This window comes from Somniosus microcephalus, chromosome 10 (assembly GCF_052327205.1).
Source record: "Somniosus microcephalus isolate GS21.2 chromosome 10, FLI_Smic_1.0, whole genome shotgun sequence".
Taxonomy (NCBI): domain Eukaryota; kingdom Metazoa; phylum Chordata; class Chondrichthyes; order Squaliformes; family Somniosidae; genus Somniosus; species Somniosus microcephalus.
The window spans coordinates 52986354-53058442 of record NC_140996.1 but is presented as its reverse complement, the minus strand read 5'-3'; positions in this window follow the sequence as shown (position 1 = coordinate 53058442).

Genomic DNA, 72089 nt, shown 5'->3' with positions numbered 1-72089 from the left:
GGGAGGGGTAGAGGGCCGGGAGAAGATCAGGGGGAGGGGGGCAGCGCTGATCAGGGGACTGTGCATTCTGGCAAAAAAGTGCTATTTTATTTTTGTGGTGGGTTTATGCAATTTTTCTGTTCTCCCGGCACCTGAAACTCCCCCCCGCCTCGCAACCACACTGTCCGCCAGCACCCCACCACCCCCCCAATCTTCTCCAGGCCCCAAACCCCTCGACTTTCTCCCAGCACGACCCACATGTGATCCCCGCCCATCCCTCCTCTGTGCGGCCTAATGCCACAGGCCTACCCGCCTGAAGCCAGCCAGCATCTCAATCTGGCCGGCTGCAGGTGGGAAAGAGAGGCTTCCCATTCAAATCAGGCCCTGCCATTAAAGTCGACAGGGCCTGCGGCAAACCCATCCTCCCGGATTCCTGACTGGCTCGGAGCCCCCTGCCCTCAACCCACCTTCCCTATTAAAATTCAGCCCATAGCATCTTACAGCACAGGACGGTGCCATTCGGCCCATCATGCCTTCCTTATTTTTGTATTCAATGCCTCTATTTACAAAGCCAATTATCCCATCTGCTTTCTTAACTTCTTTATCAACTTGCCCTGCAACCTTGTAGGTACTCAAAATTCCCACATTCCCCCAAAATTATGCATAAAGGGACCCTGTATGGACAAGATATTAAAAAGGGTACCCAAAAGAAAATGGCTTCTGAAACCTCATGACAGAAGCCTGCAGGATTTTAAAAAGCAAGGCCCTGCAAAAAGCAGGCCCATTCAAATCTTGAAACGAAACCTAACATGCATGGATCTGTGTGAAAGACTTTGTCATTTCTAAAGCCAGACAGCTAGGTAAACACAGAATATGCATTCTGCATCTTGAAAACAGTTTAACTCAGGAAAGACGTAGGGCTAGATTTTCAGTTTAGGCAGTTTTGGGGCGCTAGCTTTAGCGCCCGCCCGAAGTTAGCGCCCGCCCCAAAGTAGCGCCCCGTTGCCGGGAATTCAGTGGCTTCGCCCTAAGAGGTTGGTGGAGCGCTAAAAGAGGCGTTCCACTACTCTCTTTAGGCGCTAAGCCGGCGGTCCAGAGGGATAGCGCCCAGGCGGGGCGCAGCACGGGTGCGGTCATTTTTGCACTGACAGCAGACCCCGTGGTGCCGACCAGCTCTTAAAGGGGGAAGGGACGAATTAGTCTGCTGCCACGCCCTGCACACTGCAGCCTTGCAAAGAGGCCTCAACACTACTGCTCAGCCCCAGGGAGTCATGGCAACGCCAGAGAAGGCCCGTCAGCGTGCCCTGCGCTTCTCAGAGGGTGATCTGGACATCATGCTCACAGCTCTGGAGGTGAGGCGCAAGATCTTGTTTCCAGACAGTGGGAGGAATCCAACCCACCACGACTACACCAAAGCCTGGAAGCAGATCGCCCAGAGGGTGACATTCACCGGCGAGGCCCCCAGGACCCACACACAATGCCGTAAGAAGTACAACGATCTGACCAGGATTGTGAGGGTGAGTAGCCTTTCCAGTCTCCTCCTCATTCTTGCATGTACACCTGACATGATGGGCAAAGGGACCTGAAAGTCCTTTTGGCCAGCCCTCAGCCAGCAGCATTGGGACAGTCATGAGCATCAAATGGCCATTCGGCACTCTACACTTTGGCCAAGCTATTCCACCATGGGAGGCAGTGCACACTACATCAGGGCTTCACTCTGTCCAAGCTATTCCACCATGGGAGGCAGTGCACACTACATCAGGGCTTCACTCTGTCCAAGCTATTCCACCATGGGAGGCAGTGCACACTACATCAGGGCTTCACTCTGTCCAAGCTATTCCACCATGGGAGGCAGTGCACACTACATCAGGGCTTCACTCTGGCCAAGCTATTCCACCATGGGAGGCAGTGCACACTACATCAGGGCTTCACTCTGTCCAAGCTATTCCACCATGGGAGGCAGTGCACACTACATCAGGGCTTCACTCTGGCCAAGCTATTCCACCATGGGAGGCAGTGCACACTACATCAGGGCTTCACTGCGCCCTTACAGCCCGTCCTTTCTCTTGCAGGCTAAAGTAGCGTTTAATCGCCAGGCCCGTGCCAGGGGTGGCCGCGCCAAGCTGCAGGAGCTCACTCGGCTGGAGGAGCGCGTGTGTGTGCTCATGGGAGCACGTGTGATTGTCCCCACAGCGTGCGGTGTATCCGACCCTCCACTGCCCGGCAATGGTAAGGACCTCGCCTTTTGGCCCTCTCGCGTCGCACTGGCCCATCCGAGCTACCTCCTTTGCCACTGTCCCACCAATGCGCTGAATCCCACCAGTCCTAACTCCCTCGCTGACGCCGTCTCCTCACTCTGAAGCTACTCTTGTGCATTCCTGCTTTCAGCTGGTGACGACCAGGACCCTGAGGCTGCCAGTGACAGCACCTCCAACCAGGAGGAGGAGGAGGAGCAAGCCGGACCTTCGGGGGAACAGTCACGTCCCGCAGGAGAGGAGGAAATGCTCGACACCTCCTCACTGGACGAGTGCCTGGAGGAACTGTCGCAGGGCAATGCAGCTTCTGGGACCAGTGGCGTCCAGCCACCCAGCAGCCGTGCGCGTGGCCCGCGGCCTTCCCCCCAAAGGGGGGAAGGATCAGAGGGGAGTGCTGCTGCTCGGCAAACTCGCCGTCACCAACGCGGCAAGGGTCCCCTAGTTCGGCCCCCTCCTCCCCAGCGGGAGAGTCGCGACTCCAGTCCGGACACCTTCACTTCGGAGGAGGTGCGGAAGCTCGATCAGATGGCCGACGACTCGGACCGGCGCCACACGGAGCTCATGAGCGTGGTGGGGCGCATGCCTGAGGCCATCGAGTCGCTGGCGACCAGTGTGCGCGAGTTCGGGGCAGCAACTGCCGCGACTGGCCGCATGCTAACTGATGCCGTCAAGACCCTGGCGGATGTGATGCGCGCGCACACCAGGACCAGAGGGCCACTCACTGCTGCCACACGCGCTGTCTCAGGCAGGCATCGCCAGGGCAGGCGCCGCGCTGGACCATCCCAGCAAGCCGGCCGTCGGCTGATTGCTGCGGATCCTGCAGTGCGGGCCCGGCCGAGTGCCACCGCGCCACAGCACCAGCCAGCGCATCCCAGACGCCAGCTGGCCCACATTGCACCATCCGTCGCCGCCATTCCCCCTCTGGGGCGTCAAGGGCAAGCGGCTGCAGCTGATGGTGGCCAGGCTCAGGCGCGCCACTCAGGAGACGGCCCCTCGAGGCCCAAACGCCGTGTAGGCCGCCCCCCAGTGGCATCTGGCGGAAGGGCATCTGAGCCTCAGGCGCCTTCCCCCAGCCTCGCAGCAGCCACTGGGCAGAGCTTGCGAAGGAGCAGCAGGCAGGGCAGGGGAGGCAAAATGCTGGCCAAGGTCTCGCCCTCGCGGGCCACTCAGTAGAGGGTGTGGCCAGCTTTCCTTTAATATGGCGGTGGCCATCTTTATTTTGCCCATGGTTGTGCTTTTGGAGGGCTTTTTTTTTGCGTTAGGCCGACGTTGAGGCCCGGTTTCAATAAAGGTGGAGTGGCTCCTCCCCAGTTTGTGGGAGTGAGTCGTTTGTTGGGCTTTTTGTGGGGCCCGTTTATTGTTTTTGGGGATTCATGTGGGAAGGGCTTTTCATTTTTGTTTAATAAAAAATTATCTTTATTCATGCAGTCTCCATGGTTGTTCTTCTTAGTGTTTGTTGGCTTCGCCGGCTGAGGGCTTGCGGAGCGGCTGCATTCATCTTCCCTCATGGCCCCTGGCCATTCCCTGACAGGGGGCTTAGAAGTACCGTGTAATAAGGTGGCGTCGTGCGGCCCTTGGCCCTGGTCGCTCCCTCCTGGGAACGTACTCCTGCTCCTCCTCCTCCTCCTCCTCCTCCTCCTCATGCTCCTCCTGCTCCTCCTCCTGAGGTGCTGGTCCAACGTCAGGTGGCAGTGCCTGAGTCCTGCGGATAGCCAGGTTGTGTAGCATGCAGCAAACCACCACAAATTGGGAGACCCGGTCCGGCGAATACTGGAGAGCTCCTCCGGAGCGATCAAGGCAGCGGAACCGCTGCTTGAGGACCCCAATAGTTAGCTCGATGATGTTGCGGGTGGTTTGATGGCTCTCGTTGTAGGCCTCTTCAGCAGCGGTCCTGGGCGCGCGGAGCGGGGTCATGAGCCAGGTGCACAAAGGATAGCCTTTGTCCCCGAGTAGCCATCCTCTTGGGGGAGGCTGTGCCTGGAACATGTCATGCACAGTACTCTGCCGCAGGATAAAGGCATCGTGGCTGCTGCCTGGGAAGCTGGCATTGACTGCCATGATGCGCTGCTTGTGGTCACAGACCAGCTGCACATTCAGAGAATGGTAGCCCTTCCTGTTGCGATACTGCTCGCCATGCTCCAGAGGGGCCCGCAAAGCCACATGCGTACAGTCAATGGCGCCCTGCACCAAGGGGAATTCCCCGAGTCTGGAAAATCCCAATGCGCGCTGATGCTGGCTCTCCAGGGCCATGGGGAAGGAGATGAATTGGCTTCTCCTTCTGAACAGTGCTTCGGTCACCTGGCGGATGCAGCGATGCGCGCCGTACTGGGAGATGTTTGCTATGTCCCCAGCAGCGTATTGGAAGGAGCCGGTGGCATAGAAGTTCAATGCCACTGTCACCTTCACTTCCACCGACAGAGACGTCCTGCACCTGAGCTTTGGCCGCAGATCTCGGCGAAGCAGGTGGCAGATCTCTGCAATCACCCCCTTCCGGAATCGGAGCCTTTTAACACATCGCGCGGCACTCATGTTTAGGTAGGAGCGCTGCTGGCGGTATAGCCTGACTGGGTAAGGCCTACGTGGCCGACGCCTGTAGCCCCCTCTGCCTCTAGCCAGGGCTGCCCCTCTCACAATACGTCTGCGAGCCCTACGGACATGGAGCTGCAGCTCCGCGTTGGCACCCCATGCAACCCCCATCAAATCCTGGCAAACACTCTAATTTCCAAATGGCCACTTGCAGCGCTGTTGCCTGAGTCCAAAAATACCTGGCTCTTGCTGCTTGAAACCAGTTAGCTATCCTCCTTGTTGTGTCTCCAGAAATGCGTTGCACAAGACTGTTTTCTGAAATAATGGATGGCCTTTATACTGGAGAGGACGTTCCCTTTAATTAGCGCCCCCCGGGGCCCGCGCTGGTTGTGTTGCGTTCCTTTTTCCAAACACTCCGGCCGCCCGCCGCACAATGGGGCGGTCCGACTGAAGTTTGCAATCGGGGCGGCCAAAGGGCGTTGCACGAGGATGTGACGTCATTTTCTGCGCGCGCATCCGGGCGGGCGCTAAACTTTGCGCCGGCGCTAACGGGCAACTTAATTTGGGGCGGGGCGCAAACTGCGCTGCGCCCGGGCGCTACACGCATAGCGCCCGGAAATCACTTCTCTTAAGGCGCTAACTGCTGGCGCAAGCAACTGAAAATCTAGCCCGTAATCTTGAGGCCATTAACTTTTTGCAGACATAATTGGTAACAGCTCAAAGGAACCACCAAGCCAGAAAAAGACGATTAAACTTCATAAATGACAAATAGCCAGGATATTGAAGCCATTAAACAAGGAGACAACTGCCCCAAAACCAGTTAAAGTGAATGACTGTAATCACTTTAGATGAGCCCGCCAAAATTAAACAAAGAACTGACCTGATTTGGCGCACAGATAAGGGGTGAAGAACCGGTATAATTGTAGGCCCACCAGTAGCCAAGCTCTGTTCTTCCTCTCCTCCCTTCCCGCGCTGCTCGACACCGAGAACGCCCATTACAACACTGGGGGCCAAACGTGGGAGGAGAACGGGACCCGACTCAACACACACAGGGCACATGGGGCCGCAAGCGGGCAGGTGAGACGAGACAAATGGCAAAGCCGATAAGCAGAGAAGGGCAATGTAAAGAAGCATTGGGGATGAGCGGGCACACACCCAGGTATAAGCTGGTATTCGAAGCATGGGTAGAAGGAGCAGCTGACGACCACGAGCAGCGCTGTAACAAATTCAAGCCAACACCATAGACCGCCAACTGAACCCCAACCGCAACAAAACCTTCGATGACCAGACCACCACCAGAAGAACAACCATTCTGCAAGGTAAAGTATCCAACAAAGACTTTACTCCCTATCTCTAACGGAGGAAAAGAAGGTAATTTACTCAGACGGCTCCACCGCCGCGCCCTGGGACCATGTGATGACGGCAGGCCTCAAAGGACACAAAGAGCAAACCCCAAAACCACAACCGGCTTAATCGGCAGATTTCAAACAGTAAAAAGGAACCCCATTGGTGAGCATAAATCCCTGGCCCCTCGTAGCTCAATCTAGTTAGGTATTGGGGGTGGGACAAGGGTTGGGGGATTTTTAATGTGTTTGTTCCCTCGATGTGCCATGTGTTCCCCATTCCCAAATAAGTGTACTTTCATATGCCTGCAATTATTCTAGTAATTTACAGTGTTGTGACTTTATTGTGCCTTTAATAAAATTTATGGTTTTCTTGTACCAAACCAGTTGTCTACTCTAATTCTGTACCGCCTCCTGTACCTATGTCCGGTGTCTAGAACCCAGGGGTGTGGGAATGATTCGAACCGCTCAGAGACAGTCAGGGGCAGAGTTGACTGGGCACACACCACCCCCAACAACCTTCAAGGATTTGTGAATATGTCCCTCTGCACTTGCACCCCTCTCAACATAGTACCATTTAGGTTATACTGCCTCTCCATGTTGTTTCTCCCAAAGTGCATCACTTCACACTTTTCCACATTAAATTGCATCTACCATGTGTCTGCCCGTTTCACCACTCTAGGGCCTAGAAATTCACTTTGGGCCCGCCAGCTGGTGTGCGCCCAAAAGTTAGCGCTGAGCGCGGAGCCAGTTGCGCCCGTCAGATATTCAGTTTTTGCGCCCCAAGTCGGAACCGGGCGCTATTCCAGGGTGTGCCCGCCCCCGCTTGGGGCGCTGAAACTGAATTTCAGCACTCTAGGCGCCGCTGCGCCACCCGCTGCGGAGCGGCAGGCTACGGTACTGCAGGCCTCCTCCTTCTCTTAAGGGGGAGGTGCCTGCAACGGGGAGATCGCCGCTGCATAGTGCCGGCAAATGAGCCCGGCACCACAGAGAAGTGCCGGATTCGCGGAAAGCAGCCGGCAATGCCGCGGGGGGGGGTGGAGGAGGCCGGGGAAGGAGGTGCGGGCAGGCGGCCGCCGAAAAAGCGGCCGGCCGCACCTCCACCTTAAAGTGCCCCACTAAGGCTACAGGACGGCCCCGTTTTCTGATCGCTGTTTGCGGCCGCTGCGGAAGAGGCGGCCGCAACTAAATATGGCGGTCGGGCCGGTAGCGGGGCGGTAGCGGGGCACTGCGCACACCGATGACGTCATCGGTGGCGGCGCAGCGCTACTGGCTAACACCGCCATTACCGCAGCGCTGAATATCGGCGAAAGCTCAACAAGTGGCGCAAAAGCCCTCTTTGGGTGAAAACTGGGCGCAAAGCCTACTGAATTTCTAGCCCAAGATGTCCTCCTGAAGTCTGCTACAAACCTGCTCACTTATTTACTACATTGCCAAGTTTTGTATCATCCACAAACTTCAAAATTGTACTCCCTATACTCAAGTCCAGGTCATTTATATATAATAAAAAAACAATGCTCCTAATATTGACCCCTGGGGGACCGCGTCTGCATAATTTTCTCCAGTCAGAAAAACATTTGTTCACCACTGCTCTCTGCCTCCTGTCCCTTAACCAATTACATACCTAAGTTACCACCGTGCTTCTATTTTCAGAATAAGCCTGTTATATGATACTTTATCAAATGCCTTTTGAAAGTCCATATAAAAAACATCTACTACACTACCTTCATCCACCCTTTCTGTTACTTCACCAAAGAACTCAATCAGGTTAGTCAGACATAATTTGCCTTTAACAAATCTGTGCTGGCTGTCCCCTATGAACTCATGCTTCCGACAATGAAAATTAATTTTGTCCTTGGCAGTGGTCTCCAGTAGTTTTCCAACTACTGACGTTAGACTGATTGACCTGTAGTTACCTGCTTTATCCCTCTCCCCTTTTTTGAACAGAGGTGCAGCATTTTCAATCCTACATGTCCTCTGCCACCACTCCCATATCCAAGTAGAATTGAAAGATTGCGGTTAGAGCTTCTGCGATCTCCATCCTCACTTCCCTCAACAACCTAGGATGCATCCCATCTGGACCGGGTGACTTGTTAACTTTGAGTGATGCCAACTTATTTAGCACCCCCTTTCTATCGATTGTTATCCTATCCAATATCTCTACTCCCCACTCCTCTACATACATTAACTTCATCCTCTTCTTTTGTGAAGACTCATTCAGTACCTCAGTCATGCCCTCTGCTTCCACAAGACAATTTCCTTTTTTGTTCCGAATCGGTCCTACCATTCATTTAACTAGCCTTTTACTTTTTATATGTTTATAAAATATTTTTTATGTTCCCTTTATGTTACCTGCTAATCTTTTCTGATACTCTTTCTTTGCCCGTCTTATATCCTTTTTCAATTTCCCCCAGCACGCTATTTATTCTGCCTAGTTTTTGATTGTATTCTGTACCTGACATTTGTCATAAACAACCTTTTACTGTTTTATTTATCCTCTATTTCCTTTGTCATTCAGGGAGCTCCAGCTTTGGATGCCCCATCTTTCTCCTTCTGGGAATATACTTGGTTTGTACCCTAAGTATCTCTGTCTCTAAGACCTGCCATTGCTCATTTATTGCTTTTTTGGACAATCTTTGTTCCCAGTCCAAATGTGTTAGATCCCTACTAAAATCACTGAAACTGGCTCTCTTCCAGTTGGGTATTTTCACCTTTTGTCCCTTTCCATAACTACGTTAAACCTACATTTAAACTCAGGTTGAATAATTCAGTGACACAACATGTAGAATTTAAAATCAAGGAACCCCACCATAAAACTCGAAGGAAGCCATCACCATTATTTACTGATTCATAAAAACTGCAATATCATTGAAGGGCCCTGTTCCTGGGACATAGGGACAGGGTCACTGGCAAGGCTTGGAAGCTAAGCAGAGCCAGGCCTGGTTAGTACCTGGAGGGAAGACCAGGTGCAGAAGGTCACGGAAGGAGCCCCGAGGAGGGGCGGTTGGTGAGAAGGTCACGGAAGGCGGCTGGTGAGCAGGCCCAGGCGTTGGGCTGAAGATTGTCGGCCAGGAGGAATGGTGGAAATGGAATGGCGGCGCGCACAGACGCAGCGGCTTTGCTTCTCCCAGGACGGTGCTATTTACGTTTAATGTTAATGTTATTTGTACTAGACTCATGGGAGCTTGCAAGATCACATTTCGTTGTACAATGACAATAAAGTTGAATTATTATTATTGTTAAAAATGAAGAATATCTGTTATGTTTTTCATAGGACTTTTGATAGACAGGGTGTATTAAAATTTGGCTTCAGATACTTGTGGCTTGAAAAAAAGTTCCTTTATCTTTAGGACTGGGAAATAGCCAATATATAGCACTGTCCTTGTCCTTCAATATTTTTATGAGCAACAAGTTGTTTACATGAACGATGCTGGTAGTCAGGATGCAGAAACATTATTCTAGGTGATAACTGAATTAAAGTTACTTGAAGGACAATGGGTATTTGATCTGTTTTCACCATCTCCTGTCCATTAGACACTGGGGCAGTATTTTCATTGGGCCGTGGAGGCGGGATTGGAGGCATGTGGCGGGTTAAAATCCCGAAATCGGGGGTCCCGACCTCATCCAGCACCCAACCCACCTCCATGTCAGTTTCAAAGGAGGCGGGTACCCGCCCCGCACTGGGACCCGACTCCTCGAGGCAGGAAGGGGATTCATGCCAATTAACTGCCTGTTAACTGCCTGGAAGCATTATGGTAACTGCCAACAAACTGGTGCAGACTTGCATTTTCCTTCTGCAGTGATCAGACACCAGTTGAACATTGATGGCATGGAAGAACTTTCTGTTAACATAAGCTACTGGTGCCCTCATAGCTACATGGGTGCAGTCTATTATGCCCTGGACATGAAATAAGGCAGCCACTGCTGCAAATCTCAGAGAGTTCTCATTCTGGCTTCTAGCATCCACCACAAAGGTAATTTACAGATTTGCTCTGGTAAGGAGGGCATTGGTGACCTATTTGATGCAGCTGTACACTGTAGACTGGGAGATGTGGGTAATGTTTCCTGTAGCAGCCTGGAAGGAGCCTGTGGTGAAAAAGCTAAGGGTAGTGGTGACTTTGACAGCCACTGGCAAAACATGGCCCCATGGTTAGCAGTCTACATAGGTGAGCAACAGCCTGCCTGGTGAATTGCATCCTCATCCTACGCTGCTGTTCACAAATATCCTAGAACATAACTCTGTGTGCTAGAAATTGGAGTAGGCCGGAAATCTGCCAGTGCCACAATGGATCGACGTTAACGGCTGTCCGAAATAATAGCGCAGGCAGCCAGCTAATTTAAATTAGCGCAGCGCAAAACCTGGAGGGTGAGTAGAGATACTGGCCCAGAAATTCAGGTCGAAGGCTTCCCGCGAGTGTAAGCCCCCGACCTGCACTTACCTAGCGCGCCGGCCGTTGAGCCGTGGGCCCACATGGGATACCGATCCTGGGCCTGCTCCAGCTGCCGGCGCGCAGTGCTTGCGTATCCCAGGGGCGCAGTTAGTTTGATGCATCCCCTGGGATCACGTGGGCCATGGGGAGCCAATCGGAGCAGGGAATGCTCCATTCATAAGATTGACAGGAAGAGCTGTCAAAACTTATAAATACTACGGCCCCAAAACAGCACTAATTCTTCAAATAATTTTTTTTTTAAATCACATTTTTTAAATAAACTATACATTACATGAAATAACTATTTTAAACAATAATTTAAATTTTTGAAAAAAATAATGTTATTTTCTAAGGGGGCTAAAAATAAACTTACCTTGCTTTAAAGTATTTAAAAATAATAAACCTTTGGAAAAAATGTTTTAATTTTAATTAATTCACCACTTACCTTGTAAAAAGCAAGCCTTACGCTTGCTTTTTAAATGTGTAACTTCTGCAGATTTACCCACCCGGGAAAACCTGTAAAAAAAACGTAAGTTTGATGCGCACACGCAGCCTCTCCCCCGCACGCGTTCGAACTCTGAACCCCTTCTTTCAGGGGAACGGAAGTGCCGGTTTCCCGCGATTGCGCAGTGCATGCTGGAAACCGGCACTTCCATTGGGCTTACGGGTGAGTACCCTATGCGTACTCACCCGTGGAGACCCGAATTTCTTGGCCTATATAATGAAAGCCATGTTTCCACCAGATGTGTCATAGAACAGATAATTGGCCTGCTGACAATGTGCTTCAGACGTCTTCACAGATCTGGAGGAGCCCTTCAGCACACACAAGCCAGGGTCTCCAGAATCATCGTGGTCTGCTGCGCCCTGCACAATATAGCACAGTCCCGATGATTAGCGCTGAATGGGCAGAAAGACACTGAGCGCACAGCCTCTTCAGAGGAGGAGGAGCAGGAGGGGGAGGAGCATCAGGTGGAAGATGAGGAGGAGGATCAGGAGGAACCTTTGGTCCAGATCCCACCAGCACCCGAGCACATTGCTGCCCGGGAGGCCAGGGATGACCTCATCATGGCCAGATTTAGTTAACTTCAGGCATTGCACCCAGAAGTCTGCCAGATGCTGCACCAGGCTCCCAACACCCTGCAGCAACACCATAAAGCATCCCTAAAATGTCCAGACCATTCCTTTCACACTCATCACCATTGCTAAAGGTAACGTTATGTCTCACCATTCACTCCAACTCACTGAGCCACTTCCAAAGTTGCAGAAACAATTGGCATGACCGGAAAGTGGTGAAAATAAGAATATTTAGCTGTGACATCACGTTGATGGAAACTCGACTCAAACAGTTATTAAAACACCCCAAGTGCTTACCTTTATGCTTCTACGAGTTGCTACCCCTGTGGCTTCAGCAGAGGTAAAGGCAGCCTGCTCACTTCCCTGCTGCGACTGCATAGAACCTTTTGGCGAATGGCCTCTGGGTCTTGGAGCCTGTGATGGCCCTGCCAAAGTCTGCTCCTCCTGCGACTGTACGAGGGCAGACTCTGTAGGGATTTCACAATAATTTCGAGATTTCCTACAGTTCTGAAGATTAATTTTGATTAAAAGAATACCTGGGTAATATACCTTTAAAAATCCAGGGACCAAAATGGCCATCGGACCGCATGGCAGAAGATAAAAGACTTGAAAAGGCAGCTTGGATGTGTCTGTGAAAAGGTTCAATGGGGCAGTCAATCTGCCAATCAAAGGGGAGTTCCCCTCCCTGCAGCAGACAATCGATGTGTTTACAGAAATTGCTACTTTGTGTACACAAAGGATTTACTGCGGTTTCAGTCTGACCACAAGGACAATGACTCTGTTTACTCAAGCAATCAAGGAAATAGTTCAAACCACGGCAGCTTTATTCAAAGGACACATTTAAACTGCAACTTTATTCAAAGCCATCACAGACAATGAGGACACATTTAAACTGCAGCTTTATTCAAAAGCCCATCACAGACAATGAGGACACATTTAAACTGAAAAAAACCCAGTTTAAACGAATGGGTAATTCATCCAAACCCATTATAGACAATGGGGCAGTTTGGATCCCTTTTTGTTTAGCCCAGATACATCTGGATTTGGGCAGGCCCCAAATGGGGTATAAAAGATAGCTTCTCAGAAGACATATCTCTCTCTCTCTCTCTCTCTCTCTGTGGCCTCGCCTCCATGCCTATACAACGTGGGAGCCTGCCTAAAGGAGTGGAACACCAGCAGTTTACTTTTAAAATATTGGGGTGTTTTTACTTCGGGGCAGTGAAGATCAAAGATCACAGGGCACGGAGCAGGCATTTTCATTGGTGAGCAAATATTTTTCTGGCCTTTTACAAGGCAACTTAGAATAGGTATAGGGGTGGGAATTAAGTGGGAATTTTGTTAGAACTGTGATTTTAGTCAATTTTCCCTCGTTGTGTCCATTTCTCCTCCCCTATTTTAAGTAAGACAGTGTTGCACTAGCAGAGAAGTGCTATAGTGAACACTGAGTTCTGTATTGAAACTGTATTTAAAAAGGGTGTTGCACTAGCAGAGAAGTGCTATAGTGAACACTGAGTTCTATATTGAAACTGTATTTAAAAAGGGGTGTTGCACTAGCAGAGAAGTGCTATAGTGAACATTGAGTTCTATATTGATACTGTACTAAAAGGGGTGTTGCACCAAGCAGAGAAGTGTTGTGGCCAACACTGTGTAGCTGTTTTTTTAAAGTGTACTGTATGTGAAGGAGTGTTGCACTGAGCAAGGAGCGCTCTAGTGGACACTGAGTGTACTGCGTTAAGCAAAAGTGCTGTACCAGGCATAAGTGCTGTATCGATTACATTTTAAGTTGTTTCTTTTTTTTTGTTTCAATAAATAGTGGTCTGTTTTGCACCCAAACCATGAGTCATGTTTTCTGTCTGCATCGCTACCGAATAAGTCTGGCGGTCAGAACCAGGAATAGGGGAGCGCTTCGAAACCGCACGGGGGTCCCTGGAGCAGCTCAGAGGCTTCTAACTGGCCAGAGACAATAACCCCAACCCCGCTGTTAATTCCTACAACTCAGCCATCGCAATCCCAGGAGGCATGCGGGGCTCTGACTGAGGGGAAGGCAATGGGGGAGAAGTGTGAGCACTTTGAGAGGAGCCCCTACTTCCATGTCCTCTCTCAATGTCATCCCTCTCATGGGCCACCCGCACTTCCCTGCTAGCAAGGAGTTGGAGAGCAAATTGCTGCACAGCAGTGGGGCCATGAGGATCCAAGTGTATGTTTACATCCTTCCTAGAGAGGAGGTCTATGAATATCTGCCATCTATTCTCCATAGATAGCCATCTATTCTCCATAGATAACCATCTATTCTCCATAGATTCCAGGTGCTCCTGTCAGTGGTGCATTAGTTGCGCCATGCAGGTGGCTATCCTTTCCATGGAAGAGCCTAAAGTCGCCATCACCTGCGACATGGTGGTGCTCATGTTAGAGATGGACTCCTCATTCTCTGCACATTTGCAGATATCGTGGTCGCAAAACAAATCAAAGTCTCCTGCACTTCGAGCTGCACCTCCAGGATCACCCTCTTTCTGGATGGCCCCTGAGGCTCAGTGTCTGCATGCAGCTGAGTAGAGCTGGGAGCGACCTGCACCCTCCAGCAAGGAGTCTCCACTGCTGCCAGTGTCTCCACCATCTCCTCTTGCGCACTTGTGACTTGTGAAACACTTGGTGACAACAATACTCTATCCCACATGGGACCCACTGAGGTGTGTATATCTGTGCTGGTGCTGGGTGAGCTTATGTCTGCTGATGTTGCACCATAAGAGGCTGGAGGCTCCTCTGAGGAGTTGTCTTCCTCTTCCTCCTGGACAATGGAGTGGCGGACTCTTGATGGACCTTTGGAAGAGTAAATAGATGAGTTAGACATGTCATATCAAGAATGGGTAACAATACCATTATGCACATGATGAACATCCTCTGGCTGCTGACATCAGTCCCCATATGAGTGACTGCTGTATGCCATGTGAATGTATGAGATGTAATCCTGTCACCAGGTTGCTGAGATATCTTCCTCTCTCTGTCTTCCACCTCCAGCTGCTCTGCGACTCATTAGAATTCCAGGGTTGCCTCATCTGCTGTAGTTAAGATGGCCAATGATGGAGGGCCACCTCTGGGTTTCTCCATCTCCCTCTTATTGTGGGCTCTCTTCTCCTGCAAGGAGGCAAAGAAGAGAAGTTTGAGTGAGAGTGTTGGAATGAGTGTGAGGAATGGATGGGTAACATCTTTAGAGGTCGAATATGATGGAGTGGCGTGCCAATGCCAAATGGCCTCCTTGTGTGTTGTTAGTTGGCATGATTGCATTAGGATGAGGGTGAGTGTGAGGGGTGGTTAATAAGTTGGGGATGTGATAATGTAGATAGAGAGAGAGGGATGGGTAGGCGTGCAAGGTATGTTGGTGTGAGTAATGACGTGCAGGAGCAGGCTTGAGAAGGCAGAGTGAGGAGGATGTGGTGAGAGGCACAGCAGGATGAAGTTGAGTGTGGCTTTGCACTCACCTTTCCTGATCTAATGAGATCATTGAAGTGTTTCCGGGACTGCACCCAGGTCCTCCTCACCACATCCCTGCTATTGACCTCCTCTGCTATTTGGAGCCAGGCTCCATTGGTCTAATTGGGAGGTCTCTTCCACCCATCCGAAGGGAAGAGGACCTCCCTGCGTGCCCTCACTCCTTCCACAAGCAGAGAGGGAGTCATCTGAGAACCTGGTTGCCACCCTCTGCCTCTGTGCAGTCGTGTGTACAAGTGTTTGGAACACTCCAATGCTGCAGTACAGTGCCTGCACTCTCCTAGATGAACCTTCAAATGCAATGTGCCCTTGCTCCTTTAAATAGCCCGGCTGAAAACACATCATCGAAGATGTCAATAGACCCACACCTTGTAATAGGGCTGGGTAACGCACAGGGCTGCCTGAATAGGCGCCATTAATGGAAAGTCAATCTCAGCAGCGGAATGGAGTGAGCAGTGGGGTCGCGACCCGCCATGGCGACCACCCACACCGACCCGCCCAGATACAGAAAATTCCGGCCATAGTGAAAGAGGAGCTGGTTGAGATACTGGATGGGATAAAAATTGATAAAAAGGTGCGAGAAACGCTTGCTGTACTTAAAGTATATAAGTCACCAGGACCGTATGGGATGCATCCTAGGATGCTGAGGGAGGTAAGGGTGGAAATTGCAGAGGTACTTGCCATAATCCTTCCTTCGATATGGGGGTGGTGCCAGAGGACTGGAGAATTGCAAATGTCACACCCTTGTTCAAAAAAGGATACAAGGATAAATCCAGCAACTACAGACCAGTCAGTTTAACCTCAGTAGTGGGGAAGCTTTTCGAAATGATAATCCGGAACAAAATTAACAACCACTTGGACATAGTGTGGATTAATTAAAGGAAAGCCAGCTGGGATTTGTTAAAGGCAAATCGTGTTTAACTAACTTGATTGAGTTTTTTGATGAAGTAACAGAGAGGGTTGATGAGGGCAATGCAGTTGATGTGGTGTACATAGACTTCCAAAAGGTGTTTGATAAAGTGCCACATAATAGGTTTGATAGCAAAGTTGAAGCCCACAAATAAAAGGGACAGTGACAGCATGGATACGGAAATTGGCTAAGTGACAGGAAACAGAGAGTAGTGGTGAACGGGTGTTTTTCAGACTGGAGGAAGGTATACAGTGATGCTCCCCAGGGGTCGGTACTAGGACCACTGCTTCTCATGGTATATATTAATGACTTGGACTTGGGTGTAGAGGGCACAATTTCAAAATTTGCAGATGATATTGTAAGGGGTGGTGTGTGTGGTCAGCTTTGCCTCTGACTCCCTGAGTGGTTTGAATCGCTCCCACTCCCTTGGTTCTAGACCTGGACTTATTTGGGGGTTGTAATGAAATTGCAACAGACAACTGAGTTGCTGAAAAGAATTAGGATTTTATTTGAGACCAGAAAATATACACAACACAATAAATCTTATCACTCTAAAAGGGGGAACACTTCAGAATATGCGAGGGAGAATGACAATAGACAAAATTACCTGACCCCTCCCAATCCCACTATACTAACTAGGTTGAATTCCAGAGGACCAGGAAATGCTCACCAAACGCAGGAATAGTTTGTAGAGTGGGAAAAACTTGCAGATCTTCGGTTTCTTCCAGGTTGGTTTCTTGTTGGTCGTGGTGGCCCAATATTATCTAGTTCTTCATAATATTGTTGTTTCTTTGTTTCATGGAGCCCTTGGTTGCTATGGTTCCTTCCGTTCTCCTTCTATTGTCCCGAGGCTGATGTCTTTCGAATGAGCTGTGCCTTTTTCTGTGTCTGTCTGAACTGTACTGCTGACTTCAATTCACTGACTGCTGTTTCAATTCTCTGCCTGAACTGTACTGATCGAACTGATCGAACCCATCGAACTAACTGCTTTCTTGTGGAGACAGGTCTTTAGTTTATATTAAACGAAGTCTGCTAATCTTGTTAGATTTTTGGCTGGCTCGTTAAGGACCACTTGATTGGTCCCATTTAGTTAACTATTTCGGGATAGCTTCCGGAGTAGTTGAAGAAGGTGTGAAGTGGTTTTGGATGTCTCAAACTGTTCGATTGTCTTTAATCTTAGATTTCCTATAAGGCCTTCAAATTCTGTGCCGATTCTTTTATGCATGGGTTTTAATGGGCTTTTGGCTTTAGGTGAGGTTGGGGTTTTCATTGATTTATTGATTGAATGCAAATTCCCAGATAGGGGCTGAGTTTCGTTTATTGTTCCTCCCAGACAGTCTGGCTATTTTCGAATACCCAAACTGTTCCTCTGCAGAGGTCAATCCCACATTTCTGTCGCAGCCTTTTCCTACAAGTCTGTACATGTCCTTTTGAAATGCCACATTTGTTTCAAATCTTTGAATTCTTCTGTTAGGCCCAACCATACATTTTATCTTTTACAGATTTCTTCTGTAATGGTCCAAAATTGTTTTAAATAGGGTTATCCTTCTGTTTTGGGGTTCTGCAGAATTTTGCGAACCTTACAATATAAAACTTGGAAGTATAGTGAACAGTGAGGAGGATACTGATAGACTTCAAGAGGATATTGACAGGCTGGTGGAATGGGCGGACACATGGCAGATTAAATTTAACGCAGAAATGTGCAAATTAATACATTTTGGTAGGAAGAATGAGGAGAGGAAATATAAACTAAATGGTACAATCCTAAAGTGGGTGCATGAACAGAGAGACCTGGGGGTATATGTGCACAAATTGTTGAAGGTGGCAGGGCAGGTGAGAAAGCGGTTAAAAAAGCATACGGGATACTGGGCTTCATAAATAGAGTCAGAGAGTACAAAAGTAAGGAAGTTATGATGAACCTTTATAAAACGCTGGTTTGGCCTCAACTGGAGTACTGTGTCCAATTTTGGGCACCGCACTTTAGGAAGGATGTGAAGGCCTTAGAAAGGGTGCAGAAAAGTTTTACAAGAATGGTTCCAGGGTTGAGTGACTCAGTTACATGGATAGACTGGAGAAGCTGAGGTTGTTCTCCTTAGAGCAAAGAAGGTTGAGAGGAGATTTGATAGAGGTGTTCAAAATCATGAGGGGTCTAGACCGAGTAGATAGAGAGAAACTGTTCCCATTGGCAGAAGGGTCGAGAACCAGAGGACACAGATTTAATGTGATTGGCAGAAGAACCAAAGGCGACAAGAGGAAAATCTTTTTTATGCAGCAAGTGGTTGGGATCTGGTATGTGCTGCCTGAGAGGGTGGTGGAGGCAGACTCAATCCTGGCTTTCAAAAGGGAATTGGATAAGTACCTGAAGGAAAAAAAATTGCAGGGCTACACAGAAAGGGCGGGGGAGCGGGACTAGCTGAAGTGCTCTTGCAGAGAGTCGGCATGGGCTCGATGGGCCGAATGCCCACCGTCTGTGCTGTAACCACTCTATGATTCTATGATTCTACATTCAAAAGAGATTAAATAAAACAGATAGTAGTGAATAAGTGACATCAAATTTGGTTTTTAAATGTCTGCGGAGGAATTTTTGGCCGAAAACTTTAGGCGTTAAAGAGGTAACGAGGTGGCCAAGTTGGGGTCTTGAGCTGAAACGCTGGTTTAGCCTGCATTTAGCGCATCACGCCATCTTGGTAATGGAGTTGAAGCGTGCACTAGGAACGGCCGCTCGGAGGATCGTTATGGGACTGATTGATAATTAAATTGTCTGCTTGCCCTCATTAAAGAGGCTGCATGCCATTTTGGTGGATAACTCTTCAATTAATGACCTCTCCTAACAGAGACCAGCTGAACAGGAGTAAAGAAGTCCCTGCTGAGTATTTTGAGTGCTACTTAAAGCTATGCTCAGCTTTCAATGTTCACTTGCTGATTGAGATTGACTGACTACATTGCGTTTGAAGAGGAATTTTGAGACACATCGGGAGACTTGCTGAGACACTTTGTCAAGAATTGACCAACACTCTATCAACATTTTTCCCGGATTGTCTTTCAGTATTTCATCTAAAAAGAGTGAGTGATGTGTTACTGTTCTTTATTGGACATCTTACAGGAGTCACCAGCATAAAGGGAATGGTGGGTCATGGGCACCTTTCTAGGGGCCTCTTGCTCTGCATGACAAACTGGAAGAGGAGATGAGGGCAGGCAGAGAAGCACCAGCTGCTGCAAGAGAGAGGGACAGGAGGGTGAGGAAGGCTCTCAGCAGGAGGCCCTATCCACTTCAGAAAGCACTACTCCTACATTCACATGACCGAAGACCAGTGCATGAGGAGGCTGCGCTTTAACAAGGAGGTTGTTACAGAGGTAGGTGGCCTCGTCGATCGAAGACTCAGACATCACAGCACAGCCAGGACTGCATTGCCTGTGGCAGTCAAGGTCACAGTAGCACTTAACCTTCATGCTACTGGAATCTTACAGACTGCCACAGGTGATATAAGTCACATCCCAGAATACTCTGTGCACCTCTGCCTAAGTGAGGTCTCTGCGGCTCTATACACTCTGAAGAATGACTACATATCATTTCCTATTGCCAGAGAAGACGAGAGGCAGTGAGCACTAGGATTTAACTGGATTGCACTGTTCCCCATGGTCCAGGGAGCCATTGACGGTACACATGTGGCCATGCGAGCCCTTTATTTAAACTCGGGTGTATTCAGGAACAGTAAGGAATTTCATTCCATCAATGTACAGCTTGTCTGTGACCACCGGCAGCGAATTAAGCAGGTGAATGCCTGCTATCCAGGGAGCTGCCACAATGCGTTTATAATGAGGCAATCATCCGTCCCACAGAACTTTGAGACCCAACGCAATGTGCATGGCTGGCTACTAGGTGACAAGGGATACCCTCTGATGCCATGGCTCATGATGCCCCTGAAAACCCCCCAGACACCAGCTGAGCACTCATACAACGAGAGCCAGTCAGCCACCAGGAATATCATCGAGCAGACCATTGAGGTCCTAAAACAGAAGCATAGATGCCATGACCAGACAGGAGGTGCCCTGCAGTATTCGGCAGAGTAGGTGTCCACATTTGTGGTGATTTGCTGCATGCTCCACAATCTGGTGATCCTGAGAGAACTGCCTTTACAACCAGCAATTGCGCCAGAGGGTCAAGCTCAGGAGCCACAAGAGGAGAAGGAGGAAGATGAGGAGAAGGAAGATCCATCTGTCCATGACTGTATTGGTAGGAGTGACCACCGCACAGTACTTGTGGAGAGGAAGTCCCATCTTCATACAGAGGATACCCTCCATCGTGTTGTGTGGCACTACCATTGTGCTAAATGGGATAGATTCAGAACAGATCTAGCAGCTGAAAACTGGGCATTCATGATGCACTGTGGGCCATTAGCACCAGCAGAATTGTATTCCTCCACAATCTGTAACATAGAAACATAGAAGATAGGAGCAGGAGTAGGCCATTTGGCCCCTCGAGCCTGCTCCGCCATTCAATGAGATCATGGCTGATTATCCAAATTCAGTACCCTGTCCCTGCCTTCTCCCCATATCCCTTGATCCCTTTAGCCTCAAGAAATATATCCAACTCCTTCTTGAATATATTTAATGAACTGGCCTCCACCACCCTCTGTGGCAGAGAATTCCACAGGTTCACCACTCTCTGGGTGAAGAAATTCCTCCTCATCTCAGTCCTAAATGGCTTACCCCTTATCCTTAGACTATGACCCCAGGTTCTGGACACCCCTGCCATTGGAACCATCCTTCCTGCATCTAGTCTGTCCAGGCCTGACAGAATTTTATAGGTTTCGATGAGATCCCCTCTCAATCTTCTAAACTCCAGTGAGTATAAGCCCAATCGACACATTCTCTCCTCATACGTCATTCCTGCCATCCCAGGTATCAGCCTGGTGAATGTTCGCTGCACTCCTTCCATGGCAAGAACGTCCATCCTCAGATAAGGTGACCAAAACTGCACACAATACTAAAGGTGCGGTCTCACCAAGGCCCTGTACAACTGCAGGAAGACATCCTTGTTCCTGTACTCAAACCCTCTTGCTACGAAGGCCAACATGCCATTTGCCTTCTTAACTGCCTGCTGCACCTGCATGCTTAGCTTCAGCGACTGGTGCACAAGAACATCCAGGTCTCTTTGTAAATCCCCTTCTCCCAATCTATTGCCATTCAAATAATAATCTGCCTTCCTGTTTTTGCCACCAAAGTGGATAACCTCACATTTATCCACATTATAGTGCATTTGCCATGTTTCTGCCCAATCACCCAACCTGTCCAAATCGTACTGGAGTTTCACAACATCTTCCTCACAGCATACCCTCCCACCCAGCTTTGTGTCATCTGCAAATTTGGAGATATTACATCCAATTCCATCGTGCAGATCATTAATATATATTGTGAACAGCTGGGGTCCCAGGACCGATCCTTGCGGTACCCCACTAGTCACTGCCTGCCACTTTGAAAATGACCCGTTTATTCCAACTCTTTGCTTTCTGTCCGCCAACCAGTTCTCTATCCAAGTCAATACCTTGCCCCCAATCCCATGTGCCTTAATTTTGCACGCTAATCTCTTATGCGGAACCTTATCAAAAGCCTTCTGAAAGTCCAAATACACCATATCCACTGGTTCTCCCTTATCTATTTTATCAGTTACATCCTCAAAAAATTCCAGTAGATTAGTCAAGCACGATTTACCTTTTGTAAATCCATGTTGACTTTGTCCGTTCCTGTCACTGCTTTCCAAGTGCTCTGCTATTACATCTTTTATAATGGACTCTAGCATTTTGCCCACTACTGATGTCAGGCTTACCGGTCTATAATTCCCCATTTTCTCTCTACCACCTTTTTTGAATAGTGTGGTAACATTAACTCCCCTCCAATCCATGGGTGCTGTTCCAGAGTCTAATGAGTTCTGGAAGATGACCAGCAATGTACCTACTATTTCTAGGGCCACTTCCTTAAGTACCTTAGGATGTAGATTATCAGGCCCTGGGTATTTATCGGCCTTCGGTCCCATCAATTTTCCTAACACCATTTCCCTACAAATACTGATTTCTTTCAGTTCCACCCTTTCATCGGACCCTATGTAGCCCGGCATCTCTGGGAGGTTATTTGTGTCCTCCTTTGTGAAGACAGAACCAAAATATGTATTTTGTTGGTCAGCCATTTCTTTGTTCCCCATTATAAATTCCCCTGATTCTGACTGCAAGGGACCTACGCTTGACTTCACCAATCTTTTTCTCTTCCCATATCTATAAAAGCTTTTACAGTCAGTTTTTATGTTCCCTGAAAGCTTACTCTCGTATTCTATTTTCCCCTTCTTAATTAATCCCTTTGTCCTCCTTTGTTGAATCCTAAACTGCTCCCAATCCTCAAGAATATTGCTTTTTCTAGCCAATTTATATGTCCTCTCCTTGGATCTTATGCTATCCCTAATTTCCCTTGTTAGCTACAGTTGAGTCACCTTTTTTGTTTTATTTTTATGCCAAACTGGGACGAACAAATTCTGTAGTGCATCCATTCGGTCTTTGAATGTTTGCCATTGCCTATCCACCATCAACCCTTTCAGTGACATTTCCCAATCAATCCTACCCAACTCGCGCCTCAGACCATCGTAGTTTACTTTATTAAATTTAGGACCCTAGGCCTAGAAATTCAGTGACGCCACTTTTGGGGCGCTAAAGTGGGGCGTCCGCTAAAGTTTGCGGCCACCGCCAAATCAATGCCACTTCTCCGATATTCATTAGCTTCGTCCTAGGAGTTCGGGCGAGCGCTAAAACTGCTGCTGGACGCCTCTCTTTGGGCGCTAAGCCGGAGGTGGTGATCGATAGCGCCGAGGCCGGGCGCAGCGCAGGTGCGGCCATCTCGTGATTGACAGCAGACACCCTGGCGCCGGCCAGCTCTTAAGGGGGAAGGGTCGACTGTGTCTGCTGCCACGCCCTGGATAGTGGAGCCCTCCAGCTAGGCCTGAACACTGCTGCTGGACCCAAATAGCACCTGAAGACATGGAGAAGGCCCGTGAACGTGCGCAGCGCTTCTCAGAGCATGATCTGAGTGTGCTGCTTGCTGCTGTGGAGAAGAGGCGCCATGTTTTGTAACCCGACAATGGCAAGAAGGTGACGGTCCACGTCTACAGGACAGCCTGGAGGCATGTCGCCAGCAAGCTGTCAGCCAACAGCGACGTCCCCAGGACCGGTGCCCAATGCCGCAAAAAGTTAAATGACCTCACACGCATTGTCAGGGTGAGTACCCTTTCCAGTGACCTCCTCATCCTTGCATGTGCACCTCACATTATGGGCAAAGGGACTTGAAAGCTCTAATGGCCAGCCTTCATCCAGCAGCTATGGGACAGGCATGAGCATCAATTGCACATTCTGCACTTAACACACTGGCCAAGCTATTCCACCATGGGAGGCATTGCACACCAGATCATGGCGGCACACTGGCCAGGCTATTCCACCATGGGAGGCAGTGCACACCAGATCATGGCGACACACTGGCCAAGCTATTCCACCATGGGAGGCAGTGCACACAAGATCACGGCGACACACTGTACTTAGAGGCCGTCCTTTCTCTTGCAGGCCAAGCTGGCGAATAATCGCAAGAGCCGGACTGTGACCGGGGGAGGCCAACCCATATCCAGCCACTCACCGACCTGCAACATCGCGTGGAGCGCCTCATGGGTGGCCGGGTGATTGGGCCCGTTGCATGTGGAGATGCCGACCCTGTTCTGGGCAGCAATGGTAAGGACATTACCTTTTGCACCTCTCTCGTCCCACTTGCGCATCAGATCTACATCCTTTGCCACTGTCCGACCAATGCGCTGAATGCCACCACTCGTGCATCCCGCACTGACGCCCTCTCCTCACTCTAAAGCTACTCTTGTGCCTTCCTGCTTTCAGATGGTCAAGAGGAGGTCCCTCAACTTGCCAGTGACAGATCCTCCGAAGAGGAGCAGGAGGAGGAGCAAGAGGAAGGCGGCCCATCAGGGGAACCCTCAGCCGCGGCCACCCAGGCCAATGTAGGGGACACGTCTTCCCTGGAGGGCAGCGTGGCGGAAGTGTCGAAGCGGAGGGGAGCTCCTGGGACCTGCGGGCTGCAGAAAGGCGGGAGGGGGTGGAAGCTCGGCGGCCTTCTCCCCAGAGGGGGGATGCATCGGAGGGGAGTCCAATTGCTGGGCCCAGCGGCCTCCAGCAACGCAGGAAGGGTCGGCCAGCTCGGCGGCCTTCTCCCCAGAGGGAGAGTCCGGCCTCCAGTCAGGAGATGCTCTTCGCTGAGGAGATGGAACGCCTCGAAGACTTGTCCGCGGACTCGGAGCGCCGGCACACGGAGCTCATGGCGGCAGTGGCATGGTTGCCTGAGTCCATCGATTACCTCTCTCGGAGTGTAGCCGAGTTCGGGCCCTCAGAGGCCACCAGTCGGGCAGAATACCGGGCAGATCAGGCAGCGAGTCGGGCGGAATTCGGGGCAGCTCTGTCAGCGACTGGCCAGGTGATCAGTGGTGCCGTCACGACATGTGCCCCTCAGGAGCCTGCCCCCAGCCTTGCAGCAGCCAATGGCCTTACTTTGAGGCGGAGCAGCAGGGCGGGCAGGGGCCACCCAAAGATGGCCAAGGCATCGCCCTAGCGGGCCAAATAGTCGAATGTGTGGCCATTTGTGTTTGTTTCTTGAGGCCGAGAATTGGATGTTTGTTTTTTGAAGGCCGATGATGTGATGTTTGTTTTTGACGAAGGCCGAGAATGACGGCCATTTTAGTTGCCCTATTTTGTTAATCCTCTCCAGGTTGTGGGAGCGAGTAATGTGTTTGAGTGTTTTTTGGGGATTTCGTCTGTTTTTGGTTTTCATGTGGGAAGGGCCCAGAGTTTGTACAATAAAGCATTTTATTTATTCACATTGTCCATGTTTGATCTTTGAAGTGTTTGTTGCCTTAACCGGCTGAGGGCTTGCGGAGCGGCTGCAATCATGTTCTATCATTGGCATAAGCCATTCCCTGACAGGGGGCCTCGAAGTGACGTTCAATAAGCCGCCGACGGGCGGCCCTTGGACCTTGTGCCTCCCTCCTGGGCTGGTACTCCTCGTCCTCGTCGTCCTCATGCTCCTCCTGCTCCTCCTCCTGAGGTGGTGGTCCAACGTGAGGTGGCAGTGCCTGAGTCCTGCGGATAGCCAGGTTGTGCAGCATGCAGCAAACGACGACGAATTGGGAGACTCGATCCTGCGAATACTGGAGGGCTCCCCCGGAGCGATCGAGACAGCGGAACCATTGCTTGAGCACGCCGATTGTTTGTTCTATGAGGTTCCTCGTCGCTTGATGGCTCTCGTTGTATGCCTCTTCAGCAGGGGTCGTGGGCGCGCGGAGCGGGGTCATGAGCCAGGTACACAAAGGATAGCCTTTGTCCCCGATAAACCATCCTCTTGGGGGAGGCCGTGCCTGGAACATGTCAGCCACAGTTGTCTGTCGCAGGATAAAGGCATCGTGGCTGCTGCCTGGAAAGCGGGCATTGACAGCTAGGATGCGCTGCCTGTAGTCACACACCAGCTGTACATTGAGGGAATGGTAGCCCTTCCGGTTGCGGTAATCCTTGGCATGCTCAAGAGGTGCCCGCAAAGCCACATGCGTGCAGTCAATGGCGCCCTGCACCATGGGGAAGCCCGCTATTCTTGCAAACCCCAGTGCACGCTGCTGCTGCTTGTCCAGGGTCATGGGGAAGGAAATGAATTGATGTCTCCTTCTGAAAAGGGCTTCGGTCACCTGGTGGATGCAGCAATGCACGGCGAACTGGGAGATGTTAGCGATGTCCCCAGTAGCGGATTGGAAGGAGCCGGAGGCATAGAAGTTGAGAGCCACCGTCACCTTCACTGCCACCGACAGAGACGTCCTGCGCATCAGCTGTGGCTGCAGATCTCTCTGAAGCAGCCGGCAGATGTCTGCAACGACCTCCCTTCGGAATCGCAGCCTCCTAACACACATCGCGGCAGACATGGTCAGATAGGAGGTCTGCTGGCGGTATACCCTGCATGGGTAAGGCCTCAGTTGGCGACGCCTGTTGCCCCCTCTGCGTCTAGCCAGGGCTGCCACTCTCTCACGGCGTCTGTAAGCCCTTCTGGCATAAGGCTGAAATTCAGCGTTGCCACCCAATGCAGCCCCCATTATATGCTGGCAAACACTGAGCTCTGAATGAAGGCAAAGATAATTGGTAAGCTCTGGCCTGAGCCAAAAATACCTGTCCAAGTGTTGGTCCAAACCAGTAAACTCTCCTCCTTGGTCTCTGTCCAAAAAACCGTTGCACAAGAGTGAATGCTGCAAAATGGCTGGCCTTTATACTGCTGGGTAAGTGCCCTTTAATTTGCGCTCCCCGCGGCCCGGCTGGGCTGTGTACCGTTCCACTTCACAGTCGCTCGGGCCGCCCGGCGCACAATGGGCCGGCGCGATTGAAGTTCCGGTTCGGGGCGCACAAAGGGCGTTGCACTATTAAATGACGTCATGATCTGCGCGCGCAGCAGGGCGCGCGCTAAGACTTTGCGCCGGCGCTAAATGTGTCCTGAAGTTGGGGAGAGGCACAGGTCGCGCTGCGCCCAGGCGATAAGCACCTAGCGCTCGAGATCTACTCCTCCTAAGGTACTAACGGCTGGCGCGCCCAACTGAATTTCTAGGCCCTAGTCTCTGAGTCAACTACTTCATTCTCCAACTTATTGAAGAATTCTATCATATTATGATTGCTCCAACCCAAGGGGCCTCGTACAACAAGATTGCTTATTAATACTTTCTCGTTACATAATACCCAGTCGCTGCACTCCCTCCATGGCAAGAACAAAAACACTAGTGGGCGTAGTCTATAGGCCGCCGAACAGTTGCAACTCTGTTGGACAGAGTATCAATCAGGAAATAGTTGAGGCTTGTAATAAGGGAACATCTATAATTATGGGGGATTTTAACTGTCATATTAATTGGACATATCAAATTGGGTAGGGCTGCCTTGAGGATGAGTTCATTGAGTGTATTTGGGATGGGTTTCTTGAGCAGTATGTAACTGAACCGACCAGGGGGCAAGCAAACTTAGATCTGGTCCTGTGTAACGAGACAGGATTAATTAAAAATGTCCTAGTAAAGGATCCCCTTGGAATGAGTGACCATAACATGGTTGAATTCCATATTCAATTAGAGGGTGAGAAGGTTGGATCTCAAACATGCGTGCTAAGCTTGAATAAAGGAGACTATGAAGGTATGAGCGCGGAATTGAGTAGAGTGGATTGGGAAAATAGGTTAAAGAGTAAGACGATACATGATCAGTGGTGTACATTTAAGGAGTTATTTTACAACTTCCAAAAAAATATATTCCACTGAGAAGAAAAGGGTGCAAAAGAAAAGACAGCCATCCGTGGCTAAGTAAAGAAATTAAGGATAGTATTCGAACAAAATCAAGGGCATATAAGGTAGCCAAATCTAGTGGGAGGATAGAGGATTGGGAAAACTTTAAAAGACAGCAAAAAATAACAAAAAGATTGATTAAGAAAGGGAAGATAGATTATGAAAGTAAATTAACAAAAAATATAAAAACAGATAGTAAGAGTTTTTATAGTTATATAAAAGGAAAAAGGGTGGCTAAAGTAAATGTTGGTCCTTTGGAGGATGAGACCGGGAAATTAATGGTGGGAAATATGGAGATGGCAAAAACACTGAATAAATATTTTGTATCAGTCTTTACAGTAGAGGACACTAAGAATATCCCAACACTGGACAAACAGGGGGCTATAGGCGGGGAGGAGCTAAACACAATCAAAATCACTAAGGAAGTGGTACTCGGTAAAATAATGGGACTCAAGGCGGATAAATCACCTGGACCTGATGGCTTACATCCTAGGGTCTTGAGGGAAGTGTCGGTAGGGATTGTTGATGCGTTGGTAATAATTTTCCAAAACTCCCTGGACTCAGCAAAGGTCCCGGCAGACTGGAAAACTGCTAATGTAACACCCTTAAATAAAAAGGGCAGTAGACAGAAGGCTGGAAACTATAGACCGGTTAGCCTAACATCTGTGGTAGGTAAAATTTTGGAGTCCATTATTAAGGAGACAGTAACAGGACATTTGGATAATCATAACTTAAAATGACAAGGTCAGCATAGTTTTATGAAGGGGAAGTCATGTTTGACAAATTTGCTGGAGTTCTTTGAGGAGGTAACATATAGGGTGGATAAAGGGGAACCAGTGGACGTAGTGTATTTAGACTTCCAAAAGGCATTTGACAAGGTGCCACACAAAAGATTATTGCTTAAGATAAAAAATCATGGGATTGGGGGTAGTATTCTGGCATGGATAGAGGATTGGCTATCTAACAGAAGGCAGAGAGTTGGGATAAATGGTTCAATCTCAGACCGGCAATCAGTAACTAGTGGTTTTCCGCAGGGGTCAATGCTGGGTCCCCAACTCTTTACAATCTATATTAACGATTTGGAGGAGGGGACCAAGTATAACATATCAAAGTTTGCAGATGATACTAAGATGGGAGGGAAAGTAGTGAGTGAGGAGGACATAAAAAACCTGCAAGGGGACATAGACAGGGTAAGTAAGTGGGCAGAGATTTGGCAGATGGAATACAATACTGGAAAGTGTGAGGTTATGCACTTTGGCAGGAAAAATCGTAGAGCAAGTTATTATCTTAATGGCAAGAAACTTGAAAGTACTGAAGTACAAAGGGATCTGGGCGCCCTGGTGCACGAAACTCAAAAGGTTAGTATGCAGGTGCAGCAAGTGATTAAGAAGGCCAATGGAATGTTGGCTTTCATTGCTAGGGGGATAGAATATAAAAATAGGGAGGTATTGCTTCAGTTGTACAAGGTATTGGTGAGACCGCACCTGGAATACTGCATACAGTTTTGGTGTCCATACTTAAGAAAAGACATACTTGCTCTCGAGTCAGTACAAAGAAGGTTCACTCGGTTAATCCCGGGGATGAGGGGATGGACATATGAGGAGAGGTTGAGTAGATTGGGACTCTCCTCATTGGCGTTCAGAAGAATGAGAGGCGATCTTATTGAAACATATAAGATTGTGAAGGGGTTGGATCGGGTGGATGCGGGGAGGATGTTCCCGATGATGGATGAAACTAGAACTAGGGGGCATAGTCTTAGAATAAGGGGCTGCTCTTTCAAAACTGAGATGAGGAGGAACTACTTCACTCAGAGGGTGGTAGGTCCATGGAATATGCTGCCCCAAAAAGCTGTAGAAGCTACATCATTACATAAATTTAAAAGAGAAATAGACAGTTTCCTAGAAGTAAAGGGAATTAATGGTTATGGGGAGCGGGCAGGAATTTGGACATGAGTCTAGGTTCGGATCGGACATGGCCCTGTGGGTAGCGGAGCGGGCCCAGGGGCCGTGTAGCCTGATCCTGCTCCTATTTCGTGTGTCTAATTCTGTTAGATTCAGGAGATGGTTCTGTGATAGTAGATTGGCGGTTAGGATCAGATCAGCCATGATCTTATTGAATGGCGGAGCAGGCTCGAAGGGCCGATTGGCCTACTCCTGCTCCTATTTCTTATGTTCTTATGTTCTTATCCTTCCTCAGATAAGGCAACCTCATGGCCCGGCATATTCCTCAGTCTAACATTACCATCAAACCAGGGGACCAACCATGGTTCAATGAGGAGTGGAGAAGTGAATGCCAGGAGCAGTACGAGGCGTACCTAAAAATGAGGTGCCGAACTGGTGAAACTACAACACAAGACTACATGCATTGTAAACAGCAGAAGCAGCATGCTATAGACAAAGCTAAGCAATCCCACAGGCAATGGATCAGATCAAAGCTCTGCAGTCCTGCCAAATCCAATCATGAATGGTGGTGGACCATTAAACAACTAACGTGAGTAGGAGGTTCCATGAACATCCACATCTTCAATGATTGTGGAGCCCAGCACATAAGTGCAAAAGACAAAGCTGATACATTTACAACCATCTTCAGCCAGAAGTGCCCAGTGGATGATCCATCTCAGCCTCCTCCTGACATCCCCACCATCCCAGAAGCCAGTCTTCAGCCAATTTGATTCACTCCACATGATATCAGGAAATGTCTGAGCACACTGGATACAGCAAAAGCTATGGGCCCCGACAACATCCCGGCTGTCGTGCTGAAGACGTGTGTTCCAGAACTAGCTGCAACTCTAGCCAAGCTGTTCCAATACAACTACAACACTGGCATCTACCCGACAAAGTGGAAAATTACCCAGGTATGTCCTGTCCACAAAAAGCAGAACAATTCCAATCTGGCCGTCAGTCTACTCTCAATCATCAGCAAAGTGATGAAAGGTGTCGTCAACAGTACTATCAAGTGGCACTTACTCACCAATAGCATGCTCACTGATGCTCAGTTTGTGTTCCACCAGGACCGCTCGGCTCCAGACCTCATCACAACCTCGGTTCAATCATGGACAAAAGAGCTTAATTCCAGAGGTGAGGTGAAAGTGACTGCTCTCGACATCAAGGCAGCATTTGACTGAGTGTGGCATCAAGGAGCCCTAGTAAAATTGAAGTCAATGGGAATAAGGAGGAAAACTCTTCACTGGCTTAGAGTCACACCTAGCGCAAAGGAAAATGTTTGTCATTGTCGGAAGCCAATCATCTCAGCCCTAGCACACCACTATAGGAGTTCCTCAGGGCATTGTCCTAGGCCCAATTATCTTCAGCTGCTTCATCAATGACCTTCCCTCCATCATAAGGTCAGAAGTGGAGAAGTTCACTGATGTTTGCACAGAGTTCAGTTCCATTTGCAATGCCTCAGATAATGAAGCTGTCCATGCCCACATGCAGCAAGACCTTGTCGACATTCAAGCTTGGGCTGCTAAGTCACAAGCAACATTCACACCACACAAGTGCGAGGCAATGACCATCTCCAACAGGAGAAAGTCTAACCACCTCTCCTTGGCATTCAATGGCATTGCCATCATGATATTTCCCCAACATCAACATCCTGGGGGTCACCATTGACCAGAAACTTTACTGGACCAGCCACATAAATACTGTGGCTACAAGAGCAGGTCAGAGTCTGGGTATTCTGCAGCAAGTGACTCATCTCCTGTGTAGAAATAGTGGGGGTATATACTGGGTTATTGTCTCTGGCCAGTCAGAAGTATCTGAGCTGCTCCAGAGCCCCGTGCGGTTTTGAATCGCTCCCCTTTTCTGGTTCTGACCACCAGACTTATTCAGTAGCGATGTAGACAAAACGAGACTCGTGGTTGGGTGCAAAGAAGACCAGTATTTATTGAAATAAAAAGAAATAAATTGAAAATAATCAATACAGCACACCTATGCTTAATATAGCACTTTTACTTAATACAGTACACCTTTGCTTACTACAGCACTCCTTTTGCTTAGTACAGCAGACTTTTACTTAATACAGCACACTTTTACACAATACAGCACACCTTTGCTTACTACAGCACACCTTTGCTTACTACAGCACACCTTTGCTTACTACAGCACACCTTTGCTTAGTACAGCACACCTTTGCTTAGTACAGCACACCTTTGCTTAGTACAGCACTCTATTGCTTAATACAGCAGACTTTTACTTAATGCAGCACACTTTAACTTAATAGGGGAGGAGAAAACGGACACATCGAGGGAAAATTGACTAAAATTACAATTTAACAATAATTCCCACCCCTAATATCTATCTAGGTTGCCTTGTAATGGGCCAGAAAAATCTATTCTCACCAGTGAATGCCTGCTCCATGCCCTTGCGGTCTTAGATTCTTCACCGCCCGGAAGTGGAGATACCCCATTAATTCAAAAGTATCTGCTGGTATTCCACTCCTTTGGGCGGGCTCCGGAGTTGTTCTTCTTGCAGGCAGAGCACAGAGGCAAGGCGGCAGAGGGAAAGAGATGGCTTCCTGAGAGGCTATCTTTATACCCCATTTGGAGCCATAATCTTCGCGCCCAAATCCAGATGTACCTGGGCTGTACAAAAGGGATCCAAACTGTCCCCATTGTCTGTAATGGGTTTGGATGTAATACACATTTCCTTAACTGGTTTGTGCTTATTCAAAATGTCTCAGACATCCTTAAGTGTTTCAGTCAAAATCAACTCAAGTGGTTTGTAAACAAACCCATTGTCCTGTGGTCAGTCCAACCGCAATTGATTGGCAGCTTTAAGTACTTAAGCTTTTGTGTCAACATTGTAGAGTTCTGTAAACAACCAACCCTTTTGTCCTGTGGTTCGAAACTTCCTAAACTGCAGTTGATTGACATTTTCAAGTACTTCATGCATTTTGCACAGGCTGGTGTTTTTTTTTCAAATCCTTTGCAGATACACAAGCAGGCTGTCTTTTGTCTCCTGCCACGAGGTCTGACAGTCATTTTTTGATGCCATGGATTTTTAAAGGTATATTCCACCCAGGTTTTCTTTAATCAAAAAAAAAATCTTCGGAGCTGTAGAAATTTTCAAAATTCTTGCGAAACCTTACACCTGACTCCCCAAAGCCTTGCCACCATCTACAAGGAACAAGTATAGGAATGTGATGGAATACTTTCCATTTGCCTGGATCAGTTCAGCTCCAATAATACTCAAGAAGCTCAACACCAACCAGGACAAAGCAGCCCTCTTGATTGGCACCCCATCTACCACCTTAAACATTCACTCCCTCCACCACCGGCGTACCATGTCGGCAGTGTGCACCATCTACAAGATGCACTGCAGCAACTCGCCAAGGCTTCTTCAGCAGCACCTCCCAAACCCGCCACCTCTTCCACCTAGAAGGACAAGGGCAGCAGGAACATTGGAACAGCATCACCTCCAAGTTCTCCTCCAAGTCACACACCATCCTGACTTGGAAATATATCACCATTTCTTCATCATTGCTGGGTCAAAATCCTGGAACGCCCTATCTAACAGCACTGTGGGAGTACCTTCACCACATGTTCTGCAGTGGTTCAAGAAGGCGACGCACCACCACCTTCTTAAGGGCAATTAGGGATAGGCAATAAATGCTGGCCTTGCCAGCGACACCCACATCCTGTGAATGAATAAAAAAAAGAGGAGGAGCAGGAAGAGGAGGGGGACCAGGGGGAGCACTAGAGGCTTCCAGGTAGCTGGGCCGCAGCTGGGAGGGATGCTCGCTGCCATCTAATTGAAGAACACTTTTAAGAGACAAGCTCCACCATCACACTCAGGAGCAATGTTGCCACATGCGGTACCTTCTATGATTTAGGATTCATCAGGCAGTCCATCATCTGCACTCAATCCTTTCAATCCCTTCCCCATGAAGATCACAATAAAAATGACCATTGATTCCACCACTACCCAATTACCATAATCACTGTTTATATACATCAAAAACCAAAATATTTAAACATGAATGAACCAGCATAACTTACAAGCATTAAGCTATTCACCCTGGTGCTTACCCTTATCCTATAAGTGCTCTTGGCTACTCTGGTGCTTCTACCAAGTGCAAACCCAGTGGCAGCATCAGGCGAGGTGGATGGTTGCTGAGAATCTGAAGGGGGCAGTTCAGATGTCCTCCTGGGATGCCCCGAGAGGCTGTGGGCCGTGATGCTGTGGGCCTCAGACGGCACCATCTCAGCATGGGCTTCAGCAGTCTGGGCTGCCTGGCTAACAGGCAATGGCGAGGGCAGTGGTGGAGTGGCGGGGGAGGCAGCAGCAATGCTGGCATCGAGAGAGAGGGCAGTAAGTTCCTGTTCTATGATTCCCACACCACTACCTCAGGGCCTCTGTTCAGCCCACCCAGTGATCTGGTGGAGGACAAATCTGTGGGCATCAGAGAGACTCTGCAAGCCCCTTTCAACCGAAGAGCCCAGAGCCACCATGGCAGCTGCCTGAGCTTCCGTTGCAGCAGTTTGCCATTCTATGCAAGCTGCAATAGCTGCAGTGGAAGCTGCGACCTCAATCTTCAGATGGTGCATGATGACGGGCGCCATAGATCGCTGGCTGGAAGTCATCAGACTCTCCACGCTGGAGAGGATAGGTTCCGGGCTCTGTTTCCAGCCATGGACCAAGGTGGAGGCAGACTTCTCCATCCCCCTAGATGCAAACAGTAGGCTTTCAGGGAGGCTCTCCATTGCACCAAGCATTTGATTTGTCACATTCATAAGCCTTCTTCTGAAGCTTGGCCCTGCGAGGCCCTCATCTGATGCCGCTGAAGCAGAACGAGTATGCAGTCTTGCCCACTACCTCGAAAACGTGGCATCTGTGGTGTCACTTCCACCCTGCATGGCTGCTGCCCACTAGTGTCCGGTGCGTCCCGGTGAGGATCCCTCTTCTAAGCTAGTCTCTAAGTTGCGCATGGTGCCAATCTCTGAGCTGGTGCCTGAGACAGTGGTAGCCATTAACGCAATGCACTCACCCTCGCTCTCCTCCTCCTCCTACTCTTCCTCCGAGGGGGTGAGGTGCTTGTTGCTCTTCTTGAACGTGCTCCATGGGCAAAGTGCATTTTGCTCCTGGGAGCCTGTGATGATAAAGCTGGAAGGGTTAGTGTGCAGTGCATGTGGCCACTATAGGAGGATGTGTATGATGAGACCATATGAAGCTTGTGAGTGAGGATAGGTTTGGATGATTAGGGATCAGGAATAGTTGTGCATCTGCAAGGAAGCTGGAGAAGGCACATACATCTAGGCGATATGTCCACTACTCTGCCTGTAGCCACGGCATCTGCTACTTCCCTCCCAATTACCACCAGCACTGCCTCCTCAAGGGGAGTGATGTCAAGAAGTTATGCTTCACCTCCCTGGTCAGGTCCTGCTGGTGTCGTTATGAACTATCTTGTCCTGGAAGAGAAAGAGTGGTGGTTGTGAATGATTGCATTGCCAGGTGTATTTATGTGTGTGTGTGTTGCCTCACATGATTGAATAGCAGTGAGATGTGTCTGAGGTGTGAGTAGTGTCTGTGAAAGATGCAATAGTGTGGGTTGTGCGAACGTCAGTGTATAGTTAATTGGTTAATTTGCTGTTGTTGAGATGCTGGTGGTGATGCAGTTATTGAGAAGTTATTGAAAAGATCTTACTTTGACCACTCGTGTCAAGTCATTAATTTTTGCAGCCCTAGAGCCATGTCCTGGGGGGCAATACTCATGGCTGTGACATCCTCAGCGATCTCCCCCCTCATCTTATGCTTTTGTTGCCTCTGTGGCCTCCGTCCCCCCTGTGTGTACAGGATACCTCTCCTCCGCTGCACCTTCTCTACCAGGACCTCCAGTGCTGCCTCTGAGAACCTGTGAGCCCTCTCCCTCGATCCCTGAACCATCCTGTGAAGTGTCATTGTCCTGCTCCTTCAGATTCACTGTCAGCTAGTGCACCCCACACCTTCAGTGGAAGTGGGAACGTGGAGGCTACATACACCGCTCCAAGAAAATTGCTCCTAATCAGCGCTTGAGTGCTAAACATACAGGTCTCCATTTTAGTGCCTCCAGGCATGTTTAAGCCATAGCAATCAGCAATTCACCCCAAAATTGTGGGCTAAATCCCAACATTTAAACAGGCAAGTCTTATTTGCACAGCACCCACTTAGTGCCTGCTTTCATCCTTTCTCCAAAAAACCCTTATATTTGATCCATTGTACTTTTCAGTGTATACACAGAAACAGTCCAGAAATGAACTTATAATCAGGCATAAGGCACATGAGCCTAGAAATTCAGTTGCGTTCGCCAGCCGTTAACGCCATAAGAGGGGTAGATTTCCAGCGCTAGGCACTTTGCGCCCGGGCGCAGGCCGGTCTGCGCCAACGCCCAACTTCAGTTGACACTTAGCGCCGGCGCAAAGTGTTTGCGCCCGCTCAGCTGCGCGCGCAGCTTATGACGTCATTTCGTCGTGCAACGCTGTTTGTGCACCCCAAACCGGAAATTCAGTGGCGCCCGCCCAATGTGGGCGTGGCGCTGTTAAGAACTGTGAAGTGGAACGCAGCAGAGGCCCTGCGGGCCTCGGGGAGCACTAATTAAAGGGCACTTACACTGAACTATAAAGGCCAGCCATTTTGCTGCAATGACTTTAGTGCTTTGGATTTCTGGACAGAGACCAAGGAACAGACCTTACTGATTTGGGACAACATAGGAGAGGTATTTTTGGCTTCTGGCCAGAGCTTGGAAATTTGACTCTTTGTGATTTCACTGTTTGCAAGTTTGTTATGGGGGCTGCATGGGGTTCCAACCCTCAGTTCCAGCATTATGTGCGAAGGGCTCGCAGACGCTGTGTGAGAGGGGCAGCCATGCCTAGACGCAGAGGGGCCATCAGGCGTCGGCAACGTAGGCCTTACCCACTCAGGGAATACCGGCAGCAGGTGTCCTATCTCACCATGACTGCCGCGCATTGTGTTAAGAGGCTGCGCTTCAGAAGGGAGGTGGTTGCAGAGATCTGCCAGCTGCTTCACAGAGATCTGCGTCCACAGCTGATGTGCAGGACGTCTCTCTCGGTGGAAGTGAAGGTCACGGTGGCTCTGAACTTTTATGCAAGCGGCTCCTTCCAAGCCGCTGCTGGGGACATAGCGAACATCTCCCAGGTCGCCGTGCATCGCTGCATCCGGCAGGTCACCGATGCCCTTTTCGCAAGGAGACACCAATTCATCTCCTTCCCCATGACCCTAGAGAGGCAGGAGCAGCGTGCAGTCGGATTTGCCAGGATCGCCGACTTCCCCATGGTGCAGGGCGCCATTGACTGCACGCATGTGGCTATGCGGGCACCTATCGACAATGCCGAGGATTACCGCAACCGGAAGGGCTACCATTCCCTCAATGTACAGCTGGTGTGTGACCACAGGCAGCGCATCCTAGCTGTCAATGCCCGCTTTCCAGGAAGCAGCCACGATGCATTTATCCTGCGCCAGACTACTGTGGCTGACATGTTCGAGGCACAGCCTCCACCAAGGGGATGGCTTATCGGGGACAAGGGCTACCCTTTGTGCGCATGGCTCATGACCCCGCTCCGCGTGCCCAGGACCCTTGCGGAGGAGGCATACAACGAAAGCCATCAAGCCACAAGGAACATCATAGAGCAAACGATTGGCATCCTGATGCAACGGTTCCGCTGCCTGGATCGATCCGGCGGATCTCTACAGTATTCGCCGGATAGAGTCTCCCAGTTCGTCGTCGTTTGCTGCATGCTGCACAACCTGGCTCTCCGCAGGACTCAGGCACTGCCACCTCACGTTGGGCCACCACCTCAGGAGGACGAGCAGGAGGACCATGAGGAGGAGGAGGAGGAGGAGGAGGAGTACCAGCCCAGAAGGGAGCCACAAGGTCCAAGGGCCGTCCGCCGGCGGCTTATTGAACGACACTTCTAGGCCCCGTCAGGGAATGGCTTGTGGCAATGAACGCACCTGATTGGAGCCGCCCCCCAAGCCCTCAGCCGGTTAACGCAACAACCACTTGAAACATGACACCTGGACAAGCTGAATAAATAAAAAGCTTTATTTAACAGACTCAGGGCCCTTCCCACATGAAACAGAAAAACAGACAAGACCCCCAAAAAACAGTGAAAAACATATCTCACTCCCACAACCTGGGGAGGAATAACAAAACTTGTCAATCCAATTGGCCTTCATCTTCGGCCTTTCCAAAATAAGCCCCCCCCCTCCAGAACACAAAAACCCCCATATAAAAAAAACAGTTGCCGACACCCTCTACTTGGTGTGCCGAGAGGGCGAGTCCTTGTGCAGGCTTCTCCGGCCCCTGCCCGATCTGTTGCTCCGCCTCAACATGGGCCCTGTGGGTGTTGGAAGGCTGGGGAAAGGGTCCTGAGGGCCGCAATGCGTAACGGCAGATGCCCTTGGGGGTCGGCCTAGACGAGGTCCGGTCCTGGAGGGTCCGGCTGCTGACTGCTGCAGCTGTGGCTGGGCAGCATCAGTCTCTGCAGCAGCTCGTCGCACCTTGGCTGGGGGAGTGGCAGTGGTGGCTGCAGCAATGGGGGCAAGCTGGCTGATGCCAGGCGCTCGCTGGTCGCCAGAGACATTGGCACTCGGCCGGGCTGGCACTGCAGCAAGCGCAGCAATCTGGTGGAGGCCAGACCGCTGTGCTGCAGCAGGGTGGCGGGTGCCCTGTCGATGCTTCCGTGACACAGCGAGTGTGGCAGAAGTGAGTGCCCGAACTGCCCTGTTCTGTGCCAGCATCAGATCAGCCAGTGTCTGCACGGCACCACTCATGAACTCGCGACTTGCGTCCTGTGCTGCCGCGAGTTGGTCGACACCCCTGGCCTGTGAGTCCCCGAAAGCGGCCACACTATGAGCCAGGGACTCAATGGCCTGAGGCAACTGTCCCACAACCCCCATGAACTCGTTGTGGCGCCGCTCGGAGGCCGCGGACATTTCATCAAGGAGGCGCACCTCCTGGGCCAGGACCGTCTCCGGACTGGAGGGCGGACTCTCCATCTGGGGAGAAGGCCGCCGAGCTGCCCGACCCTTCCCGCGTGCCTGGACGCCACTGGGCCCAGCAACTGCCCTTCCCTGCAACACTTCCCCCCTCTGGGGAGAAGGCAGCCGTGCTGCCCGACCCTTCCTGCCTGCCTGGATGCCACTGGGCCCAGGAGCTGCACCCCCCTGCAACACTTCCCCCTGGCTCTCCTCCAGGCAAGACGTGTCCCCTCCATTGCCATCCCCTGGCGCGGATGAGGGTTCCCCCAATGTGCCGCCTTCCTCTTGGTCCTCGTCGTCCTCCTCTTCCGAGGGACTGGCACTCTCAGCTTCATGGACCTCCTCCTCACCAGCTGAAAGCAGGAAGGCACAAGAATAGCTTTAGAGTGAGGACAGGGCGTCAGCGAGGGAGGCATGTGTGGTGGCATTATGCGCATTGGTCGGACAGTGGCAAAGGATGTAGATCTGAAGCGCAAGGGGAACGAGAGAGGTCCAAACGGTCATGTCCTTACCATTGGGGCCCAGCACAGGGTCGGCATCTCCAATAGCAACGGGGCCAACCACCCGGCCATGCAGGAGTCGAGCCACGCGCTCCTCCAGGTCACTGAGCTCCTGGAACTGGCCACGGCCTCCCCCGGTGACATTCCGGCTCTTCATATTCTTGGCCAGCTTGGCCTGCAAGAGAAAGGACGGCCTTTAAGTACAGTGTGTTGCCCTGTTGTTGTCTGCACTGCCTCCCATGGTCGAATAGCATGGCCAGTGTGTTGCCCTGTTGTTGTCTGCACTGCCTCCCATGGTCGAATAGCATGGCCAGTGTGGTGCCCTGTTGTTGTGTGCACTGCCTCCCATGGTCGAATAGCTTGGCCAGTGTGTAAAGTGCAGAAAGTGCTATTGATGATCATGCCAGTGCCATAGCTGCGGGAGGAGGGATGGCCATTAGGCCTTTGAGGTCCCTTTGCCCATAATGTGAGGTGCACATGCAAGGATGAGGAGGACACTGGAAAGGGTACTCACCCTGACCATCAGAGTGAGGTCGTTGTACTTCTTGCGGCATTGGTCCGCACTCCTGGGGACATCGCTGGTGGATGACACCCTGTGGGCGATTTCCCTCCAGGCTCTCCTGTACTGCCTCCTGGGAGCCTTCTTGCCACTGTCCGGGCACAAGATCTCTCTTCTCTTTTCAAAAGCCTTAAGCAGCACCCTCAAAGCATGCTCTGAGAAGCGCTGCGCTCGTTCACGGGCCTTCTGCATGGCTTCAGGCGCTATTTGGGTCCACCAGCAGTGTTCAGGCCTAGCTGCAGGGCTCCACTATCCAGGGCGTGGCAGCAGACAAAGTCGACCCTTCCCCCTTTAAGAGCTGGCCGGCGTCAGGGTGTCTGCTGTCAATCAAAACATGACCGCACCTGCGCTGCGCCCGGCCTCGGCGTTATCAGTCCGCACCGCCGGCTTAGCGCCTAAAGATAGGGGTGCAACGCCAGTTTCAGCGCTTGCCCAAACTCCTTGGCCAAATCTACTGAATTTCGGCGAAGTGGCCTACACTTTCTGGCGGGCGCTAACTTTAGCACCCGCCCGACTTTAGCGCCCCAGAAGTGGCGCGACTGAATTTCTAGGCCATGATGTGAGGTATTTTAGAGAATCCAGCACATTGTGAGAAAGAAATGTATTCATGGCTGGACTTGACTAATAGCAACATTATAAGTATATTTATTTTACGCTGTACAGAACAAACTAAAAAAAACACAGATATAGCTATAAAGTTGCAGATAAACTGTTTCGTATTTGTGACTTTTTCTGAATTGTCCACATGAATTGTAACAGGCTGCCCCAACTATCAGTAGATGGACAGACTGACACATTATTAAAAGACAGCTTTGTTATTGTTAATGATATACCAGAAATTCAAGCTCTCACGCATGTTAAATTATCTGATTTTCTGTCAGTTTGACCTGTTAACTCTACATATCAGGAACGAGTCAGCAAATTAGAAAGTTGGATTTTACTCAACCATTGTGTAATGCCTCATGCAGTCACGCTGTGCTAATATAGCTTAGCAAGTATCAGAAATTTGGGAACAACGAAATTCTCCTTCAGTTAGATTGGTTGAAGGTTAGATAACGTATGACCTAATTCGATCATCATTATTTACAATACAGATTTTATGAGATTACATCAGTTATGACAGGTAAATGGCTAAAACCTTTTACTTCCTGCTCCACTGACCCACTTCCACTCGTCCGGGGCGGCGCCTCAGCATTCCTAGCAATATGTTGGTGCACAGATTGCTGGGCTGCTGCAACACCTTGCAAGCCCCGGTCGAGTGCTAAACCCAGCCACGATGGCAACTGTCTAAGCTTGGGTGGCAGCAAGCTGAGACTGTATGAGAGCGATCTGAGCTTGGATTGCATTAAGCTGAGACTGCAAGAGAGAGAGGTCTGCACTTCTGCTGCAGCACTAATCCATTGGGTCGCTCCCACCTGTGCTGCAATGGTAACTGCGACATCGCCCATCATATGCAGCATCATGTCTGGGCGGACATGGTGTCTTCAGGAGTATTCCATCACTTCCAATCTGGAAATTCTGGGCTCCAAGCTCTGCACAAAGCCCCATGCACTGTTGGAGGTGGACTCCTCCATGCTCCTTGACATTGCCAAGAGGCTCTCTGGCAGCTTGCCATTGCACTTAGCAATTCGGTGTGCATGCCCATCACCCTTCTACTGAAGGCCACCCCATCGAGGTCCTCATCGGAGTCCTGTGCAGCAGAACTCGCGCATGAACTCGCCCTCTGGGGAGCTGGTCCCCAAGCTATCCTTTCCCCCTGGCCTTGCTGCAGCTCACTCGTGCCTGGTGCCTCACCCTGTGCAGATGTCGCTGCTACACTAGCCTCTTAAGTACACGCAGAGCTAGTTTCTGAGATGGTGTCTGCAAGTGACAGATGCAGTGAAACTGTGTTGTAAGTGCAGGGTTCTCAAAATTCCCGCACTCCCCAAATTATGGATCAAGGGACCCTGTTCGGACAAGTTATTAGAAACAGGGTACCCAAAATGGCTTCTGTAACCTCGTGACCAAAACCGACAGGATTTTCAAAGTAGGGCTCTGCAGACAGGCAGCCCCGGAGACAAAACTTAAAATGCAGGAATCTGTGAGAAGGAATCTGTGGAGACAGACAGCCAAAGTAAACACAGAATATGCATTCATTCGACTTGTAACAAATCAAGCTAGAATGGGCCTAAAATCGAGGCCATTAGGTTTTTGCATTTTAATTAGTAACAGCTCACAGTAGCCATCAAGTCAGGATGGGGAAATTAAGTTTCATCCATGACAAACAACCAGGACATTGGAGCCATTAGACCCGGAGACAACCACTCCACAAGTCGTTAAAGTAAATGGCTGTAATCAGTTTAAACGAGCCCAGCAAAAGTAAGACAAAGGGCCGACCTGATTTGGCACGCAGATAAGGAGTTGAAGAACGGGTATAATTGTAGGCCCATCAGTGGCAATCGCTCTCTTGACTCTTGCTCTGGCCTCTTATCGTTTGGCTTTTGGCCTGCTGCCACTCGTTCTAATGCCCTGGCCTCGTGGCAGGCTCTCTTCTCGCTCCCCGCACCGCTCAACAACCAAGGATGCCCACTACACCGGGGCCAAACACGGGAGGAGAACGAGACCCGAGTTCAAAACCACACAGGACACACAGGCCACAAACGGGCAGATGAGACGAGACGAGACGAAGAAGAAGGTAAACTGGTAAAGGCAGAGAAGGGTACCAAGTGGTGCAGGGGTGCTGGACCCCTCCATGCTTGGATATGTGTAAACGACTGTAATTATTCTATGTATGCTTATGTACACTACATTTTTTGATAGAATGGGAAATGCATGTGTCGTGGGTATTTTAGATAGGTAATTACAGGGGAAGGTTGACTATGGAGGGTCGGCAATTTTGCTCACCTCATCAGGATGATACTTAAAGCGAGTTTAGTATCAACAGGTGGGAGTGTAAGTGCAGGGTTCTCAAAATTCCTGCACTCCCCAAATTATGGATCAAGGGACCCTGTTCGGACAAGTTATTAGAAACAGGGTACCCAAAATGGCTTCTGTAACCTCGTGACCAAAACCAACAGGATTTTTAAAGCAGGGCTCTGCAGACAGGCAGGCCCAGAGACTAAACTTAAAATGCAGGAATCTGTGAAAAGGACTCTCTGGAGCCAGCCAGCCAAAGTAAACACAGAATATACATTCATTCAACTTGAAATAGATCAAGCTAGAATGGGCCTAGAGTCGAGGCCACTAGGTTTCTGCATATTTAATCGGTAGCAGCTCACAGTAGCCATCAAGTCAGGATGGGGACAATTAAGTTTCATCCATGACAAACAATCAGGACATTGGAGCCATTAGACCCGGAGACAACCACTCCACAAGTCGTTAAAGTAAATGGCTGTAATCAGTTTAAACGAGCCCGCCAAAAGTAAGACAAAGGGCCGACCTGATTTGGCGCACAGATAAGGAGCTGAAGAACGGATATAATTGTAGGCCCATCAGTGACAATCGCTCTCTTGACTCTTGCTCTGGCCTCTTATCATTTGGCTTTTGGCCTTCTGCCTCTCGTTCTTGTGCCCTGGCCTCGTGGCGGGCTCTCTTCTCGCTCCCCGCGCCGCTTAACAACCAAGGACGCCAATTACACCGGGACCAAATGCGGGAGGAGAACGAGACCCGAGTTCAAAACCACACAGGACACACAGGCCACAAATGGGCAGACGAGACGAGACAAGATGAAGAAGAAGGTAAACCGGTAAAGGCAGAGAAGGGCAGTGGAAAGATACATATAAGCTGGTGTTTGGTGAATAAATTGACGTTACAGTAAAACCCCAATTTAAGACTATGCTGGCGTTCGAAGGATGGGTAGCAAAATCAAGACAAACAGCCTAGTTATAAGCTGGCATTTGTCACATGGACAGTAATAGCCCAGTTAAAGAATAAGCTGGCATTCAAAGAATGGTTAGCAGTGCCCATGATGAATAAACTGGCGTTCGAAGCTTGGATAGTAAAATCTTTTAGATGGTAAAAACCGCCAACCGACTCCCAACCGCAACATTATCGCCGACGACCGCCCGACGGAGAAGAAGAAGAAAACCCATCGCGACTCGACAACGACGGTAGCTGAGCAAAAGGAGGGTGCTTCGCATCAACAGCTCCAGCAGCGCGCCCCGAGAACATGTGGCGACGGGATACCCCAAAGGACAGCAAGAGCGGACCTCAAAACCAACCCAATTAAAGCAACAGGTTTTGGATTGGTGAGCATGAATTCCTGGCCCCTCATAGCTTAATCTATTTAGGTATAGGGAGTGGGATTAAGGATAAGGGGATTGTTAATGTAATTGTTTTCCCTCGATGTGCCGTGTGCTCCCCATTCCCATATAAGTGTAATTGTTTATGCCTGTACTTACATACCAGTAATTTTCATAAGATTGTTTTATTCTGCTTTTACTAAAATTTGGGTTTTCTTACACCAAACCACTTGTCTACTCAATTTTCTGTATCGCCGCCTGTACCTAAGCCTGTGTCTAGAACCCAGGGGTGTGGGAGCGATTCGAACCGCTCAAAGGACATTCAGAGGTGAAGCTGACTGACGCACACCACCCCCCTACAGTGTCTTCTTCTTCTCCCTCCTCGCTCTCCTGCATCACCTCGGGGACAGGCTGCTCTGGTGCTTGGTATTGATTATCTGAAAGCAGAAATGCACAAGAGTCGGGTTATGGTGAGGAGAGTGTAGCGGGGGGGGTGGGCGGTGGAAAGCAAGATGTCCATGCATACAGCATCAGCAGCTTGAAAGAGAGAAGAGATTGTGGGATGAGGGGGAAGTGGGATGTGGCAAGAAGGATTAGGAAAGAGCATTCCGGTGTTGTCCCCAAGGGGTTCAACCCCACCAGTTGCCACGGCCTCCATGATCTGCCAGCCAATGATCTCCAGCACTCACTCCTCCAGTTGGCTAAGGTCCTGGATGTCAGTTTGCACCCCCCCCACCTGTCTGCTGCTGCTCCCTCCTGTAATGCGCGACTTGGCCTGTAAGAGAAAGGGAAGTGTGTGAGTGAATGTAGTACAATGTGCTTGGGTGATGTGCCTGTCATAGTTGAATAGCTGTCAGTGTGTGCAAGGTGTGAGATGTGGGTGTGAGTGTTGCAGCAGGGTAAGGTTGTGAGGATGAAGTGAAGCCATGATTGTGAGGTCTGAGTGGTGATAGAGATTGTTGTTGGGTGAGTGCTGGGGGTGTGGTGCATTGAGCAGAGTGTGAGACTTGTGGTACAGATGGTGGGATATGGCATTTGTTAAAGACTTCACTCACCTTGACCTGCCATGTGAGGTCATTACCTTTTTGCGGCACAGGATCGCCGACCTGGGGACCACAGTTCTGGCCGTCACATAGCCAGCTAGCTCCTGCCAGAGCCTTCGAGATGTATATGACGAAGGCTTCCTGCCAGTCTGTGAGAAGAGGGTAGTCCGCTTCCTCGCCACGGCCACCACTAGTGCCTCAAGAGCTGCGTCTGAGAATCTGTGGGCTCTCTCCCTGTGCTAAGGCTCAGCCAGCTGCTTCCACTGCTGTCTGCTTCCAGCTGATGTTGAAACTGGATTGACAATGAGGTGCTGTAGTATCAGTGCACCTCCCCTTTAAGTACTGAATAAAGCCTGTGCCAAACATGACTGGGAATTAGACTGCACCTGATATTGGCCCACCTGTTAAGTGGTAGGCCAATGAGCAGTGGTTTTAGCACTGAGATCAAGATTACAATCATGTTAATGAGGACTGAGCATGAATTTTGTGTGCTATCTAGACCAGTTTGACCTGGCGCAACTTAACATCATTGGGTCATGATAGTGCCCGTTTTGTGGCCATATCCAATTTTTAGCACTAAATTTCTTGTCGCACTGGAGCCATATCCTGGGGCCAGGGCTGCTGGCTGTCATCTCCCGGGTGATCTCAGCCCACATGAAGCGCATCAGCTGCCTCTGTGACCTCCTTCCCCGCTGTGGGTGGAGGATACCCCTCCTCCTCTGTACCTCCTCGACCAGAGCCTCCAGTGCTACATCAGAGAACCTGGCCACTCTCTCTCTTACTCCTTGAGGCAACATTCCAGCCATCGCACTCCACACCTTCAGTGGAAGTTGGTGAGTGCAGGCTACATATACAGCTCCAGGAAAATTGCATCTAATCAGTGCTTGAGTCCTAAACCAGCAGTTGTTGGTTTCTGCGCTGTAGGCACATTCAAATCATGATAATCATCAATTAGCCCAAATATTGCGTGCTAAATCCAAACTTTCAAGCAGGTGTCTCTTATTAGCGCAGCACCGATTTTAGTGCCTGTTTTCATTCTTTGGTCAAAATAACCCCCCTGAACGTTATAGGAAGAAGGGAAGAGTGAGGCAGGTAAGGAGTTCAACAGTTTTAGGCCTAGAAATTCAGTCGCGTTTGCGCCCACTTATTGGCTATAAAGTGGTTTGCGCCTGAAGTTTTTTATCGCCCGAAATTCAGATGGACCCTAACATCGGCGTTAGCCGGTAGCGCCGCGCCGGCACCGATGACGTCATCGGTGTGCGCAGCGCCCCGGTTGCAATGCTATTCCGGCCCGATGGCCAAATTCAGTTGCGGCCGCCTCGCCCGTGGCAGCCGCAAACAGCGTTTGTGAAACGGGGTCTTGCAGCTCCGAAAGGCCGGCGCATAAAGGTGGAGCGGCGGCCGGCCGCTTTCCCGGCGGCCGCCTGCCCGCACCTCCCTCCCCGGACTCCTGCACCACCCCCCCGCGGCATTGATGTCTGAGTCCCGCGAGCCCGGCACTTCTCCGTGGTGCCGGGCTCATTTGCCGGGGGAATCCACCGGTGATCTGACGGCTGCAGGCAGCTCCTCCTTAAGAGAAGGAGGAGGCCTGCAGTACCCCAGCCTGCCGCACCTCATCGGGTGCCGCAGCGGGAGCTGGACGCCTGAAAGTGACATTCATCGCCCCTAGCGAGGCGGCCAAACCCTGCAATAGTGCCCGCCGCCGTCTTGGCCCGTCGCAACTGAATTTTAGGCGGGCGCTACGGGAATCCTGGCGGGCGCAAAATTTCAGGCGCAAAAGACCTGGCGGGGCCATACCGAATTTCTAGGCCTTAATATCTTGATGAAAAAAAGAGCTGCAGTAGGAGACAATGCAAATAGGCTTTTATTTTGCCAGTTATTTTGCTCTCCTGTCCTCTCCTGAGGGCACATTGGTGGGGTACATTTTCACGGTTGCTGGTTGCACTTCAGTAACTCGGCAAGTGATGATTAGTTATAGATGAGGCCTGACAGTAAATATTGGCATACTATTCAACTACATCACAATAAAACCCTAAAATACCATCTTCAGCCAGAAGTGCCGAGTGGATGATCTATATCGGCTTACTCCTGAAGTTCCCACTATCTCAGAAGCCAGTCTTCAGCCAATTCGATTCACTCCACGTGATATCAAGAAACGGATGAACGTACTGGATACAGCAAAGGCTATGGGCCCTGACAACATCCCGGCTATTGTGCTGAAGACTTGTGCTCCAGAACTAGCTGTGCCTCTAGCCAACCTGTTCCAGTACAGGTACAACTCTGGCATCTATCCGACAATGTGGAAAACTGCCCACGTGTGTCCTGTCCACAAAAAGCAGGACAATTCCAATCTGGAGAATTATCACCCCATCAGTCTACGCTCAATCATCAGCAAAGTGATGGAAGGTGTCATCGACAGTGCTATCAAGCGGCACTTACTCACCAATAACCTGCTCACTGATGCTCAGCTGGGTTCCACCAATACCACTCGGCTCCAGACCTCATTTCAGCCTTGGTCCAAACATGGACAAAGGAGCTGAATTCCAGAGGTGAGGTGAGAGTGACTGTCCTTGACATCAAGGCAGCATTTGACCGAGTATGGCATGAAGGACCCCTAGTAAAATTGAAGTCAATGGGAATCAGGGGGAAAACTCTCCACTGGCTGGAGTCTTACCTAGCACAAAGGAAGATGGTGGTGGTGATTGAAGGTCAATCATCACAGCCCCAGGACATCACTGCAGGAGTTCCTCAGGGCAGTGTCCTAGGCCCAACCATCTTCAGCTGCTTCATCAGTGACCTTTCCTCCAACATAATGTCAAAAATGGGGATGTTCGCTGATGACTGCACAGTGTTCAGTGCCATTCACAACTCCTCAGATAATAAAGCAGTCCATGCCTGCATGCAACAAGCCTGGACGACGTTCAGGCTTGGGCTGATAAGTGGCAGGTAACATTCGCGCCACAGAAGTGCCAGGCAATGACTATCTCCAACAAGCGAGAGTCTAAACATCGCCCCTTGACATTCAATGGCATTACTGTCACCATCAACATGCTGGGGGTCACCTTTGACCAGAAGCTTAACTGGACCAGCCACATATGTACTGTGGCAACAAGAACAGGTCAGAGGCTAAGGATTCTGCAGCAAGTGTCTCACCTCCTGACTCCCCAACATCTTTCTACCATCTACCAGACACAAGTCAGGAGTGTGATGGAAGACTGAAATTACAACTGAAAATGCTGGAAATACCCAGCAGGCCAAGCAGCATCCGCGGAGAGAGAAACAGAGTTAACGTTTCAGGTCTGGGATCCTTCATCAGAACTGGAAAAAGCTGGAGATGTAACAGATATTAAGCAGGTGCAGAGACGGGGGGGGGGGGTAGGAGGGGAGGAAGGAATTGAAAGAACATCCTGTACTTTTGAAAGAGGCAGGAAAGGTAAAACGTTGCAAATGAGAATGGCAAAAATCATACTGCATGAAAAGTGGGGGCAGGGATAATTATCTGAAATTGTTGAACTCAATGTTGAGTCCGGCAGGCTGCAAAGTGTGATGGAAGACTCTTCACTTGCCTCGATGAGTGCAGCTCCAACAACATTCAAGAAGCTCGACACCATCCAGGACAAAGCAGTCCGCTTGATTGGCACCCCCTCTACCACCTTAAATATCCACTCCCTCCACCACCGGTGTACCGTGGTTGCAGTGTGTACCATCTACAAGATGCACTGCAGCAACTCGCCTAGGCTTCTTCAGCAGCACCTCCCAAACCCACAACCTCTTCCACCTAGAAAGACAAGGGCAGCAGACACATAGGAACATCAACACCTCCAAGTTCCCCTCCAAGTCACACATCATCCTGACTTAGAAGTATATCGCTCATCCTTCATCGTCACTGGGTCAAAATCCTGGAACTCCCTACTTAACAGCACTGTGGGAGCACCTTCACCACACGGACTGCAGCGGTTCAAGAAGGTGGCTCACCACCACCTTCTCAAGGGCAACTGGGGATGGGCAATAAATGCTGGCCTTGCCAGCGATGTCCACATCACATAAAAACGAATTAAAAATAATACTGTCCTCACCTGACATCACACCTATGCACTGCCATCTGGAGTTGCTGGACAGTGATTTGGTGAGTGCATCCTAGCTGAATGGAACATTTGGTACCAGTTAAAGTGATTCTACAAGAGCCCACATACACACATCACCTACCATCTGAAGTGCTTGGAATGCTACTATCAGAATCAGCATTGAGTCGTGCTCAATGTAAAACTCAATGATTTGCTCAGGGATTCCTGTCACATATGCTTCTGTGTAAGGCAGAGCATAGCTGTCTCCATTTCTACACTGCACATTAGTAAAAAGAAAGGGCCAATTCTGGGAATCAGAATGGGCTTTGTCCTACATTTAACTTAAAGATCCGAAGTGTTGATTCAAAAACCAGATACGTGTGGTTCATAGGAATGGATTCAAAATTTCCTCTGTATATTCAAGCCTTAAATGTATGTTAATTTGTAGCAATTTGGCATATGACCATTAAAGAAGCCGTTGCTAATTTTTGCTTATGCTTCTAAAATTCTTCCAGGAAGCAATCTGTATTGATGGCCCAGTAATTCGGGTCCCAGCGCATGAGTAAGCATCGTGTACTCACACGTGGGACCGATGGAATTGCCGGTTTTCTGCATGCACAGTGCATGCGCGGGAAACCGGCATTTCCGATCCTCTGAACCAAGGGGTTCAGAGGTCGAACGCGTGCGCGCTGAAATTCCTTTTTTTTTACAGGGTTGCCCGTGCGATAAGGCCTCCAGTTTTTACGCGAGAAAAAAGCAGACGCAAGTACTTAGTTTTAAAAGGTAAGTGGTCTATTAATTAAAGTTAGAAATTTTTTTCCACAGGTTTATTATTTTTAAAGACTGTACAGTAAGATAAGTGTATTTTTAGACCCGATTTGTTAAAAAATTATTTTTTTCAAAAATTTGAATAATTGTTTAAATTAGTTTTTTACAGTTATTAATAGTTCATTTAATTAGTGGGATGTTTTTTTAACTTTTATTTGAAGTTTAAGTACTGTTTTGGGCACCCGGAGCCTTCATGAGTTTGACAGTTCTTACTATCGAACTCCTGAATGAACTTTTGCAACCTCCGATTGGTTGCCCAGTGCTCACGTGATCCCAGCCGGCTCATCGAACTAACTACGCCGCTGGATCACGCAAGCACAGTGCACCGGGAGCTGAACTGGATCACTGACAGGAAATCCACGTAGGGCCAGGCTTCAACTGTCGGCGCGCTATGTAAGTGTAGGTTGGGGGCTTGCACCCGCGGGAAGCCCCCAACATCAATTTCTGGGCCGATATGTGCTAAGGAGCAGTGTGTGATGTGTCACTGTGATTCTTCCTTGGTAATCTATGTTCTTTCTGTTATATTACTTCTATGTGTTTTATTACTGGAAGAAGCAAGTGTGAAGACATCCTGATAAGTCTAGGGAACCTTCTTTGACATACAGAAGACCCTGATTGCCCTGCTCTATGCCAGAAACAGCACAACTTATTCTGGCGGTAGGGGCTGGTTTACTTTTTGGCTTCTCCTGTCATTTTCAGATGCAAATGCGGGCAAAGGACACAGGGCTACTTGAGAGCCAACGGTCTTTTCCCATACTTCTGCCTCCATGTCCAAGATTTTATGTTGGCCATTAATCTCCGTGATCAGAGACCACTACACTTGTCAGGTTTCTGAAACTCTGATGGTTGTCCCAAATGTGTTAACATTTTGTTCCAAAGAAATTACAAATACCAAATAAGTTGCTGAAATCCAGCTTCTAAAAGTATTTTGGGGTGAAAATCCATCTGGGCTCGTTTTGGAAGGGGGTTTGAAGCAGGAAACAGGAGAGAGATGGAGGATGGTTATCACAACAACTGTAGTTCAAGGGAGCACTCCTGCACCCCCTGGGTCCACAGCAAGGTTTTCCTTTAAAATTTTTATTTAAAAACTTGCCTTTTGTTGGTTGCGACCTATGCCGCATCAGGTAAAGAACCCTGAGCAGGCAGGCCCGACGCCTGACCCACTCATCGCTGTCCAATTTCTGTGAAGGGAGTTAAAACTGACATTAGGCCCCTCATATACACATTCATGGAACCTAACACTTGTTTTATGCGGCCACCAGGGACACTTGAAAAATGGCCCGACATCATCTCTGATTGGATATTTCCCAGGCGTCCTTGGGGTGGAGGACCACAGATGTCTGCCACCTCCTGAAACAACAACCTGAGCCTCCTAAAGCACTGCTGTTCGGACATGTCAAGGAAACTCAGCCTCTGCCTGTAGATCCTGTGTTGAGGGTAGTGCCTCCTGTGAGCTGCACTCTTTGCTGCTGCACTCTCTGCTGCTCCCGTCTCTGCTGTCCAGCTACAATAGCAGACTGCTGCTGCTGGTTCTGGTGCTGGCACTGGTCATATTGTTCTTCATCCTAGGTCCAATCTAAGGCCTCCAAAGCGTCACCTATCCTGATATTATTCAGAAAACCTCCAAAGTGTAGAAAGTAAACTCTCAGCAAAAGTACTGGGAATAAACCTTCTCACTAGTAGATAAGAAAGCTGCTGTGAGTGCTGGGTATTTATTGCAGTATTTCCATGAGTTTGATTCAGCCCCCTCAATTGTTGTTGTGTTCTCACCTTGCTTTCACTGGTGAGTTTCAGGAAGCCCGGAAATCCCATGAATGCAGCATTAAATTTGAAGGCGAATTGAAATCTCGCTCCAATTGAGCAATTTGCATGTGTTAATAAGCAATCTGCCTCTCCCAAGGACATTGTGTGCAAGCAGCCTAATGCGCTTTAGTTAAACCTGGAAGTCGTGGGTTGAAGGTGACTTCCCGACACGCTGACATTTTTGCCTGTTTTCATCCCCCACCCACATCCAAACCCATGCGCTCCTCCAGGTTAAAATTCCCCCACAGAAACGATTTCCTCTGCTGGGCAATCAAGAACAAGGGGATATAATCATAACTTTAGAGTTAGGCCATTTTGGAGGGAAATAAGGAAGCAATTTTTCATGCAAAATGTAGTAGAAATCCCAAATTCTCTGTGGATGGTAGGACAATTGGAATTTTCAAGACTGAGATTGCTAGCTTTAAAAAGTATGCTTTGAGTGACCAAAATAAATGAAAACAATTCCACCGCATCAGGAATTGTCACCCATGAGACCAAAAGGAATTTTTGTACCACATATTAAATAAGCATGCTAACTTTTCAACACTCAAAGTGTGATGCGTTCCCAAATTCCACAAAAGCGATTGATGGGTTTATATAGGATATTTTCATATATCCTTTTTGTGCTTATTAAGGCATTATAGGATGGCAAATGGAGTTCAATGTGGGCAAGTATGAGGTCATCCACTCTGTACCGAAGAAAGATGAATTGGAGCACTCCCTGTGCATTTATTCAGCTGTTATTCAACAGTGAGTAGATCTAATTTGGTTACCACAGCTCTATTATTTCTCTCTTTGATATTTGCTTTGCTTTCTTTAACATTTGCTCCACCTTGGCTAAATCCAGACCTAAAGCAATATGGTTGTCTCTTAACTGCCCTCTGAAATGGCCCAGCAAGTCTCTCAGTTGTCACCGCTATGAAAAACTATAATAAGAATAAAATTGATGGACCCCCCAGCATCGACCTAGTAACTGGGTTTGGACACGACAAAGGCACACCCAGCCCAGTCAACCCTGCAAAGTCCTTCTCATTAACATCTGGGGACTTGTGCCAAAATTGGGAGAGCTGTCCCACAGACTAGTCAAGCAATAGCCTGACATAGTCATATTCACATAATCATAGCTGCAGAATTGTAATCCACCACAATCTATAACCTCATGGCTTGGCATATTCCTCACTCTACCTTACCATCAAGCTCGTGGACCAGCCCTGGTTCAATAAGGAGTGTAGAAGAGCATGCCAGAAGCATCACCAGGTGCACCTAAAAAATGAGGTGCCAACCTGGTAAAGTTGAAACAGCATGCTATAGACAGAGCTAAGCGATCCCACAACCAACGATCAGATCAAAACTCTACAGTCCTGCCACATCCAGTCGTGAATGGTGGTGGACAGTTAAACAACTAACGGGAGGAGGAGGCTCCATTATTATCCCCATCCTCAATGATGGTAGAGCCCAGCACGTGAGTGCAAAAGGCTGAAGCATTTGCAACCATTTTGAACCAGAAGTGCCAAATGGATGATACATCTCGGCCTCCTCCTGAGGTCCCCACCATCACAGAAGCCAGTCTTCAGCCAATTCGATTCAATCCACATGATATCAGAAAACGGCCCTGCACACTGGATACAGCAAAGGCTATGGGCCCAGGTAACATTCCGGCTGTAGTGTTGAAGGCTTGTGCTCCAGAACTAGTTACGCCTCTAGCCAGGCTGTGCCAGTACTGCTACAACACTGGCATCTATCCGACATAGTGGAAAACTGCCCATGTATGTTGTGTCCACAAAAAACATCAGGACAATCCAATCTGGCCAATTACTGCCCCATCAGCCTACTCTCAATCACCAGCAAAGTGACAGAAGGGGTCGTTGACTAAGCTATAAAGCGGCATTTACTTACCAATAACCTGCTCACCAATGCTCAGTTTGGGTTCCGCCAGGACCACTCAGTTCCAGACCTCAATGCAGCCTTGGTCCAAACATGGACGAAAGAGCTGAATTCCATAAAAGCAGCCTTTAACCAAGTCTGGCATCAAGAAGCACCAGTAAAATTGATGTCACTAGGAATCGGGGGAAGAATCTCCATTGGCTGGAGTCATACTAGCACAAAGGAAGATGGTTGTGGTTGTTTGAGGCCCTTCCCTCCATCATAAGGTCAGAATTGGGGATGTTCACTGATGCTTGCACAGTGTTAAGTTCCATTCACAATTCCTCAGATAATGAAGCAGTCCATGTCCACTTGATAACATCCAGGATTGGGCTGATAAGTGGTAAGTAACATTTGCACTACACAAATGCCAGGTAATGTCCTTCTCCAACAAGAGTCTAATCACCTCCCCTTGACATTCAAAGGCATTACCATCATCAAATCCCCCACCATCAATATCCTTGGGGTCACCATTGGCCAGGAACTTCACTGGACCAGTCATATAAATACTGTGGCTACAAGAGCAGGTCAGAGGCTGGGTATTCTGCAGCAAATGTCTCACCTCCTGGCTCCCCAAAGCCTTTCCATCACCTACAAGGCACGAGACAGGAGTTTGATGGAATACTCTCCACTTGCCTGGATGAGTGCAGCTCCAACAACAATCAAGAAGCTCGACACCATCTAGGACAAAGCAACCCACTTGATTGGCACCCCATCCAAAATCTTAGTAATCACTCCCTCCATCACCGGCATGTGTACCATCTACAAGATGCACTGCAGCAACTTGTCAAGGCTTCTTCGACAGCATCTCCCAAACCCACAACCTCTACCATCTAGAAGGACAAGGGCAGCAGATACATAGGAACAACACCACCTCCAAATTCCCCTCCAAGTCACACACCATCCTGCCTTGGAAATATATCGCTGTTCATTTATCATTGCTGGGTCAAATTCCTGGAATCCCTCCCTAACAGCACTGCGAGAGTACCTTCACCACATGGACTGCAGCAGATCAAGAAGGCAGCTCACCACCACCTTCTCAAGGACAATTAGGGATGGGCAATAAACGCTGGCCTCGCCAGCGGTGCCCACATCCTGTGAATGAATAAAGTAAAACTTGCTTTGCAGCAGTGCCCAATCTGGCATATCCATCTTTTCTCAATCTCTAGTAAGGGAAGTCTGAAAACCCATTCCAGCACCACAGAACATATTTGTGTATATGGATTTTGGAATGCAATTGTAACTTGTGTTAGGTATTTAATGGGTTACAAAAGCCAATAATTCCTACCGATCTATTAGAAACATGGAAACATAGAAGATAGGAGCAGGAGGAGGCCATTTGGCCCTTCGAGCCTGCTCTGCCATTCAATGAGATCATGGCTGATCATTCAAATTCAGTACCCTGTTCCTGCCTTCTCCCCATATCCCTTGATTCCTTTAGCCTTAAGAAATATATCCAACTCTTTCTTGAATATATTTAATGAACTGGCCTCCACCGCCCTCTGTGGCAGAGAATTCCACTGGTTCACCACTCTCTGGGTGAAGAAATTCCTCCTCATTTCAGTCCTAAATGGCTTACCCCTTATCCTTAGACTGTGACCCCTGGCTCTGGACTCCCCGGCCATCAGAAACATCCTTCCTGCATCTAGTCTGTCCAGGCCTGACAGAATTTTATAGGTTTCGATGAGATCCCCTCTCAATCTTCTAAACTCCAGTGAGTATAAGCCCAATCGACACAATCTCTCCTCATACATCATTCCTGCCATCCCAGGTATCAGCCTGGTGAATCTTCACTGCACTCCTTCCATGGCAAGAATGTCCTTCCTCAGGTAAGGCGACCAAAACTACACACAATACTCAAGATGCGGTCTCACCAAGGCCCTGTACAACTGTAGCAAGACATCCTTGTTCCTCTACTCGAACCCTCTTGCTACGAAGGCCAACATACCATTTGCCTTCTTAACCGCCTGCTGCACCTGCATGCTTACCTTCAGCGACTGTTGCACAAGAACACCCAGGTCTCTTTGCACTTCCCCTTCTCCCAATCAATTGCCATTCAAATAATAATCTGCCTTCCTGTTTTTGCCACCAAAGTGGATAACCTCACATTTATCCACATTATAGTGCATTTGCCATGCATATGCCAATCACCCAACCTGTCCAAATCGTACTGGAGTTTAACGACATCCTCCTCACAGCATACCCTCCCACCCAGCTTTGTGTCATCTGCAAATTTGGAGATATTACATCCAATTCCCTCATCCAGATCATCATTAATATATATTGTGAACAGCTGGGGTCCTAGGACCGATCCTTGCGGTACCCCACTAGTCACTGCCTGCCACTCGGAAAACGACCCGTTTATTCCAACTCTTTGCTTTCTGTTCGCCAACCAGTTCTCTATCCAAGTCAATACCTTGCCCCCAATCCCATGTGCCTTAATTTTGCACGCTAATCTCTTATGTGGGACCTTATCGAAAGCCTTCTGAAAGTCCAAATACACCACATCCACTGGTTCTCCCTTATCTATTTTACCAGTTACATCCTCAAAAAATTCCAGTAGATTAGTCAAGCATGATTTACCTTTTGTAAATCCATGTTGGCTTTGTACGATCCTGTCACTGCTTTCCAAGTGCTCTGCTATTACATCTTTTATAATGGACTCTAGCATTTTCCCCACTACCGATGTCAGGCTTACCGGTCTATAATTCCCCGCTTTTTCTCTACCACCTTTTTTGAATAGTGGGGTAACATTAGCTACCCTCCAATCCATGGGTACTGTTCCAGAGTCTATCGCGTTCTGGAAGGTGACCAGCAATGCATCTACTATTTCTAGGGCCACTTCCTTAAGTACCCTGGGATGTAGATTATCAGGCCCTGGGGATTTATTGGCCTTCATTCCCATCAATTTTCCTAACACCATTTCCCTACAAATACTGATTTCTTTCAGTTCCACACTTTCATCAGACCCTATGTTCCCCGGCATCTCTGGGAGGTTATTTGTGTCTTCCTTTTTGAAGTCAGAACCAAAATATGTATTTAGTTGGCCTGCCATTTCTTTGTTCCCCATTATAAATTCCCCTGAATCTGACTGCAAGGGACCTACGCTTGACTTCACCAATCTTTTTCTCTTCACATATCTATAAAAGCTTTTACAGTCAGTTTTTATGTTCCCTGCAAGCTTACTCTCATATTCTATTTTCCCTTTCTTAACTAATCCCTTTGTCCTGCTTTGTTGAATCCTAAACTGCTCCCAATCCTCAGGATTATTGGTTTTTCTGGCCAATTTATATGTCCTCTCTTTGGATCTTATGCTATCCCTAATTTCCCTTGTTAGCCATGGTTGAGTCACCTTTTTTGTTTTATTTTTATGCCAAACTGGGATGAACAAATTCTGTAGCTCATCCATTCGGTCTTTGAATGGTTGACATTGCCTATCCACCGTCAGCCCTTTGAGTGCCAGTCCCCAATCAATCCTACCCAACTCGCTCCTCAGACCATCGTAGTTTCCTTTATTTAAATTGAGGACCCTAGTCTCTGAGTCAACTACTTCATTCTCCATCTTAATGAAGAATTCGATCATATTATGATCGCTCCGACCCAAGGGGCCTCGTACAACAAGATTGCTAATTAATCCTTTCTCGTTACATAATACCCAGTCTAAGATGACCTGATCTCTGGTTGGTTCCTCGACATATTGGTCCAGGAAACCATCCCATAAACACTCCAGGAATTCCTCCTCCACAGTATTGTTACTAATTTGGTTGGCCCAATCTATATGTAGATGTAAGTCACCCATGATGACTGCTGTGCCCTTATTGCACGCTTCTTTAATTTCCCTTTTAATGCCATCCCCAACCTTCGCCTTACTGTTTGGAAGCCTATATACCACTCCCACTAATGTTTTTTTCCCCTTAGTATTCCTCAATTCTACCCATACAGATTCCACATCATTGGAGCTAATATCCTTCATTACAATTGTGTTAATCCCTTCTTTAACCAGTATTGCTACCTGATGGGCCTTCAATTACCACAAAACTAGAAGTTATAGACTTAAACAAGTTGGCTTTTAATCACTAAGATCAGAGCTAACATCTCAACACGCCGACTGGTTCACAGGAATGAGTCATACAGATCCTGGGATCTTTATGTAAGAGAAGTCAGGGGCGGAGCCAAGAACCAAGACCTGGAACCTCCCAGGTTAGTCGGGAAAGAGGAAGTGAAACTATACACAGTGGGGGAGGGTAGTATACATGAGTGCAAAATGAATACAGGATCAAGACAAACAGATTTCATTACATTCACCCCTTCTATAGATTTAGTCCATCGGGGTGATGTTTCTTAAAAGTTGGTATAAGTGAGTCTGTCAGGATGTTTTGCAGTTCTCAGTGATCGGCGCAAAGCCGGTTGGGGTGCCTCTAGGGGAGTGGATTCTGGTTCCTCCGCTGTCTGGGCCTCCGCAGTGTTTTCCAGGTTATCTGCAGTGTCCTCCAGGTTAAAGTTGGGTATTGATACCTCTGGGCGTCCTGTCTCTTTGTAGTGTAGGTCTTCATCGGGTAGTCTCCCATCGTTCTCTCCGCTCCCCGAGGGAGCGAGGTCTTTTATGGAAACAGTGTCCTCTCGCCCGTCAGAGTATTCGATATAGGCGTACTGAGGGTTTGCATGGAGGAGCTGTACCTTTTCCACAAGGTGGTCCATTTTATGGCCTCTCACGTGCTTCCGCAATAGTACTGTCCCCGGAGACGTCAGCCACGCGGGTAGAGATATGCCCGAGGTGGATTTCCGGGGGAAAACGAACATCTTTTCGTGAGGGGTAGCGTTAGTGGCAGTACATAACAGAGACCTTATGGAGTGGAGCATGTCTGGGAGGACTTACTGCCAGCGGGAGGTCGGAAGGCCTTTTGACTTTAAGGCTAACGTGACAGCCTTCCAAACAGTAGCATTCTCCCTTTCCACTTGCCCATTACCCCGGGGGTTGTAGCTAGTGGTTCTGCTAGTGGCTATCCCCTTCGAGAGCAAGAAATGGCGCAGCTCGTCACTCATGAATGACGTCCCCCTACCGCTGTGTATGTAGTTCGGCATGCCAAACATGCAGAATAGATTACAGAGACACTTGATGACCGTGGAACTGGTCATGTCTGTGCAGGGAATGGCGAAGGGGAAGCGGGGATATTCATCAATGATATTGAGGAAGTATACGTTATGGTTGGCAGAGGGAAGGGGTCCCTTGAAGTCCAGACTTAGGCGCTCGAATGGCCGTGTGGCTTTGATAAGGTGTGCACGGTCAGGCCTGTAGAAACGAGGCTTGCATTCCGCACAGATGCGGCAGGCTCTGGTCATTGCCCTGACCTCCTCGATGGTTTGGGGCAGTTTGCGGGACTTTATAAAATGGTATAGTTGGGTGACCCCTGGGTGACAGAGGTCGTTGTGGAGACCCTGTAATTTGTCCGTATGAATGCTGGCACACATTCCCCGCGATAGGGCGTCTGGGGGTTCATTAAGGGCTCCCGGCCTGTACATAATATCATAGTCGAACGTGGATAGTTCGATCCTCCACCTGAGTATTTTGTCATTCTTGATTTTCCCCCTTTGTTTGTTATTAAACATGAAAGCCACCGACCGCTGGTCGGTGAGCAGGGTGAAACGTTTGCCGGCTAGGTAGTGTCTCCAGTGCCACACTGCCTCCACTATAGCCTGTGCCTCCTTCTCGACAGAAGAGTGCCTGATTTCAGGTCCCTGAAGGGTTCGGGAGAAGAAGGCCTTAGGTCTCCCAGCCTGATTGAGGGTCGCAGCTAAGGCAAAGTCTGACGCATCGCTTTCGACTTGAAAGGGAATGCATTCGTCCACTGCACACACTGCAGCCCTTTCAATGTCCTGTTTAATACTGGTGAAAGCCTCCTGAGCTTCAGCTGATAGTGGGAAGGACGTCGATTTAATGAGGGGTCGGGCCTTATCAGAGTAATTGGGCACCCATTGGGCATAATACGAAAAAAATCCCAGGCACCTTTTTAAAGCTTTGGGATTGTGTGGCAGGGGCAGTTCCTTTAGGGGGCGTAATCGGTCAGGGTCCGGTCCAATTACCCCATCTTCCACCACACAGCCGAGGATACAGAGACGGGTTGTGTTGAAGACACATTTGTCTTCGTTGTAGGTTAGATTCAGCTTTAGGGCAGTTTTTAAAAATCTCGCAAGATTTAGATCGTGGTCTTGCTGGTTGTGCCCGCAGATAGTGCCATTGTCCAGATAGGGGTAGGTAGCTTGTAGTTTATTCTCGTCAACCATGCGGTCCATCTCACGTTGGAAGACCGAGACCCCATTTGTTACCCCGAAGGGCACTCTGAGAAAATGGTAGAGGCGCCCGTTCGCCTCGTAGGTGGTGTATGGGCGGTCCTCCATTCTAATGGGGAGCTGGTGATACGCGGATTTGAGGTCGATAGTCGAGAAGACTCGGTATTGCGCAATCTGGTTGACCATTTCTGATATGCGGGGTAAAGGGTAGGCGTCCAGCTGGGTATAAATATTAACAGTCTGGCTGTAGTCAATTACCATCCATTTCTTTTCGCTATATTTAACTATGACTACTTGGGCACGCCACGGGCTGGTACTGCATTCAATAATGCCTTCCCGCAGGAGTCTGTCCACTTCCGCCTTGATAAAGTGTCTGTCTTCCAGACTATACCGTCTACTTTTGGTCGCTATGGGCCTACAGTTCGGAGCGAGATTAGCGAATAAAGAGGGCGGGCTGATTTTTAAGGTTGATAGGCCACAGACTGTGAGTGGCGGCTGGGACCCGCCATATGCTAGCGTGACACTTTCGTGGTGGCACTGGAAGTCCAGGCCCAAGATTACATTAACACAGAGTTCTGGCATCACAAGGAGTTTAAAATCCTTGTAGTCCGTGCCTTTTACAGTCAGTGTTACCACACAGTAGCCCAAAATGTCCGAAGTGTGGGGCTTAGCAGCCATAGCAATTCTGCTCCGTGTAGGGGTTACCGTTAATGAGTGCCGCCGTACCAGGCTAGGGTGGATAAAACTCTCGGTACTCCCACAGTCAATTAAACATTTCGTTAAATTCCCGTTTACCTGCATGTCCATCATGGATTTTGTCAACGGGTGTGGCCTGGATTGATCCACCGTGATTGAAGCCACTGTTGGGCCCTGGGCGGCCGTTGAGTCGGGAAAAGATGGTGGATCCCAAGATGGTGGCCCACACGGCACGCACGAGGCGGTGGCGGAGTTGGAAATCGGATTCCCCCTGCAGACTTTGCTAAAATGCCCCTTTTTCTTACATTTGAAGCATGTAGCGTCCTTCGCTGGGCATCGTCTGGGGTGCTTGGCCTGGCCGCAGAAGTAGCATTTCGGGCCTCGAGACATTACCGCTGTAGTAGGACTCCTGGGTGAACTTCTGTGTGGGGACTCCGGCGGCGTAGAGCTGGTCTGAGACCTGGATGGGGAAGATGGCTGATTCCAAGATGGCGGCCCCCTCGGCGCGCACGAGGCGGTGAGGGCCGCATGGCCGGAAGAATAAGAGTCAGAGTTTTTCTGGGCCATGTCCAGCGATCGCGCAGTGGCCACTGCCTTTTTTAAGTCCAGTACCTCCTTCTCCAGCAGTCTCTGCCGGATATAATTCAATTTGAGGCCTGTGATGAAGGAATCGCGGACCAATTCGTCAGAGTATGCGTTGGCCATCACGGCCTTGCAGTTACAGTCCCGGACCAGATCCTTTAGGCCCTGTAAGAAATCGTCCATTGATTCCTCTGGTCGCTGCCTGCGTGTAGCCAGCAGATGTCTGGCGTACACTTCGTTTACCGGCCTCTGGTATTGGGCCTTCAGGATAGTGATGGCCTCCGTGTAAGGGGTGGCGTCCCGGATGAACGAATAAATCCGATGACTTACGCGAGTAGTCAGTAGACTCAGTTTATCTACCTCGCTAGCGGATGAGGCCCCCGCGAAGAGTTCGAAGCATTTGAGCCAGTGTCCAAATTGATTTGATGCTTCAGCAGAATGTGGATCCAAGTCCAGATGCTCTGGTTTTAGGAGTCGATCCATCCTAGTATTCTTTAGTGATTAAAATTGATGGGCCTTCAATTACCACAAAACTAGAAGTTATAGACTTAAACAAGTTGGCTTTTAATCACTAAGATCAGAGCTAACATCTCAACACGCCGACTGGTTCACAGGAATGAGTCATACAGATCCTGGGATCTTTATGTAAGAGAAGTCAGGGGCGGAGCCAAGAGCCAAGACCTGGAACCTACCAGGTTAGTCGGGAAAGAGGAAGTGAAACTATACACAGTGGGGGAGGGTAATATACATGAGTGCAAAACGAATACAGGATCAAGACAAACAGATTTCATTACACTACCCCACCTCCCTTTCCTTTTTGCCTATCTTTCCTGAATATCGAATACCCCTGGATGTTGAGTTCCCAGTCTTGGCCATCCTTGAGCCACGTTTCCGTAATCCCAACCAAATCATGTTCGTTTACCTCTATTTGCGCAGCCAATTCATCCACCTTATTACAAATGCTCCTCGCATTAAGACACAAAGGGGGAGAAATTGGGTGAGTAGCGCCACCTGTTAGCGCCTAAAGAGGCAGCCAGTGGCTGTAGCGCCACTGGCTGTGCCTCCCGCGATATTCAGCAGGGGCGCTAATGGTGGCGTTAGCCTGTTGCGCTGCGCCGCCACCGATGACGCCATCGGTGTGCGCAGCGCCCCATTCGCGCCCCGATCGCGATATTTGGTAGCGAACGCCGCTGTTGCGCCGTTCGCTACCTGTGCCTGGTTCACGGGTCCTTACTGCGCCGGCAGAGGCACAGGTTAAGGTGGAGGTGCGGGGCAGCCGTTTTTTTCGGCAGCCGCCTGCCAGCACCTCCGTCCCCGGACTCCAGATCCCCCCCCCCCCGCGGCATTGCCGGCTGTTTCCCGAGAGCCCGGCACTTCTCCATGGTGCCGGGCTCTTTTGCCGGCACTCGCAATCGGGGTTTGCGCTGCTGTAGGCCCCTCCCCCTTAACAATGGGAGGAAGGTCTGCAGTACCGCAGCGTGCCGTGCCGCAGCGTGTGGCGCTGCGGCACATTGCGCTGTGAAATTCACTTTCAGCGCCCTAAGAGGGATGCGGAGCGCCTCGAGCCGCGCCCCATCTCCCTCTAGGGGCACTGAGGCTGAATATCTGACGATCGCTACTGCTCCGAATGCTGTGCGAAAATCTGCGCCCAGGCGAACTTGGCGCTAGTTTGGCGCCTCACCCCAATTTCTAGGCCAAAGTCTTCAGGCTTGTTTTTTTAACGCTCTTAGACCTATTAGAATTATTATTTACTGTGGCCATGTTTGATTTAAACAGTTGATTTCTCTGACTGCCACTTTTGTTTTTCTCCTTCCTATCTTTTGCTTTTATTCTTGTTTTCCTTTCCTCTGTCTCCCTGCTCAGGTTCCCAACCCCCTGCCATTTTAGTTTAAACCCTCCCCCACAGCACTAGCAAACACTCCCCCTAGGACATCGGTTCCAGCCCTGCCCAGGTGCAAACCGTTCGGTTTGAACTGGTCCCACCTCCCCCAGAACCGGTTCCAATGTCCCAGGAACATGAATCCCTCCCCCTGGCACCATTCCTCTAGTGACGTATTCATCTGAAGTATCCTTCTATTTCTACTCTGACTAGCACGTGGCACTGGTAGCAATCCTGAGATTACTACCTTTGAGGTCCTGTTTTTAAATTTATCTCCTAACTCCCTATATTCCGCTTTTAGGACCTCATCCCGCTTTTTACCTATATCATTGGTGCCTATATGCACCACGACAACTGGCTGTTCACCCTCCCCTTCCAAGATGTTCTGCAGCCGCTCGGAGACATCCTTGACCCTTGCACCAGGGAGGCAACACACCATCCTGGAGTCTCGTTTGCGGCTGCAGAAACGCCGATCTATTCCCCTTACAATTGAATCCCCTATTACTATAGCTCTACCCCTCTTTTTCCTCCCATTCTGTGCAGCATAGCCACCCCTGGTGCCAGGAAGTTGGCTGCTGCTGCCTTCCTCTGATAAGCCATCCCCCCCAACAGTACTCAAAGTGGTGTATCTGTTGGAGAGGGGGATGGCCACAGGGGACCCCTGCACCACCTGCCTGCGCCTAGTACTCTGCCAGTTGGTCACCCATTCCCTTTCTTCCTGTCCAACCTCTACCTGCGGTGTGTCCAACTCCGTAAACGTGCTATTCACAATGTCCTGTGCATCATGAATGCTCCAGTATGCATCCAATCGCAGCTCCAGTGCCACAATGCAGTCTGTCAGTAGCTGCAGCTGGATGCACTTCCTGCACATGTAGTTGTCAGGGACACTGGAAGTGTCCCTGACTTCCCACATATCGCAGGAGGAGCATATCATGTGGCCAGGCTGTCCTGCCATGACTTACCCTTTAATTAATTGAATTTAAATTAAATCAATCAATCCCACTAATTAAACTACAATTAACTGGTTTACCAACAGTCCCCGCTACACCAAAGATACCTTAGCAACTATAAACTAGAGTTAAAGTTTAAAAAAAGAGATATACTCACCAACCAATCACTTACCTGCTTCCTGGTGACGTCACACTTTGATTACTTTTACCTCTCTCCCCCGCTGTTGAATTGGTAAGCCTCGCTGCTCACTGCCGGTTTTATGCTCCGCCTCGCCTCACTGCTCACACCCAGGTCCGATGCTCTGGTCGGGCCTCGCTACTCGCTGCCAGTTTTATGCTCCGCCTCACCTCACTGCTCACACCCAGGTCCGATGCTCTTCGGGCCTCGCTGCTCGCTGCCGGTTTTATGCTCCGCCTCGCCTCACTGCTCACACCCAGGTCCGATGCTCTGGTCTGGCCTCGCTGCTCGCTGCCAGTTTTATGCTCCACCTCACCTCACTGCTCACACCCAGGTCCAATGCTCTGGTCGGGCCTCGCTGCTCGCTGCCAGTTTTATGCTCTGCCTCGCCTCACTGCACACACCCAGGTCCGATGCTCTTGTCGGGCCTCGCTGCTCGCTGCCGGTTTTATGCTCCGCCTCGCTTCACTGCTCACACCCAGGTCCGATGCTCTGGTCGGGCCTCGCTGCTCGCTGCCGGTTTTATGCTCCGCCTCGCCTCACTGCTCACACCCAGGTCCGATGCTGGATTCGGTTGAAACTTGTAGATATTTGTTGACTTGCTAAGAAACTGTAGTCATAAACTTTGTTGTTATCACCAATCAGTTAAAACCAGTGAGTAAACAATGAAGTTCAACTTAATTGATAATGAATTTGGACAAAATGCTGGCAAAAACTAATAGAGGCACATCCTGATTGAATACGTTTCAAAATGGCCTGCCACAATAACCAAAATGGAGCTGAAATTCCTCTTTCCAATAATTTTGTTGGTAAAAAAGAAGTGCTAATGATGTGCATGAAGTACTTTCTTTGAACTCTTTTTTATAGTACTTCTCTGGTGATTCATACCACTGCAGAAGTGGTTTAATTAACTTTAGACAAAGGGTGGGAAAAGGCTGATTTCACCTTATTAAAGTTGTAATTACAAAATCGTGCACCATTCTGTCGCTGCAGTCAAATTGAAAATTGGCCCTGAAATTCCTAGTTTGGAAGGGGGTGTAAGCTACATTTCCACCCAAGGGAGCCCAGAATATTGGTCAGAACCTACCTCTGTCAGGATTCTGCCCCTGGTAGATCAGAGCTTTAAATTCCAGTTGGCGGTGCTGTGGATGGATCTTTCGCCTGCCTATCCTATGTCGAGAGGTGTGTCAGGTTTTCACAGGCTTCCTGAGGAAATTCTTTCCTTTATGCCCTTGAAAGGCCTCAGCAGAACTCATGACAGTTGTCCTGAGTCACTTTAAGGCCATCTGAAGGCTCCCAACCTTTACTAGAATGAGATAATTGATCCCAGAAGGGATTGATTAACTTTGCTAGCAACACAGTACAGTGCTCCCATGAGAGTTGAACACTCACAAAAAATTCTCTTTCACCCATATGGGCCTCCGCAAGTGGAGTGGCAAGGTGCTGCTCTACCTTAGGAAGGCTGATTGGGTCAGGCTTGGGTGGGCTCTGCTGAAGCACTATGGTAAGTGTTGTTGGTCCACCCTGCACCCTGGCTATGCAAGTGACTCTGTCCCTAGGAGATAGGACGGGTGTCTGCAGCCTTGGGCAGAGGTGGGTGGGGGGTTGACAGTGCCACACTTGTACCAGGGGAACGGTGGCCCAGCAACTTGTGGAGGGAAAAATTCGGTGGTGCCCCCTTTGGGGCACTAACTTTGCCGAGGCACTACTTTTAGCGCCCCGAAAAAGTTAGTGCTCCTGCACCGTAAATTGAGTGTAGTGCCCCAAGCAGGAGGCAGGGCGCTACTGGAAGTGCTCCCCCTCCTTCCTGGGGGGCTACCACTGAATATTGCCTGGGGGTGCTAACTGGAGGCACTAACTGGAAGCAACCCAATTTTTCCCCCGTTGTGTTTTACTTTAGGCTACACCTGACAATATTGAGCTGAGTAAATGGGAAGATTCCTAAGTATCATCACAACCATAACGGACGCGGAAGAGAAATCCATAGGTTCAATATGTTGACCAGAAATAGGCATGGTGAATGTTCTGGGGGGAAAAAAGAGATGAACAAAACAAAAGATAAAAGTATATAAAATTCTTCATTGAGCTCGCACATTGCCAGCAATTCTGTTTGAATTTAGAAGCAACCGATCAGCGGCAATGGACGTAGGCACATGGTATATTTTCCAGAACATTTGAGCAGGCGCCCACACCCCTTAAAAAAACGATTGTGACCATCCTCCTTGATTGTTTTTTGAGGAAGTGACAACTCAAATCGACTGTGATAAACTCTGCTATGTTTTGTACTTGAGAGCAGCTGAGGATCCTTTTAAATATTGTTTGAGATCTCCACCTGATATGTGGGCAGGGGCAGGAAGTGGCATTAGTCAGGTGGGAAGTTCGCAAAGTGGCATTGCCATGACATCATGTGACACAAATTTGCATGTATTCATGGGGCTCCTACCTGATTCAGGCAGAAACACTGGTCACTCGGAATTATTTCCCTTGGAAAATCAGACGAATTCTAAAAGCAATGTTAACTGGGCAGGAGAAATTTGCACTCAATCTTCCATTCATTACTGCTGCATTTTATAGCACAAAAGGGGCTGTAAGGAAAACAAAATCACCCCCTATGCCTGTTATTGCAGTGTCACCAACCAGTAGAAACAATTGTCCTAAAATTCCTAGGAGCCCCCAATATGAGCTGGAATCTGGCCCTGCTGTGAGTCTACCCTATTTAGACCAGACCTTCAAATTTTGATTGAGGGAACTGTGAGCAGACCTTCTGTCCACCCCACACCCTCCATGTCAAGGGAATGTGTTGGGGTGAGTTCCTAGGATTTCCTGGGAAATACTCCTCTTTATGCTATTGAAAAGCCTCAGCAGAATTCATGGCCGTTGATATCTCTAATGTGCTCAAATAAGGTAATCAATGCCCGAGCCAAAGGCATTATTTTTCCTCAGCCCATTTGGGTCTCAGGGGACTTCATGTAGAATGACAAGGTTCCGTCACACCGGCTGTCTGCCCCGGCTATTCAAATGACTCCATCCCTAGGATTTGGGACATGGTTCTTCACCCTTGGACCAGGGCGGACAAGGATTCTGTTCCACTGCACTTATGCCAACATAAGGCCCCAAGAATGTCCAGGTCAGTCTTTTACGATTTACCCTCTCAAAACCATTTCACAATCTTGAAAACTTTTATTAGATTTCCTCCTTAGCTTTCTCTGTTCCAGAGGAAAAGGCCCTAAATTTACAAGCCTTGATTGGCAACTAAAACCTTTCATTCCTTCTATCATTCGAGTCAATCTTCAATATCCCTTTCCATGGCTCTAATATCCTTTCTATATTAGAGGCAGACTGCAAAGAGTACTTCATTTGTGGTTGAATCAATGTTGTGTACAAATATGAAAAGATATAAGATAAATGAAATCAATAAGGCTTAAGAAGTGAGATTTCATTCTTCCTTCATTCTACCGTGTTATGAGTTGTATCTGATTTTTAAAAAAACGTTTTACGATTCAAATCCGCTTACAGAATAACAGAAAAGGCTGATTCTCTGCACAGAATGGTCAGTAATGGCTTCATTACACACCTGAGCACCTGAATACAGCTTGTTACGTGAATATTGAATACAGAGAGTGCAAACTTCTGGAAACCTTTTCAAGCACCATTCTCTTTCACATAAATTCTTTTGGGTAGAAATTCACCTTGGGTGACAGCGCAAAATGAATGCTTTCGCATTGGCTGCCTGTTATACGCACGCCCGATATTCAGTTCTATTGACTTCATTGAAACTGACTATTGGGCAGGATGTATAACAGGCAGCTGATGTGATACTGCCTGTTTTGCACTACCACCCAAGATGAATTTCTACCTTTGATTCATAAAATTATTCATGATTTCAATATAATCAATATTTTGAATATTAATCTCCACTTTATGCCATCATAGGATAGATTTTGTGAGGTGAAGCTCCCAGCACAGCATTTTACTTGACAGGAGCTCGGATCAGAGAATCGGATGCAGGTGTCAGTAAGCCCAATGAGCAGCGCTTGAACTTTTTCAGTGAGTAAAATTAATCTTTGCAAAATTGGGAGCTTCATGTATCAAGTTCACTGACCTCCATTTACTATCCATGCTCCCATTGACCAAGGCTCCAAGCTGGTAGTTTGAGCTCGTAAAATTATCCTCATATATTCAAGTAATGGAAGTTTACTGTAGACAAGGTAAAATCAACAGCAAGGGAAAGCCATTCAATAAGTAGGAAAACAACATACACAATTTTTTGTAAGGATACAGCTGTAGCAATTTAGAAAATATCATTTCTTTTCATCTGTAATTGTGCCATAGTGTCCTAAAGTTACTATCACTGAACATTTAAAAGGCACTTTTATTTTGCTGGAAAATCAATCATGCAACGTAAAAGTACAAAACATTCAAAAATGATGTCGGATAACAAAATAGTTTGATCAGGCTACCGAGCAGAATCTGCTACATCCTTATCTGTGTCAAACTTCAAAGTGATCTTGAGGAGGAAAGTGACAACTATCAATAGAGGCCTGAGTATGTGTTGCACCTTGTGGGTAAATCAGGATTTTTCAGCCAGTGTTCAGCCTTTTCCCTCTATCAATGTGGACTCCACAGCTGGATGAATATACCTTTCCATATTGATGGCAGTTAAGAGGCTCTTTAGCTACTAGAGAGACATTGAAGGATCATTATTGCAGCTGTGTCATGATTGCATGACATTTTTCCCTACCACCAACAAAACGTTTTCACTGGAATTGCATATTACAAAGTCTTGGACTTCTGCATTTCCACTTGCTATTTGGAAATATTAAAAAGAAGCACACCTACCTCATATTTTTAAAGAAAAGAGGAAGGCCAGAAATTCCATGGGGGTTCTCCTGGTATGGTGCCATTACTCCAATGGGAGACTAGTAGAAGCCCTGGAGAAATGGTGTAAATGGCTAAAAATGGTAATTTCTCCAGGGGTGCTACTGTTTTCATGCTGAAGCTACATCAGGACACTGGGAAAACCCACAGATTTCTCACAAAACAAGGGGTACGGTAGCATTGTGGCTATGTTACTCGACTAGTAATCCAGAGGCCTGGACGAATGATCCAGAGACGTGAATTCAAATCAGTTCAGCTGGTGAATTTAAATTCAGTTAATTAAATAAATCTGGAATACAGTAATGGTGACCATGAAATTACCGGATTGTCGTAAAAACCCATCTGGTTCACTAATGTCCTTTAGGGAAGGAAATCTAACCATCCTTACCTGGCTGGCTGGAATGTGACTCCAGGCCCACAGCAATGAGGTTGACTCTTAACTGCCCTCTGAAATGGCCTAGCGAGCCATTCAGTTTACCAAACTGCTACAAAGAAGTATACTAAGAATAAAACCAGATGGACCACCCGGCATCGACCTAGGCACCGGACATGACAAAGGCACACCCAGCCCGGTCGACCTTGCAAAGTCCTCCTCACTAACATCAAGACTTGTGCTAAAATTGGGATAGCTCTCCCACAGACTAATCAAGCAACAGCCTGACATAGACCAACTTACAGAATCATACTTTTCAGACTCATTCATCACCATCCCTGGTATGTCCTGTCCCACAGAGGTGGTATACAGTCGGGAGGGAGTGGCCCTGGGAGTCCTTAACATTGACACCGGACCCCATGAACTCTCATGGCATCAGGTCAAACATGGACACTGAAACCTCCTGCTGATTACCACCTACCACCCTCCCTCAGCTGTTGAATCAGTACTTCTCCATGTTGAACACCACCTGGAAGAAGCAATGAGGGTAGCAAGGGCACAAAATATACTCTGGCTGGGGTACTTCAAAGTCCATCACTAAGGGTAGAAACATAGAAACATAGAAGATAGGAGCAGGAGTAGGCCATTCGGTCCCTCGAGCCTGCTCCGCCATTCAATGAGATCATGGCTGATCATCCAAATTCAGTACCCTGTCCCTGCCTTCTCCCCATATCCCTTGATCCCTTTAGCCTTAAGAAATATATCCAAATCCTTCTTGAATATATTTAATGAACTGGCCTCCACCGCCCTCTGTGGCAGAGAATTCCACAGGTTCACCACTCTCTGGGTGAAGAAATTCCTCCTCATCTCAGTCCTAAATGGCTTACCCCTTATCCTTAGACTATGACCCTTAGTTCTGGACTCCCCGGCCATCGGGAACATCCTTCCTGCATCTAGTCTGTCCAGGCCTGACAGAATTTTCTAGGTTTCGATGAGATCACCACTCAATCTTCTAAACTCCAGTGAGTACAAGCCCAATCGACACAATCTCTCCTCATACGTCATTCCTGCCATCCCAGGTATCAGCCTGGTGAATCTTCGCTGCACTCCTTCCATGGCAAGAACATCCTTCCTCAGATAAGGCGACCAAAACTGCACACAATACTCAAGGTGCGGTCTCACCAAGTCCCTGTACAACTGCAGCAAGACATCCTTGTTCCTGTACTCGAACCCTCTTGCTACGAAGGCCAACATACCATTTGCCTTCTTAACCGCCTGCTGCACCTGCATGCTTACCTTCAGTGACTGGTGCACAAGAACACCCAGGTCTCTTTGCATTTCCCCTTCTCCCAATCTATTGCCATTCAAATAATAATCTGCCTTCCTGTTTTTGCCAACAAAGTGGATAACCTCACATTTATCCACATTATAGTGCATTTGCCATGTTTCTGCCCAATCACCCAACCTGTCCAAATCATACTGGATTTTCATGACATCCTCCTCACAGCATACCCTCCCACCCAGCTTTGTGTTGTCTGCAAATTTGGAGAAACTAGATCCAATTCCCTCGTCCAGATCATTAATATATATTGTGAACAGCTGGGGTCCTAGGACCGATCCTTGCGGTAACCCACTCGTCACTGCCTGCCACTCGGAAAATGACACGTTTATTCCAACTCTTTGCTTTCTATCCTCCAACCAGTTCTCTATCCAAGTCAATACCTTGCCCCCAATCCCATGTGCCTTAATTTTGCAAGCTAATCTCTTATGTGGGACCTTATCGAAAGCCTTCTGAAAGTCCAAATACACCACATCCACTTGTTCTCCCTTATCTGTTTTACCAGTTACATCCTCAAAAAATTCCAGTAGCTTAGTCAAGCACGATTTAGTTTTGTAAATCCATGTTGACTTTGTCCGATCCTGTCACTGCTTTCCAAGTGCTCTACTATTACATCTTTTATAATGGACTCTAGCATTTTCCCCACTACTGATGTCAGGCTTAACGTTCTATAATTCCCTGCTTTTTCTCTACCACCTTTTTTGAATAGTGGGGTAACATTAGCTACCCTCCAATCCATGGGTACTGTTCCAGAGTCTATCAAGTGCTGGAAGATGACCAGAGGGTGACTCAATAGCATCACTAATGACCGAGCTGGTTGAGTCCTGAAGGATATATCTGCCAGACTGGGCCTGCGGCAGGTGGTGAGAGAACCAACACGAGGGAAAAACTTACTTGACCTCATTCTCACCAATCTACGTGTTGCAGATGCACCTGTCCATGACAGCATTGGTAGGAGTGACCACCATACAGTCATTGTGGAGACGAAGTCCTGTCTTCATCGTATTAAATGGGATAGATTCAGAACAGATCTAGCAGTGCAAAACTGGGCATCCATGAGGTGCTGCGGGATTGTATTCCAGCTCAATCGGTAACCTCATGGCCCGGCATATCCCTCACTCTACCATTACCATCAAGCAAGCTGACCAACCCTGGTTCAATGAGGTGTGCAGAAGAGCATGCCAGGAGTAGCACCAGACATACCCAAAAATGAAGTGCCAACCAGTGAAGCTATAACACAGGACTACATGCATGCTAAGCAGCATGCTATAGACAAAGCTAAGCAATCACACAATCAATGGATCAGATCAAAGCTCTGCAGTCCTACCACATCCAGTCATGAATGGTGGTAACAACTAACGGGAGCAGGAGGCTCCATGAATATTCTCATCCTCAATGATGGCAGAGCCCAGCACATGAGTGCAAAAACCAGAAGTGCCAAGTGGATGATCCATCTCGGCCTCCTCCTGAGGTCCCCACTATCACAAAAGCCAGTCTTCAGCCAATTCGATTCACTCCATGTGATATCAAGGAATGGCTGAACGCATTGGATAGAACAAAGGCTATGGGGCACGACAACATCCTGGCTGTTGTACTGAAGACTTGTGCTCCAGGACTAGCCATG